This window comes from Malania oleifera, chromosome 3 (genome assembly GCF_029873635.1).
Source record: "Malania oleifera isolate guangnan ecotype guangnan chromosome 3, ASM2987363v1, whole genome shotgun sequence".
In the NCBI taxonomy this organism is placed as follows: domain Eukaryota; kingdom Viridiplantae; phylum Streptophyta; class Magnoliopsida; order Santalales; family Ximeniaceae; genus Malania; species Malania oleifera.
In genome coordinates, this window is record NC_080419.1 from 55,569,329 (window position 1) to 55,641,417 (window position 72,089).

The following is a 72,089-nucleotide window of genomic DNA, read 5'->3' on the forward strand; positions in this document are numbered from 1 at the left end:
GATTGATTCTTTCTTGACATCAAAATCAACTGTCCAGTTGAACAAAAGGAACTGACAACCAGCCACAACCCGCCCCTACCTCGCCCATGCGTACAATAATCTTTCTCATTCGCCAGGCGCAGCAACACTTGATATTCATCCATAAAACTAATCATTGGAACCTCACTAAAACCCCATGTCTTAATAATTTGAAGTCACAACACATCTATTGACGGTCTCTTCGATAATAATTTAACAACAAGTGAAAACTTCAGATCCTCAGCCACTTTGTCCATCTCAACATCCGAAAAAATGAAGCCTAATTCCCCATTGATTATCGCACGTTTCCTCAATGGTAATCAAAATTTGGATTGAGGTACAGGTCCTTGAAGTGCATGCACAAAAGTATGTCTCCCACAAAAAGTGTTGTTTTCCTTCTTAACCATCTTTCCATCCTATGTAGAATCCAACCCATCCACCTAAGATCCACACTTGATAACCCTCTCATTCCGGCTAGTGACAAGGGTCACCAGAGGGCCGCCCATGAAGGGCAAGGATGAAAACCCAAGTGTGCACTATAAAAAATGTGGTTTAAAAAAAATTAGGCATGTAGTTTGGATCGAAAATCAAGTTTGTGATTTAGAATTTTTTTAGGTTGAAAAATGTTTTGGGCTTGAAAACACTTTGAGGTTAAATCGTGAGATCCATAAATGCAATAACAAGGAGAGAAGGAAAAAGAAATAATCGGGGAAGGAAACCATACCTTTGCTCGTTGGATAGGGGAGCGGAGGAAACCAGACGACGACAAGCCATTTGTAGATTTGCCTTCGCTTAGAGGAATTTCTATTTTGACTTTAGGTTCTCCTTCGCCAGCTACTGCCAAACTTTAGGTTTTCCATAAATGATCTTGGAAAACTAAAACCTTGCTAGCATCTCCCTTGGTGTCTTCATTAAGGTGCTTTGCTTATTGGACTTGGAGGAAACTAGAAGTTGACGAGTCGTTCAGAGATTCGCCTTTGCTAAGATCTCCACAGATCGACTTTAAGAGGATTCAAAGCTTCGAGCCTTCAATGAGGGTTCTTTTATTCTTGAAATTACAAAATGATTTCAAGATTGAAGTTAATTGAATTACTATATTCTAAAGGTCCTAATTAATTTTTAAGCTTAAGAATTTTTTTTTTTAAAAGAAGTTTTAGATTCAATCTATAGGTTTTTAATGTTTGAATTGATGGATTTAGTTTACATCACATTTGTTATAAAACTCATGTTGTTTTAAAAATTGTCCAATTTAAAAAAACTTAGAAAAATATTTTTGAGATTTTGATTGATTATTTTAAGTAACAATCATAAGATAATGACTAAAATGATCATTGTTAACATGCACATTTATTTTAAGTGAACATTGATCCTATTCAAATATTGTTAATTTAAATGGAAATTTATTCAAACTTAGACACAAAAATATAAAACCTCTTCCTCAAGCTAGAAAAACACAATTTCCTTTTCACTAACCAACTTAATAGCCTTTCAACATAACTATTGTCCACGTATAGAAATTAATATATTATTCAAATCTTGTCTTGCCCTACAAAAATGCGTGAGTCCTATTTAAAAATCTACTTGATTTTTCTAGTATCTTCTATTTTTAAATTGAGTACAAGGAGGTTTATCATTTTTTTTTTTTCATATTTGTATTCCAAATATTGTGAAATGAACTCCCCATTGCTAAATAATGAAGAACGATTTATAATTCAGATATATTGTTAAACAACCTACTACTTATATTAAAGAATCATAAAAGGAGTTGTACTTTCGCCCTTTCAAGAAGCGTTCTTGAGATCACATCAGAAAAGTGAAATTGAACACATAAAAATGTGGTATAATGGTAAAACTTGGGTTTTGCAATGAGCAGATGTCGATATACTATAGTGAAAAAATACAAAGATGATGGAGCAATATAATACTCTGACATCTTAAAGCCTCACTTACACCCATAATATGGTACAATATTTTTATTTTTGTCGCACTCTAACCTTTAAAAATTATTAAGAGAAGTTTCCCAAACTTTTCAAAACTTTCCTTTTGAATTGGAAAGTTGTTCGAGTAATTTTATTTTCCATGATTCGGTGGTTACAAACAATTTTGTAAGGTCAAAAATTATAGTCCAAATAGTGAAAAAGGTTTTTCTAATAATAGTAATTTTAAAAAGGAGGCTACTGGTTGTTCACTTGATTTAAGTGAGTTTGTACTTGATTAGTCATACTACATATTCTTTAGAAATTGTTGGTCATTTAAAACACTGCATATCGAGAGGAAAAATAGTTAGTAGTCCAATATAACCTAAGTAAAAAAAAGGAGGAGACATACACACATATTATGAATTGTAGGAGGAACTTTAATTAGTTCAATTGCTTCTGCATGGGTGTGCAATTAGCAAACAAGAAAGAATCATATAAAATTTGATAAAACAGTTTAATGCTATTTCAATGGGAAAAATTTGGGAATGCATAATTGGTATTTTTTCTTCATAACCTAAAATAAATTATATATCTCGTGAATGCATATTTTGAAATCTTAATCCTCATTATCAATGATTAATCGTATATTTTTCTTAACAATTGCAAGAATCATGATTAATGTTAAAGTTGGATTCAATTGATCAACATATTTTAATAAACACACCATGCGCATACGAATAACATAATGAATGTTTCAAAATTATATTTTTATTTTTTTTAACACTTGTCAACACAACCTTAACAATTATATGTTTCAAAATTTTAAAAATATGCTCAAGATAATAACAAAATAGAAAAAATGTAAATAAGTTCATATAATTGGCAAATAAAAAAAAGAATTCTAAAATTAATTGTCATAAATCTAAATACAAAAAATAAAATCAATAGGTAAGAAAAAATATTGCCACCTTGATATAAATTGCTTCTAGAGTTTCAAAAGATGGAGATTGGGCTAGTTGGAATGATGATTTTATAATAAAATGGATTGGTATATTGATACGGTAGGAGTTGACTTTAAGGATCATTATTAAAGAATTTATTATAAATTTCGGAAGAAAAGATTAAAAAATTTTGTTATTAAAGGAAAGGTTAATAGATTTGTTATAGAGAGGAAGTTTGACAAAATTGCAAACCAAGAAAGCGATGCACATTGAGGGACTGTCGTTGAGATATATAAAAATTAAGCGAGGAAGGGAGATTTTGAGGGTAACCTAAGATGAGGAAATTCGAACAGTAATGCTATTTAACTAGATGTAGAATTTTTTTTTTTCTTGAAAAAAACAAACGAACTGTATTAGTAACCAATAGGTCGTCTAATAAATTTAGAATAATTAATCATAAATTTAGAAAAAAAATAAAATAATTATAAAATCTACAAAAATTCAGATAAGTCTTTGGACGTTGGGCTGATGTCTTTCAAAATATTAGTATATAAAAATTGAAATAGTAAATTGTGAAAGTGAGAATCTCAAAGTGTAAATAAATTGGCCAAAATTAAAAGTTAAAAATTTTAAATCAAGTTGTTAATTCAATCTACTTGTTTGACCATTTATTAGACTATTGATTTAGTGATTCAATCATTTTATTAAGTTGATGGATATTCATGGCATCTTCAATAACATCAATTATCATTGCATTTAATGAAATAAAATAATAAAAATTATTTTATCATGATGTAAACTTTTATTAGATGAAACTAAATAGAGATTGATTGAAAGGTACTATAAGAAGTGTCCATTTTAAAATGACTGAAAATGCATAATTTAATATAAAAAAATCATGACAAAATGTCATTTTTTTTTTTAATAAAAAAGCCATAAGTTTAAGTAGATTTTGCCATTTTTTCTTTGAAAAAAAACCATGAGTTTAAGTATATTAATTTATTATAAGCGCTTAAATATCACAAAGACTCCCAAATTTTTTAAAAAATAAGATCTCAATTTTTTTTCTTTCAATTTTTCATTTATAAAGTAAAAATTAAGTCCTAAAATTATTGTTTTATACATCCAAAAAAAATAAAATAAAAAAATTGTAAAATGCTTTTTAAACAATTGTGCGTTCAGTCTCATAAACGTTAATGGAGACGTGGGGAGTTGGTACGCAGTAGGTTGGCTACGCGCAGTCGCTGACTTCAACCGGCGGCTCTGCGGGTCAAACGCCTGAGTGGGCCCCGCCTTCCAATTCACCTTCAACCCAACGTCGCTCTCTCCGGTCTGGGAAGAAACCGTGTTCCGGGAACTTTACTTCCCCAAAATCACAACTCATGGAAGTGACGAATCATGTGTTCCTTTTCCAGCATTTATAATTATTACTTGCGTTTTAGTCAAACCTTCTTTCCTCATTTTGAAAATGGCATTGGCATTTATATTCAAATCGCTTTTGCGGTCCACTCTTCTGCCACTCCTCCTCCTCCTCGTACCTTATTGCTTCGGAATTCGGAGATAAGCCTTGCCTCCTGCATGTGTTGTTCTTGCTCCGATTGCTCACAGACTGCGTCCTTTCGATTCGCTTATGGAGGATTCTGAGAAGCCCATTGATATCAGGGCGCTGGAGTCTCTCGGGCTAGGGTTTGACTTCACCAGTGATTTCAGGTTGAAGTTCGCCAAGGGCTCTCCCGGGGAGCGCCTCGTGGTTTTGAACGAGGCCAGCAAAAGGGACATTCTGATTCCCGGAGGACTCACGGTTCGAGGAGTCCCGGAGGATATTCGCTGCGACAAAGGGGATAGAATCCGCTTCAAATCCGATGTTCTTGAATTCAACCAGGTGAAGCTTTCAATTATTCCAAAAACTGCAGTTTCAGTGCGTGTATGTTTGTAACATAATAGAGAGAAATGTATGCATAATTCTCTACTCAGTAACTGCTTTGTAAAATACAGTTCATGTACGCGTGTATGTTTGTAATTAAGGCTTCCTTTGGCAGGGCAAAGGAGTTCTCATTTTTAATTTTTGAAGAATTATTAAATTTTTTAAACTTATTTTTCAGATTTATAAGATGAGATTAAATTGGTAGAAAATAAAAAAAATTATTTAATTGTACCAAATAAGTTTTATTTTTATTTCAAATTTTAAAATACTTGTAAAAAGACACATTATTTTTCAAGTTTCCAAAAATTTTATAAGAAATTAGAAATCAAGAGACAATTAAAAATGTTCATATTAACTTTCACATACAAATTGGAAAATTTGAAAAAATAAGGTGTCATTTTTAATTATTTAAAAACTGAAAATAGAATATAAGACTATTTTCTACAATAGTGACAAAACTTGTTATTGTTTTTCATTTTTTATACAAATACTGCAAAACTCAAAGAAAGGGGGGGTTTTTTGCCAAGACAAAGAAGGGATGTGCCTCTAGTGCTTCTTCTCCTTGGAAGAAGTCTTCAAAGGTAGGGGAGTCATCAGGGAAGGCCAAGAGGTCAAGAGGAGGTCCCTAAGTAAGGAGATGATTTTGTGTAAGTGAAATGTGTACTAACGAACTTACTATGTGTTTGGTATCTATAAATAGAATGGAATTGAATTTGTCATTTGATTTTTACACATTCTTTATTTAATTTTTCAATTCTTGAATTCCATTTGGACTCCATTCAATTTTGCTTGCTGAATGGCATTATACTGAGGAGGAGGATTAGAATAACCTGGGTCTCTTTTGGTTGTGATCCTAGAAACACACATTTGAGAGATTTGGGATCAAGTTCATGTGTCCTTGAAGTTAGATAATGAAAGTAGGCGAGGAGGAGGATTAGAATAACCACGTCTGTTTTGGTTGTGATCCTAGAAACACACATTTGAGAGATTTGGGATCAAGTTCATGTGTCCTTGAAGTTAGATAATGAAAGTAGGCGAGGAGGAGGATTAGAATAACCATGTCTCTTTTGGTTGTGATCCCAGAAACACACAATTGAGAGGTTTGGGATCAAGTTCATGTGTCCTTGAAGTTAGATAATGAAAGTAGCTCCAAGGATGTCCAAATGTACATGTTGAAGTATTGAGTAAAATGGAGGACCTAATCATCACGATAGGTCGCTCCTTTTATTTATAATATATGTCAAGTACATGTCAATGACCATAATACCCTTACTAACTTACATTTACTAGCATAACACTAGCACACACTAATAATTCTAATGACCAAAATAATCAAACACTCCCCCTCAAGCTCGAGCATAGACATCATATGCTCCTAGCTTGTTACAATCTAATTTAACACAAGGACCCCCAAAGCTTCAGTGAATGAATCAGCAAGTTGCAAATCATACTTCAGATGAGTGGTTGGTAATGAGCTTCTACACAAGTTTTTTTTGAATAAAATGATAATCAACTTCAATGTGTTTTGTCTGCTCATGGAAGATTGGGTTGGAGACAACAATATGAAAGGAAGCTTGATTATCACACATCAACTCTATAAACCAAGAATGTGGAAAACCTGGTTTTTCCCAATGTGTTCCTCAACCAAACAAGCTCACATGTAGTGTAAGCCATGACCCTCTACTCTGACTCAGCACTTGACGTAGCGGATGTCTGATGCACCAGTGCATGGGGAGGGACTGGGGACCAGTCTGCAGTTGGCTAGCACGCAGGTCCTCCTTTGGTGATGAGTTTCACACACTTATAGATTGGAGGGTTCTATGCCTTGGTGTTAGACCCTTGAGTAGCTTGACATCACCAAGGCACACGACATGGGCAAACCATGTGCCAAGGTAGCAACTTGTCATGGCCTGTCATGTGTTGTCTTGATAATTGTTGGTTGGTTAAACTATGTTTTTGTAGGGGGAGCACATAGTAGTGAAGTTTCCTACTTGACATGGTTAGGGATGGACATGGATGGGGTCATGGTTGTTGACAAGGTTGCTTATGGTGGTTGGTTTTGGTTAATATGGTTGGATGGTTAACTTATTTACATCAAGTGCCTCACTGACATTTGTTGCTATTGGGATGTAGACAAGTCATGGTTAAGGGAAAACCATGCTAGACACAAATGTTGACTCGTGGAGAGTATATTGAGAAAATGTCAACTGCTCTTAGTGTTGACATGTTGACCAGAATGGGTAGTTAGTTGGCAATTTATCCTTGCTTGGCTTGCAAACAGGTTTGATAAGTGAGTAAATTCGTGGGTGGACATCTGGGCATGTTTTTAGCCATTTATGTAAGCATAAACTTGTTATAGCCTTGTTGGCAATTGCTGGTCACGTCTAGCACAACCTAAGCAGTTGGGGTTGTCAATTGTAGAACCTAGGTGGTTGGGGGTGTCAATTGTGTATCAATTTAACATGTGGGTTGCAGGGGGCATGGGGATGGACGAGTTGTGTGTTTCCTGCACATGTTAAGAGTGTATTTCCTTGTCTTTGAATTAAAGAAAGGTTCGGAGGTCTTGTTCATGTAATGCTTGCTGCCTTGTGAATGTTTATTTAAATTGCTATACACTTGCAATATTTAACCATGTGATGTTGGCTTAACCAAGTGTCACTTGGTGCCACACATTATCAAGGTTGATTGGATCGTGTGGAGAACTTTCTTGGTTTTCCACAGATGGATAATGCAGCTCCATTGGCAGTACAATGCATGGTTATTAAAATCGCGATTTGGATCATAGTGTATGATTCTACGATCTAGATTCACCCAAACCATCCAAGTTGCAACAAAAATTGGAATCAAGTAGAATCGTAAAAGAATCTGTAGAATCGTACAATTGGAATTGTAGAATCGTAAGTAGAATCGTATAGATCCTACTTTGTTACCTGGATTGGGATTTTTTTTTCTTTTTGGGCTTTAATAATGTGGCCCAATACAAGTTTTTATTCGCCCAAATGCCCCAAAAGGTTTATGTTTGGTCCAAAGTCTTCTGAAACTGGGGCAAAATGGCTCCCAGCCTCCCATCAGTGAACAGATTCAGTGGAATCTGCACCTTACTTCCTTGGAGTTCGAAACCTTAGTCCTTTACTCCTCATTGAAATTCAGCAACCCAGCACCGGAATTTCTCTCCTGTTCGACAACCAGAGAGCCCTCCATCTGGTGACTGGTGTTTGATCAGCAGCAGCTAGTAGTCTTGCTGTTTGATCAACAATTCTTTGTTGTTCAACAACCAGAGCTCCTGGGGTTCGACAAAAACTTAGTCCACGGTGCTCTTCCTTCTTTGGTGTTCGACAAGAACACATCAGTCCTCTTCAACACAGAGTTCTTGTTTGATTAGCAGCGGCCAAGAAAAGAGCCAAGCCAGCTTGCCCAGCAGAGCTGCAGAGGTATGCTTTGAAACAAATTTTTGTTTCTTGAAAAGACTCCATAGTGAGCACTGTTTTCCTCCTCCTCCTTCTTTTCTTGCTCTTCTTCTTTTTCTTCTTTTTATTGTTTGAACTTTTTATTGTATTTTTAACTTCTTATACTTACTAAGTTAGTAAACAATTTTTTAGTCTTAAAAATTGTCATAAAGTTCCACATATATGATTTTTTAATATTTATTTTACATTGAAAGTAGAATCTTACGATTCTTGATCCGATTCTACAGTTTAATCCCGCAGACCCCTCCAATTATCCCAATTAGAATCCCGATTCTAACAGCCTTGGTGCAATGTGAGTGCTTAACCAATGAGTTGGTTGAACTACAACAACATGTTGATTTTGTGGTTGCTAGGAAAGCCAAGATGTCAACGCTGTTGAGTGATATAACATCCCTTATAGAAACCTTGAATGGTAGACTTGGCTTGGTAGATGGTAAGATTACTCTTGTGAAGATGGCCATAGTAAAATGGAATGACTGCAGGAATACAATTTCAATTTCTTTCCAACATTTGGTATTCCTCAATGGATTCTATAATGGAATGAAAATAGTCATTTTTTTTATTAAAAATCCCTAATACATAATTATTTAATTTTTATTATTATTTTTTTTACAATAGTGATTTTTATTAGTTTTAATATTATTTTCTATTGTTGTAATTTTATTTTTATAGAAATAAATATTATTATTAGTTATTATTTATTGTAATTATTATTAGTTATTATTATTTGTTGTTATTTTTTTTTATTATTATTTTTATTATTTTCATAATAGTGATTCTTATTAGTGTAATTATTATTTCTTATTGTTGTTATTTCTATTTCTATTTTTATTTTTATTTTTATTATAATTATTATCCTTAAATAATAATTGTTCTCATTTTTGCCTTTATTTATTGCTGTTATTATTATTTTACAATCATAAATATTATTTTCTTTGTAGTTATTATTAGTTATTATTTTTATTATAATTATTATCCTTGAAATAACACAAATTATTATTATTTTGGCTTTTTTATTATTAATGTTTTTCTCGTTATTATTATTTTTAATTATTTTTTTCAATGTTTTAAAAGGCGAAGGCGTAAGGTGGGGCGCTCTTACTCTTAAGAGGCGAGGCGTAAGCCTTAAGGCGTTGGCGCATAAGCCTTTTGAGATTTTATTTTTAGATAAAGATATGTAAATAAAATATATATATTTTAATAATAAAGAAAAAATTAAGAAAATCACAAATATAATGTAAAAAAAAAAAAAACCAAATATAATTTGCAAACTACTTATTGGCCATTAAAAAAAAATTGCTAACTTAAATTCTTTGCATGAATCATGACAAGAGATAGCTATAATATTACAAAGTTCAAATTATTTTTCAAGATCTAAGATACAAGTCAATTTTTTTGAAAAGGTTGAGGTTTAGGAGTTTAGAAATCAACTCATATCATGACATCCTTTTATATAAACATGGAATCTATATTTTCTAGCCAAATCTTACTTGAGAATTGCACACCCAAAATGCGTAAGTCTCAAGTTAAAATGCACAAAAGGCGTAAAGGCGTGCCTTTTGTACAAATGCGTAAGCTTCAGCGTGTAATGCGTTAGCTTTTTTGAGATTTGGTATTTTAGATTGAGCGCTTTTTATGCCTGCCTTGCCTTAAGGCGAGCCTCAATTAAGCCTTTTAAAACATTGATTTTTTTAATAGTAAAAAAAATATTATTATTAGCTTTTATTATTGTTGTTGTAATTATTATTAGTTGTTATTGTTTTTATAATAATAACAATAATAATAATAATTATTATTATTATTATTTGCTGTTGTTTTTGTTTGATTGTTAGTTTTTTATTATTTCCATAATAGCGATTGTTATTGGTGTATTTATTATTTTTATTGTTGTTTTCACTATTTTGCTATTTTTATAATAGTTATTATCCTTAAAATCATAATTATTATTTTTTCCATTTTATTTATTATTATTGCTCTTGTTTTTATTATTATTTTACAATAATAAAATTATTTTATTGTAGTTATTATTTTTTAATATTTTTATAATAATTATCCTTAAAATAATAATTATTATTATTTTGGATTTTTTTGTTATATAAAATAGTAAATATTATTTATTATTATTGCAATTATCATTAGTTATTATTTTTATTATAATAGTAGTAATAATTAGTATTATCAGCATTTGTTGTTGTTTTTAGAATTTTTTTATTATAAAATGAATCCGATTCAATGGAATGAAGATTGATTCCAGCCTATCTAGACTGGAATTGTGACTCCCCCATTTGCAAGAATCGTTTTCAGCCAGAATACAATTCTGTCCTCCTGCAAACCAAACGCAGGAATGCAATTGCATTTCTGAGATTTGATTCCATTCCAGGCTTGATTCCGCAAACCAAACAGGGGGTTGGAGTTGTCAACTGCAGGCTCTAGGTTGTAGGAGGTATCAATTTAACATGTGGGTTGCAGGGGGCATGGGCATGGATGAGTTGTGTGTTTCCTGCACATGTTAGAGTGCATTTCCTCGTCTTTGAATAAAAGGAAGGTTGGGAGGTGTTGCTCCCATAATGCTTGTTGCCTTGTGAATATTTATTTGAATTGCTATACACTTGCAGGATTTAACCAAATATCGTGTGTAATGTTGGCTTAACCAAGTGTGCGACTTGGTGCCATGCAATGTCAAGTTTGATTGCTGTGAACTTAAACCCTGTGACACTTGATGTGGTGCTGGTTTTATAAAATATGAAAGGGTTATTGAGATTCTTAAAAGGACAGCACTATCCAGAAAGCTTTGGACGACTGTTTTTCTGGTGACTTTTGGACTTGTTTTTGATTTCTAGAGATACAGCTGATCCTCCTATGGTGGCAGATTTGCACAGGATGATTAGGTTTAGGGGTTGGTTTGGTTTGGTTTGGTCGTAGGGTTTTAGCCAGATCTTGCTTTGATACCATGTTGAAGTATTGAGTAAAAAAGAAGATCCAATCACCAGGACAAGTTGCTCCATTTATTTATAACATATGTCAAGTACATTCCAATGACCATTATACCCTTTCTACTCATGTTTACTAACATAACGCTGGCACAAACTAATGATGCTAAATGACCAAAATAATGGTTAACAGTACACATACCAAGTAAAATGGGATGTTTGAGAGGGAAATAACCTCAAAAAATGACATTAAATGCACTAAAAGTGGCACATCCTAATGCACTTGTGGTAGAGCCATCCAAAAATAGTAGAAGAAGCAACTCATAGGAAGTGTTGATTCTTGCAATCAGCTATAGCGTTTTGTTCAATTTGTTGTGGAGTAGAAACATAAGATGAAGAACAGAACATACCTTGGCTTGCTATAAAATCATTAAGGTGGTGTTTTGAGCTAGAAACTGAACCAAACTCATTGCTTAGCTTGGTTAACTAATGGCTGGGTTTAGTTATCTGATCTGAACTTAATCTCACGTTGAAAATATAAAAAAAAATTGAGGCAGTTGTTCCCCCTATGCAACACATCCAAGAAGTCACCTTTTCTGCTCCCTAAATAGCTTTCTCTAGCCTTCACTCGTTCCTTAGTAATCCCATTGAAGCTTTCATGCATAAATGAAAGCTGTATCCAGTGCTTCATCCCTTGGCATCTAGTCACCTCAGTGCTGGAAGTACTCTCAATGTGATGGGAAGGCGGCAACATGGATGAATGAACAAGAGGAATTGATTCTGATGAAGAAGCTGCATCACTAGGAAAAAATATCTGCTTGCAAGTTGTGTTTTTAACATTGAACATAGGAATATGTTCATATTTGATGTTGGTTCAAGCACACAAGGATTAGGGCCAAGATTAATGATGCCGAAGGACTAGAAGCTCAGGCATGCAGTTTCTTGAAGGAGTTCTTAGGGTAAAGTTTAGGATGTATTCGTACCATTACATAGTCACCCTGCTAAATTTCACATGCCTATGGTAGTATCAGCATCAAGTTTATATTGTGAAGCACTTAAAGCAATCTTCCACCAAATATCAGCATTCAGCCATGAAAGTGTTGGCAAAAGTCTTAGTTTTAATAGATGGATGAGTAGTTGGTGGCTAATGATGGGGATCATGATCATTGGGATTTTCACATTAGTTATTGGGTGCAGGTGCAATTTAGGATTTTATACGCCAGACTATTTTTTGAATTTTTGTAGTTATTTAGGGACTTGGTATTATTTTCAATACTTTCATTTCCTTAGGTTTTGGGGAAAAGCCTAGAAAAGACTTCATTGTGTAATTTTGAGAGCTTGCATTGAGAATTGAAAAACCCTAGTAGAATGTTTTGCTTTTTTCCCTTCACAAAACTCTTTTAATTTTTTTTTTTTGGGATAGTCAAAGAGATTTGTTGGAAAGAGGAGCAATCACAATCAATAAAATAAAAGAAATACAACTTGGAGAATAAGCATCCTCCAGCACCTTAATTTAACAAATAAAGGAAGAGAAAAAAAGTAGCTAAAGCTGTAATTTATCTCTAGTGTGATTAGGCAATTGAATCTCTGTGCAAATCATTGAGGGGAAAAAAAACAAAATACGATTTGCAGAACACTGAAGTTATGTAAAAAATTCACTCAGTACCAGGCCAAATTATCTTATCTGATGTAATAACACTTAAAAATTTTGGCATTTCTCTTCAACCTATTACACCTGTTAATGTCCGAAGCTTTACAACTCCACGAAGCTTTTCTCTCCTCCTGCATCTTGACACCCCTGAAATTATTAGCAGAAAAATCAGCCAAAGAAGAAAGACGGACTCAATTCTTCTCAAAAGAACCAATTAGATTATTCCATAATTTCCAATAGAAATGGCAATGTAAGAACAGATGTGAAGAGGTTTCCACACTCCTAAAACAATGGACACAGAGATTTGGTGACGCTGCTTTATTTGGCCTCCTCTTATGAAGCAGGTCACTGGTATTAATTTTATTAAGAATCACTGTCCAAGTAAATGCCTTCATTTTTTAAGGGTACTTTTGCTTTCCAACTAAAACATGAAAGAAGAAAGCACTGAAACTTGTGGTGGTGTGCAGTTTTTGCTGATTGATGGGTATTTTGGCTGGAGAGGAAGGCCCAAATGTTTTTCATATTGTGCTTCATTTATTGATTGATTTGGGACTGGATTGTCTTCTTGGCTGTGATGTGGGTTTTCCCTATCAGGTGTTTAGCAATGTGGTTTTGTCAGATATCCAGCACAATTGGTTGGCCTTGTTAGCTCAAGTTTTTTGTCATTTTTTCCTTATTTTATTTGTTTCTTTTTGTTTTTATTTCTTGTTTTAATATTCTTAATGATTTCTTATCCTCTGTATATTCTTTTTTTTTTCTGTGATAAACATTTGTATTTTGAGTCAATACAGCACTGTACAAGTTTTATGCTTTATTTTACATTCCACTGATGGACATTGTTGCATGTTTGGCTCCTGTTGGGTAGATAGACATACATTGTTCAGATTGACTCCCTAAAGCTTAAGCTTGTGGGATATTTGTTGATACTGTTTATTTTGGTCTGAATGCCCTTTCCATCAGGTTTGCTTTCATTATATAGAAGAGATTTACATAGTTGTTACCTGATTTTCAGCACTTAAATGCTGCCAGATTTTCAGCATTATTTACAGCCTAATTGCCTGATTTTCAGCACTTAATTGCTGCCAGATTTTCAGCATTATTTACAGCCTAATTGCCTGAATTATCTCCATTATTTACAGCCTAATTTACTGAATTATCTCCGTTAACAGATACACATTGTTTTTTCTTTGCAGATATCAGAGTTACTTAATCAGAAATCTTCTGTACAAGGAAAAGTTCCTTCAGGCTATTTTAATGCTCTTTTTGATTTGACTGGAGCCTGGTTGAATGATGCTGCAGATACCAAATATCTTGCTTTTGATGGTTACTTCATCTCTCTCTACTATTTGCACCTAACAGCATCTCACTTAGTGCTCCAAGACAAAGTAAAGAAGTCAGTTCCTTCTCATTGGAATCCAGCAGCATTATCCAGGTGTCTTTTCAATATCTTATTTGATGATTTGTTTTGTTTCTTGGGTAATAACAAAATAACATTGTAAAAAAATTGATAAACTAATAAATAAATTATAAGTGTGTGTGTGTGTGGTATGTAAAATAAAATAATAATATAGAAGAAATACATTTTCCATGATTATGAATTTATGATGACGTCTGTTAATAGAATTTAATAGGAATACACTGTCCTAATTTAGGGAAAACTACTTCAACTATTTCCAAACACCTCATAGTGTTTTTGGGGCTTTTGAGGATTTGACCATTTATGTATGATTTGATTTCTCGTACACCGTCCCTTCACACCGGGTTTCGAAGATTGGCTTTTGGCCTTACTTGCATAGCTTAGGTGGAGGGCAAAGGCCTCCTTCCGGGAGGGGGCATGATACCGCTCTAGAAGAGCTAGAATTCTAACCATGTGTCAAGACCTACGGGCCAAGGGACAGTCTCAGGTAGACAATTCTATGGGACGAGCTTCTAGAAATAGTAAACGGTTATGTAATTGTGTGTGCTCCAAACTGAAGTAGGTAGAAATAGGTGTTCATTGATGCACATACATCTATAATAGATTTTGAATGACAAAATTCTTGTCTCTGTATCGAAGGAAACGCCGTAGAATTTGAACTGATTTGGCTTTAAAACTTGACTCAAAGAACACCATCTGAACCCTGGAAGCATTATTTAATCTTTAAAGTAGAGGATATTGAATGCTGCCCAAGGATACCTTCCTTTTATACGTTTTATCTCCTTGGAAAGTCATTGTCCTTGTGCAATTTATTTCTTATATTTATTTTGTGGATGGGCGTGCTCTTTACAGGGGAGGACTAGTTGTTGGAACCTTGATGCTCACTTGCAAAGGGAAGCATCTAAGCAACTTTATGTTGCAGTACTGAATGGAAAAATAGAAATAATATAAAATGAAAGAAAATAAGGGAAATTAAATTGAGAAACAATGGTAAAATTGAAGAAAGGAAAACTCGGGGGACAAGGCAAATAATAATTAATGTTCTCTATTTCGATAGCAAGATTTCTTAAAATGTACGAACTAAAACCTGTTATGTATGCTTAAACTCTACATCTAAATCAGGAAGCGAAAGAAGAAAACTAATTCTTGATCCATAAAAAAAAATAATTTTAAAATAATCCTCAAATTTTCAAATAAATAAAAATTTATAGTTAAATAATAATCAATCTCAAGTCTTCTTCATTCTTCCCTGGTTGGTGAAAACTGAACCTCAAGTTTTCAAGTATTGAAGGATGGAGATCCACACAAGAGGATGAATGAGAAGGCTGGAACAGTCTGTGAACAATGTCGACAAGCCTAGTGTGTGTTGACCAAATTCTTTTGTTGATAAATTACTGAAGAGAAGTGCCACTTAGAAAGTAGCCGTTTGGAATCTAGATAACATCCATATTGCAAAGCATGACTGGCGAGAATGGTGATGGAAGCGTAGGAAGTAGAGCTGAAGGTGTGACTAGTTATCTGACATCACCTGCAACTGCAAGCAACAAGAGTCTTCCCTATCTTTAAGTAACACTACAAGCCTTCCAAACAAGAAATCAACCTAATGTCCAAATCTAGTAAATTTGCACCTGTTCCATTGAATGTGTTCAGGAATCACACACACACACACACACACAAAACAACGTTTCATTGGATTTGGTCAAGGAACATGTGATGGAATAAGGAGCAAAGTTGGATGGCATAAATTCAAAGAGGGAACAAGAGACAATCACAAAAGTACCATTGACAAATGGCTCAATTTTGAAGGGACCATGAATAAATTTCAAACGTGGGTTAGGATCTGACACAAGAGTGTGCTCAGCGAGTTCAAGTGAATGTCAGATGTTGGAAGGTGACATTAGTGATGCAAACAAATTGAGTTCTTGAAGTTGTTGAGCACCCAGTTTTGAGCCCATTTTTGAAAAGGTTCCAGAGTTCGAAATAGGCATGACCATATGAAATTAAAGTCAAAGAAATGCTCTTTTCAGTGGATTATATTACAAATTAACTATAGTTAGCTAGAATTTATGGTTGTTTGAATTTTAGTGCGCATTCTGCTAGTTTAAGCTTTTTATATGTCTGTTTGTATTCTCTAAGAAAACGTGTTTAGCTCTTCTTTTGAATTTTTTTTCCCCTAATCAATTATTTTTAGTTGGAAAACGTGATGTAGCATTTTCCTAAGCTTGAAGGATTGTTTCAAGACTATAAAAACATCTGAGGGCATGTACTAGGAGATTAGAGAGTGATTTTGAATGAAAATTGGAGACTTTGGCCTATTCAGTTCTGTATCTCCTTTGTTTAATGGTGAACTTTTATTTTTCAAACTCTGTATCTCTAAAGTGGTGAGCAATCTGTATCTTAAGAGTGGTGATTCTGGTGAATTTTCTTGCTTCTAGTTATCCCATTGAGTTGTGAGCAAAGCTATCAGTTGTGTGCGTGTGTCCTGCTAGTTCTTCATTTCTAGAAACTTGGTATCGGGATCGAAGTTAATAATATGAATTTTGGCTTCATTAAGGATATATTCATTCCGGCAGTCATTGCATGTCTGAAATCTTTATAAGTCATGACAATTTGGTGGAAGCGTGGAACTAATGTGAGTCTTTCTTAAGTTCTCACTGAGCATCAATATTTTCTTGGCGTAGTGGAGACCATTCTAAAATATTAATTTCATAATTCATCTATGTTTCACAAGTTCAGAATCTTTATTTTGTTGTGAGGCATTAATCTTGGATTCCATGAAAAGGTTGGACATATGTGCATCAAAATCATAAGCATCATCAATAGCTTGAAGTTCCACAGTAAAGACTCGATTAGGGGTTGAAATAATGGACTTTAAGTGTCCTGTAATATTAGTCTGTTCATAAACACTTTGCACAGGTTGGTGGTCACTTTGGATTTCCATAGGTGAGGGGTGAGTGACTTGTTTTGGACTTTGTTATGAAATTGATATGTCCACATTGAATTGCTCCCTAAGAGATGGAGGTCCTAATATCTCTCTTAGGGCGTTTTTCATGTCATTCCATGTCGTAACAGGTTGTTATGTTGTATTTTATGTCCTGTTTCACTCATTGCTAATAATGTTTTTTTGGAACTAAGGAACTTGGGTTTAGCAACATGTGTACACTACTGAGCTGGCAATCTATGCCAAATAACATAATTCTCCTTCTCAACTAACCATTATAAGAAATACTGTGGATTTGAGCATCCATGAAAGTTGAAAGGATACATAGGATCAGACACTTGTTGAAACTTGCACACACTTGAGTACCAATCCAAACAATTTTTTTTTTAATTAGATAGGCAGATAAAAAAGATGAATATGCTGGAAGAGGAATGAACATAATATAGCCAGATAGGTATATATGTATACACACACACACACACAATAATTTTTGGAATCTATGCAAATTTATACAAATTCCAAATAGATAATAAATTAATTAATTTACATGGAAGATCTTATCCAAGTTTATATAGCCTCGCCAAGTAATGTTAAGTACTTGCATAGGCTGTTTATGCCTTGCTTCAATGTCTTACAGCAATTTCTCAAAGAAATAAGCCAAAATCTTGCTGCTGGAATTTAAATTTGTAGTGGCAGAATTGATCTTCTTGTATGACATCCTGATGATGTTGTTGCATATTCTCAATTTCTTGCAAATAATTTGTATTTCTCTTATGTACTCTCCAAATCAAAACAGAATTTAGAATCTTATCCCTTTGGCAGCAATATTTCTCATGATAGATTTGTATCTCTACCCGATGGCGTAGGGGCCTTGTGCGCTGGGTGTTACATTTTTTTGACTTGAATTCTTCAATTTGCAGTTAAAATCAATTTCTGAAATTGGTACTTGCAGAATCAATTTCCTGTTTGCAATCCTGAAAATCTTGTAGCAAATCCTCAATTTCTTGGGTTCAATTTCAAGTTCTTGTCAGCACTATTTAAGATATCACAACAGAACTCAAAATCTCATCTCTTTGGTCAAAACCTCTCAGTAGCTACTAATTTCTCATGATATATTTTAATCTTTTAAATTGCTGTCAAAATCTTGTCTCTCTTGTCAAAATATATTGTTGGGCAATTGAGCATGGTCAAATGGGTTGGCTGGATATAGGTTTAACTGGGCATGGTTAGGTTTGTGCTTGGTCCATGGTTTGTCTTGGGCTATAGAGCTAGGAAAAATGAGAAGTGGTGCCTCTGTGTTTGGGCCAGGTAAAGGTTAAGAAAAGAGACGGGTTGGGTTACTTGCTGTTGGTATCCAAATAGGGTGAAATAAGGAAAGCGACTAGGGTTCATGCCAACATTTCAGGATGGCAGGGAGATAAAAGGGCTGTGATGGTGGAGATTTACAGCATATTGTACTGCATTCAGATGGCAGATTGTCTGCTATGATTTCTGCCAACATTTCAGGATGGCAGGGAGATAAAAGGGCTGTGTTGGTGGAGAATTACAGCAGATTGTACTGCATTCAGATGGCAGATTGTCTCCTATGGTTTTCTTATGAAACAATGAGGGTTTCGTAAGCAGTATCTGGATTAGGTTAAAAGGAAAAGGGGATTACAGTTCATTTATAGGTTTTGAGCCGACAGTGAGATAGATAAGGCTGCCATGGTGGAGGTTTGTGGGAAATTGCAGTGCATTATAATGACAGGTTATCTATTGTGGTCGATGATGGGATTTTACATTCTATGCAAGCAACACAGAACTTCACCTGTGGAGACCTGAATTGATTTTCTGGAAGTATTTGGTGGCGACTAGACCAACTAAAGCTGGAAAATTTCTTGAAGGGAGTTTGATTTCTAGAGGTACAGGCTATTTGGTTTTTGTCTGCTTTTGTGGGGGGGGGGGAGGGTTGGGTTGCAAGGTCATAGATGGAGAGGTTTTTTTTGTGGATGGATTACTAAGTATTTTAGGGCAGCAGGGGTCGAGCATCCCGGATTTGAATGACAATCAACCAAAATGTTGGAAGGATGCTTTGATGGAGTTAAAGAATTCGAGGAAGGATGATAATTTATGGTTTGTGCTTTGTGTGTCAGAAAAATGCTTTCTTCTGCGGTTTAGCTTCTCAAGCCAGCAGCGAAGATTAGCACTTGTTTTCTGCCTCTAAGGGAGGAATGGAGGAGATGGCAGGACTGAAGAATTTAGGGTTAGCTGACTTGCAGGGTAGAAGGGAGGAGCCCAGGTTTGGTTGGGCCTTTGTTTTCCAGTGATGGGCCGTATGGGGCCTGGTTGGTAAAAGATAGTCCAGATGTAGAGGTGATTTTGGATTTGGGTTGTCAACAATTTTCAAACATTAAAGGCTCAAATGTATTGGGCCAGATTTTAGGCTTCCAAAAAGAGTCAGATATAACTCCGTCTGTGATGCACTCAATGTCCTAAATCTTTTCACACATAGTTGGTCCCAAGCCTGGGTAAAAGAGGGGGGTTGCATTAGGTAGATGAGAGCCAGCGTAAAGCTTGATAGATCTCTATGAAATGAATCTTTACTGATTACTGATGGAAAATGATTCATGTAGCTGACCCCAACTAGTGGGACTTGAGACTTGGTTTGTTGCTGTTAAAAAGAATCAGATATGTTTATGGGCAGGCTTTAGTCAGTCCAGCACATCCAGGCAACAAAATATATGTTGCTTATTATATCCACTAATGATCAGGCCCAAAATAGGAGTAAGCCTCTTAAACAAAATCTGCAGACAAGCAAAATATCTAGCCACTCTAATAGAGTGGTTCCTCAAGCTTTGTAGACAAATGGAAAATGAAATCTTCCAAAGGAGGTCCATCTGCATTTGGAGGAGTTGGCTACATCTTCTTCACAATCAAGGGATAATGGACCTGTGGGTTATGGTAGGCAGGGGTCTGGAAAAACACAGGGATTGCTCATGAAAATCTAAATCTGGGAAGTCAGCTGATATCTTGGCTTCCTTTGGGGGTGAGAAATGTGGTCATGTTGAGACTGGCCAACGAGCATCCTTTGGTATCTATTGATGGGAGTAGAGATACGAAGGCTCAGGCAGTTTGTGGAGATGCTGTTCAGGTTAAGATTGGAGCTGCGTGTACTGATGAGGGAAATAGCTCTGACAAGGGCACCAAGATTTATTCTCGACGGGCAGTGGTGCAGGTGAATGTTAATGATAAAAAAAAGGGTTTCCAATGAAAAAGGTAAGGAGAAAAAAAAAGAATTTCGAGAGATATGTCAGAGGATGAGAGTGCTGTCATCACTTGTCATTGAGTTTGCATGTCATAATGATTTGTTATTGGATGAATTTCAGTAACAGTGTAGGTATGTGCCCGAATCATGATTCATCTGATTTATTTGGGGACCTATTGTATGTGCCACCATCTCCTATGGAAGGTTTGGGGGTAATTCCTATTTTTTGAGGAAAAGATGGATTGGGAAAAAACCAGCAATGTACAGATGGGATTATGCCTATTCCTGTGGAACAAATTAATGGGAAGTATGTAGCTATTGGATAAGATGGGGTAATGGCATTATGGTCTTGGGGGAATTGAAGTTTGCCCAGATGAAGGTACAAGGAAGGTGAAAAATGGCCAGCAGGAATTAGCAAACTTGCAGTGTTGTGTGAATATGATGGCAGGGGTTTAAAAGGGGGTTTCTTAGGTTCTGTTCTATTTTCCTTTTTCTTTGTTTTTTCCTTTGTTCTTCAAGCTGTTTTTCTTTTTGAGGATTTCTTGTCCTCTCTTAGGTTCCAATCTCTTCTCTTAATATGTTTCTTTTTCCATACAACAACAACAACAACAACAAGCCTTAAGTCCCACTAGGTGGGGTCAGCTACATGAATCCTTTTACGCCAATTCACTCGATTCAGATCATTTTCCTTTATTAGATTAAAGGCTATTAAATCCTTCCTCACTATCTCATTCCAAGTAATTTTAGGCCTACCTGTATCCTTTTCATGCCAGAAACCATAACTAACTCACTCCTCCTCACACGTGCTTTACTAGGCCTGTGTTTTAAATGCCCAAACCATCTAATTCGCCCTTCCCTTATCTTGTTTTCATCTGGTGCTATGCCTAAATTTTTGCGTATATGGTCATTTCTTTATCTTTTAATGTTAAACCACTCATCCACCTTAGCATACGCATCTTAGCAACTTTCATTCTTTGAATATGTTGTTTCTTAGTTGCCCATCATTCTGAACCATAAAGTATAGCTGGCCTTGTAGCCATTTTATAAAACTTTCTTTTTAATTTTAAGGGTATTTTACGATCACACAACACACCTAACGCACTCTTCTATTTTACTCAACCTGTCTTAGTTCTATATATTACATCTTCTCCAATTTCGCCTTCACCTTGCATAATAGATCCAAGATATCTATATCTATCAGTCATATTAATCTCTTGGTTATCTAGTTTAATCTTCTCTCCATTGCTACTCCTTACATTACTAAAATTACATTTAATATATTCAGTCTTATTCCTACTTATCCTAAATCCTTTAGACTCTAATGTGGCTCTCCAAAGTTCTAGCTTAGATTCCACTCCGCTCCTACTATCATCAGTCAACACGATTTCATCTGCAAACAACATGCACCAAGAGATCTCATCTTTGATATTCCTAGAAATTTAATCAATTACTAAAGTAAAAAGAAGGACTCAAAGTAGAACCTTGATGAACACCTATTGAGGTTGGGAACTCTCTAGACTCAAAGTATAATATATTTCTTTTTCCATCCAAAAAAATAAAAAAATAAAAGAAAGTGAAAGGCTTGGATTAAGGGTACTTGGGTTGTGGGGATATTTAGGAATGAGGGTTAAGGTTTGACTCTGGTTGGTGGGGCAGGAGTTGGGCAAGGAGGATTTGGGCTTAGGTGTTGTGGATATGCTCTGTAGATGCTTTGTTGATGGTGGAGATGGGTGTTGATTGGGGTGACATGCAGTGATGGTAGCTTTATACAATGGTTGTTATGATGAAAGGGTAGATGGATGAAGTATCAAATTGTGGCTCTGATATCAATTGATGTAGGACCAAATGGAAAAAGAGAGGAGCAGAAAATGAAAGAAGATAAAGAGAAAATAAGGTGTCATTTGGATTAAGGATTTTGTTTGAAGAAAGAAAAATAATCCATTTTTGTTGCATTTTTTCTCTATTTTAAAAACTAAAAATTTATATTTGTTCTGACATGATAAAAAAATTAAGAAAATAAAATGCTAATGATTTGTAAAATTAAAATTTTGCTATTTTATTTTTTTCTCACTTTTCTTGATAATCAAAATGAAAAAGTGGATTCCTTCATATTTTCCTTTCCTTTCCCAAACATTTTTCAAGTTCCCAATGGGAATTTGGGCTTTCAATTTCAATAATTCAAGCTCCCTTAAAGCATATGCACATACTACATATATAGGCCTAAATGCTAAATCTAAACAAGGAAAGTAATAGAATAATACTAAATCTACAAAGAAATGACAATTTAGAAATAAACCATACTATTTTTCAAATAAATCAAATTAATAATTAAATGAAAATAAAAAATCTTCATATCTTCTTTCTTAAAACATCACTTTTGACCCATGTTTATTCTCTTCTACCATGGCTTTCACCATTACAAATAGATCCTTTTAGACTTGTTTCGTTCCCTTGATTGTTGCATGCATGCTCCTCATTCATATTTTCTTGCTAGCATTGTAGCACTTTGCGAACACACCCGCTTCTTATGTTAATTGTTTTTGGCTTGGCCTACGTTCATCTTTCTAGCCCCTAGCCTTAATGAATTTTTTTTTTTCATTTTAGTTTTTTTCTTGAATAAAATTGAGGTTTAGATCTAGGTCAACTATAGCTTATCTTTTTGTCTATTTTGAATATTTGTTAAGAAATTTGTTTTTTCAAAAGAAATTAGTTTTTTTTTGTATTAGTTTTTATTTAGCCAGTTTCCTTCTCTATTTGATTAATTTCTTGTTTTTGTTCTAGTATGGTAATATTTTTTCATAGTTGGCTAATTATGTATTTTATTTTTCAAATAGTTCTTTAAATCATAAGGGTTTAATTGGTCCCCTTTTGGCTTTCAAGCTGATTGAAGCAAATATTCGAAAAAAAATTGGATGATTTTGTTAAAATTTTTTAAGCTTGATGTACATTGTTGGCCCACAACCTAAAGGATTAAGCTTTTAGGTAAAGTGGTACTCTAATATGGTATCAGAGCTAGTTATTAGGAGGTCCTAAGTTCTAGTCTTGTTGCCCACGTTTATAGTGTGGTATTTAAAAAATTATTTTGTTCCCTATGGTAGGAGTTATTTATTGTGTGTTTATGTCTCCATGTGATGTCAGGTTGCATGTGTGGGGAAGTGTTAAAGCTTGATATGCCTTGTTGGCCCTTGACCTAACAGCATAAGCTTTTAGGTAAAGTGGCGCTCTAACAAAATTGAAGGCCATGGATCTAGCTGCTAATGTAATAGAGAAGCACAGAATTGTGCAAAAAACTTGATTTATGAGGCTTAATTGTTTCCGTAAAATGAGAAAGCAATGGAAGAGTAATTTTTAATTTGTATGAATATGCCTATAAAGTCATGTGCTGCAGATTGCTTGCATCTTGGAGCACAAGTTTCAATAATTTCAGCCTTAATTGATCCTCGTATGGATTGTGGCTGTGTAAGGAACTCATAAAATATTGCAGCAGCAACCACATTCTAACCATTTCTGAAAAGATACATAGGATATGAGAGGATGCATGGAGGCCATGGATATGGAGCTAAAAATGAGGTTAGTGATACAATCTTTAGATTTCGCCATGTCTTAGGATTTGGTTATATTGAATACATAAAAAGAGAAGAACACTTAATAACCTTCAAGAGTGGGTATAATAAAAGCCAAATAGATTTATTCTTATCTAAGAATGGGGATCGTCTATCTTGTAAGGATTGTAAAGTTATTTCAGGTGAAAGTTTGGCTACACAACATAGAGTCTTAGTATTAGATATACATATTAAAAAATGGATGCGGAGTAGCATAAATCAATGCAAGTCAACTATATGGTGGAACTTGAAGGGAGATAATATAGCAAAATTTAAATATAAAATGAACAAAGAGTGTGATTGGACAGTAGGGGACAAGGTTTATGCAAATATTGTTTGTAATAGAATGACAAATTCTATCGTAAGGATAGCAAAATAGTTTTTAGGTGAGTCCAAAGGAAGATAATCTGGTAGTAAAAAAAGTTGGTGGTGGGATCAAGAAGTCCAAAAAGCTGTTAAGATAAAGAGAAATTGATATAAATTATGAAAAAAATGTAGGAACATGGAAAATCTTGAAAAATATAAAGAAGAAAAACGCAAAAAAGACTAATAGTAAAGCTAAACATAAAGCTGATGATACTTTATATGCTAAACTAGATACAAAAGGAGAAAAAATACATTTATAAACTTGCTAGAGTTAGATAAAGAAAATGCAAATATTTAGGTGATGTAAAATATATAAAGGATAAAAATGATAATAGAGAAGATGACATAAAAGAGAGGTGATGAAGATACTTTGATAAGTTGCTTAATGAAAACTAATGAAAGAGTGAACTTGAATAAGACTACAAATAGAAGATTTATTCGCAAAATTAGAGTCCTTGAAGTTGAGATGTTAAAAAAATGAAAAGTACGAAATCTATAGGACCAGATAAAACAACAATTGAAGTTTGGAAATGTTTAGGGGATAAATGAATTGTTTGGTTAACTAATCTGTTCAACACTATTATAAAAACCAAGAAAATGCCAGAAGAATGGAGGAAAAGTATATTAGTACCTGTGTGAAAAAACAAAGGCGATATTCAAAACTGTAATAATAATCGTGGAATTAAGATTATGAGTGATACGATGAAATTATGGGAAAGGGTAATTGAACATAGAATAAGATTAGAAATGAAGATTTCAGAAAATCAATTTGGTTTTATGCATGGGAGATCAACAAAAAAAAGCTATTTATTTTTTAAGAAATTCAATGGAAAAGTTTAGGGAAAAGAAAAGAGACTTGCGTATAGTTTTTATTGACCTAGAGAAAGCTTATGATAGAGTACCTAGGGAAGTTCTTTGGTGGGTCTTAGAAAAGAAGGGAGTTTGTAGTAGATTAGTAGATATATGGAGGTTATAAAGAATATGTAAGATAGAGTAGTGACTAGCGCTAGGACTATAGAAGGTGAATCTAGAGATTTTCCAATCACAATAGGTGTACATCAAGTTTCTACTTTGAGTCCTTATCTTTTTACTTTAGTAATTGATGAACTAACTAAGAATATTCAAAATAAGATCCCTTGGTGTATATTGTTTGTAAATGATATTGTGTTGATTGATGATAGTAAGAGCTGAGTGGAGTCTAAGTTAGAACTTTGGAGAGTCACATTAGACTATTAGAGTCTAAATGGTTCAGGATAAGTAGGAATAAGATAGAATATATGAAATGTAATTTTAGTAATGTAAGGAGTAGCAATAAGGAGAAGATTAAACTTGATAATCAAGAGATTGATAGATTTAGATATCTTGGATCTAGCATGCAAGCTGAAGGAGAAATTGAAGATGATGTAGTACATAGAATTAAAACAAGTTGGGTAAAATGGAGGAGTGCGTTAGGTGTGTTTTGTGTTTTTAGAATACCCTTAAAATTAAAAGGAAAGTTTTATAAGACGACTATAAGGCTAACTACGCTTTATGGTTTAGAATGTTGGGCAACTAAGAAACATGTACAAAAAATAAAAATTGCTGAGATGCGAATGTTAAGGTGGATGAGTAGTTTAACATTAAAAGATAAAGTAAGAACTGAACATCTATGCAATAATTTAGGCATAGCACCGGTTGAAAACTAGATAAGGGATGGGTGACTTAGATGGTTTGGTTATTTGAAACACCGGCGTAGTATAGCAACTGTAAGGAGGAGTGAGTTAGTTATTGTGTCTGGCATGAAAAGGAGTAGGGACAGACCTAAAATAACTTGGAATGAGGTAGCGAGGAAGAATTTATTAGCCCTTAATCTAATAGAGGAAAACACTCTTGATCGGGTGAATTGGCGGAAAAGGATTCATGTAGCCAACCCCACCTAGTGGGACTTAAGGCTTCTTGTTGTTGTTGAGCCACATTCTAACCATGCTTGCAATAATTGTTATTTGTACATTAATTATTATTTGTATGAGTATGACTGTAAAGTCATGTGCCTCAACATTGCTTGCATCCTGAAGCACAGTTTTCATTTCAGCCCTTAATTGATCCTCAGATGGATTATGGTTTTGTAAGGAACTTATAAAATATTAGAGCAGCAACCACGCTCTAACCTGTGTTGCTGCTGTTGCTGCAGCAGCATGTGGCACCGTTTAACATAGATTCTGGGAAATGGTTCATTAAGCTTTTCTAGACCTCCTTCACACTTCCATGTTTGTGCCTGCTCTTGCAATTAAAATGAAGGGGAAATATCATTAAACTTTATATTCAGACAGATGTCTTCCTTACAGTAGCTTCTTAAACAAAATAAAAAAGTAAAATTAAAATAGTTACAATGGACGGCAGCAAGTTTTTTTTTTCCCTCAATTAAAAAGTTTATTCTCGCAATGAAGTCTGTTTATTCTTCTGCTCAACATGATAACTGTGGAAACCATTCAGAGGCCATTCTTCAATGTACATTTCAGTTTGTCAAAGTGGCTGACTGCTTGAATAATTTTGGACAGAGTTTTAATTCTTATCATATTTTGCATTTCCTGGTTAAATAGACTTGGATAGACTGCTTATTTTAGTTTGTTGATCCTGGTGTCAGTATGAGGTGGCAGAATGCTTGGGTTCCTAGGACATGTATAAATGCTAATCAAATTTATTAGGCAGGTTTATTCAGACTTATGGGACGCACATCATAGTAGGGATGGCAATTGGAGGTCAAGATTTAGTTTGCATTAAGCAGAAACCTTCCTCAACAATTCCTACTTCTGAACTCAGACAACATTTGGAGGATCTTGGAGATTATCTGTTTTCAGATGGAAGGAGTCCTTCCTTACTACAGAGAAAATCTAGAGATGGCAAACAGAAAGTATTTATGCTTATTTTTTAATTTTTTCTTTTATTGCAATTTTAATGCCTGCATTAATTGAGGCACGTGGTTCATTCATATAGGTTCCAGAGGTCTTTAATCGTATCTTGCAGTCAAATACCATTCAATTGACCAGTGTTACTGAAACATCAAGCAAGGATGTAAGTCAAAAACACATCATGTCCTGTATATATTTCTTTAAAATGGAAAAACGATACAGACTGTGGACTTAATAAACTGAGTGGGAACAGGGCATTACCATCATTTGGTCGAAAAGAGGAGGGGACATCTTTTTGCATAGTCACTCTAAGTGGCTGCAGACAGTTCCTGCTAGACCAGAAGCAATCCTCTTCAAGTTTGTACCTATCACTTCTCTACTCACTGGGATTCCAGGCAGCGGCTATCTTAGTCATGCTATTAACTTGTATCTAAGATGTAAGTGCACCACTGCCAAAAAGATTTTGTTCTAGAGCTATACTGCAGTTATTTTTCTTGTAAATTTTATTTGTACAAGAATCAAACCTTATGGTTTGTGCCTGTCATTTATGGTCGTCTGATAAGGATTGACACAGATTGGAATTAGATGTCCTGACTGGACATATTGATTTTTGTTTTTGGAAAATTTGAGATGGTCCTCTTAAGTAACCTATACTTTTTCGAAAAAGTAGGTTGCTAGGATTTCTTTAATCAAATTGTTATTTTATGTTGCTTTTATTGTTTAAGTTATGGAATAGTTATGTTTGATTCATGGAATGGAATAAGGAAACTTAAAAAGCAAGTGTATGTGGTCAGCCGGGGGGGGGGGGTTGCTATTTAAGGCAAATTATCATGCCAAAGTAGGTGTTATCCCAACTAATGTGGAATAAATGAGGAACGACTGTTGCCAAATTTACCATGAGAGTATCTATCCATAAGCTATTCCTCTTAGTTTGAATACCAACTTTTGCTTGTCATTTTCCTTGAAATGGCACCCTCTTTTTCCTTTGTATGCTTCATATCCCTGTGCAATAACTGTTCCATTCCATGAACCAAATGTGACCTTAGTTTTGCACCAAGTGTTGCTCTTATTTCATTAATGGTTCTTTGGTCAGACAAACCTATTCCAGAAGATTTACAGCAGTTTTTGGAGTTTCAAGTTCCTACACAATGGGCACCTATGTATAATGAGCTGCCCCTTGGGCATCAAAGAAGAAAAGCTTCATGCCCTTCACTACAATTCAGTTTCTTGGGTCCGAAGATTCACGTCAGCTCTACACATGTACTCTCTCTATCTCTCTCTCTCTCTCTCTCTCTCTCTCTCTCTCTCAAATATACATAAAAAATTACACATGCATCTATACCATATATAAAAGTACAAATAATGTTAATCATTTTGTGGACAAAAAAATTATCCTGTTTCTGAAAAAGAAGAAACATTCCTTAAAAAATTAAATTTAAAAAATTATATTAAATTGCATTTAGAAAGCTTATCTTAGTATTTTTATGGTTTGAACCTAAGAAAAGAAAGACAATTTGGTTAAGAACAAAATGAAAGCCACAATATCTTGTACCAAAAAGAGGTGACAATCTAATAAACTCTAAATAAAGTGTGTATATCAGTACATCCTAAAAAATTGTAGAATAGGTAAAGCTCGTAGGCTCTAAAATTATTTTTAAGTGTCTAATATCATTCAAATGAATAACCTTCAAGAACATGTGTCTTTTTGTGTGTGCGTGCGTGCGCATTTATGTATAGGTTAAATAAATACTATGGTTGGAATGTTAAAAAATTCCAGTTTCTAAAGGTTCAATCCATGCATTTTTAGAGTTCTAGAGGGAGATATGGTTTGTGAAATAGAAGTCTGTTTTTGCTATCATTTAAGTCCTTTTAGCATCTGATGGTGTTTCTTATATGTCCAGAACCAATTTACGCTTATTTTGGCCTAGAAAATGTCATTTTGGTAGTTACGAATGCTTGCGGGTTGTTCAATATATTGTAGCTTCTGCCCATTTATGTAGAAGTAATTGAATAAATTTCTTATTTCCAGCTTTTTGGGTATTCAATTTCCATTGCATGGTGAACTCTCTTTGTTAGAAATATATGGTGGCGCTTTTTTTTTTTGTATCTTTGGTGAGCTGATTCATCCCTTAAGTGCATGTGATCAATCTGGTACCATATTGTGTATATTCCTTCGAGTTTAAAGAAGATGCCAGATGTACACATGTTGCACTATCGTGCACATTTCATCTTGCAGCTATGTGTTGGATCTCGGTTTTGCCCAAGGACTTAAAATTCAATTTTGATGGAAATATTGACGGTCTCAATTTATGGAAATTTTGATGAAAAATTCAATTTCAATGTAAAGAAATGACTGAAATCTAAAGTAAATGATGGAAATTTGCAGTGGAACTTTCGGGAACATTAAAATAGATGATTATGCATAAAAAATAAATTTAGCAAACACATACATGACAAGTTTTTAGTGTGTAGGGTGTATATATTGCAGATTGCGTAGCGAGCTAGAATAATGAACATTTAAATTGTAGGGTAAATGTTGTACTTGGGAATTGGGAGGAACAAAATAGTAAAACAAGGGTGAGAGGGCATTTTAATTAATAATAGTAATAAGGGGGTATGCATAGTTTAGGGCTTCAAAACAAGGGTTGGAGTGATGAGGTATGCTTAGTTTTGAGCCTCAAAATTCAATTTTCTTTTCCAATTTTTGTCCATCAAAATTTGAGCTACAATGCTTTATCGAAAATTTCGAAATTACCATAAAAATTTACAAGAAATTTTCAAAATTTCTTTGTAACTTGCCGAAACATTGAAATATCTGTCAAAATTTATTGAAATATCGAAATCTTGGTCGAAATTTTGCAAAAAACCAAATTTGACAGTGAGTTTTTACTCGATACCCTTCCAAACTTGAATTGGTCGAAATTTTGATGTTTCGACCAAATATAAGTCCTTGGTCTTGCCTAGTGTGGGTTGTATTGTACTTGTACTCCTATTGTTTAATTTTTTTTAAAAAAAAAATAATAAAAATAAAAACAAACAAAAAACAAAAGCCTCTAGTTGATTCCTATATTAATGTGGATATTCCTTTGCCAACGCCAATTAGCACTTTAATTTGGATGGCCTCTCTCTCCTACGAGTGAACTTGAGTTTAGTATGTATGTGCTCTAAGCATTGGATGATTTCTCTCAAATCAGCACAATCATGGATCACTAGTTGTCACAGGCTGAACACTTCCCTTAGTGTGGGGTTTGTGTGGCTGTAGTTATCATGCATGAGCTGTGACTAGTTTACGTAAGTGAACCTTAGATCCATCACATGAACACATTCACAAGCATCAAATATGAAGTAAATAATAAGTGCTAAATAAGCATGAAGTAGAAAATTGAATAATATGGTGGAAAGCAAAGCAACTCAATTCATTTCATTATACATTCATAGGTAACATGTGCTTACTAAGAGAAGTGAGTAGGTTAATCACGAATCCAATTCTAGTGAGTCTTACAAGTTACAAGTTGTATGAACACTCACTATCCCCTTTGGTTTCTATTCACTCTTGACACAATGAAACATTTATATATCATATATGCAATATTTACTAGAATGCCACTCAACTCAAAGCATAAAATCCTACACTACGCTTTACGTGATGGATGCGAGAAAATGAGCAAAATACAAGTGGCAATACGAAAGAATGAGGCCCTAGACAAGCTTGACTCATGACATTCTCTACTCTCCTAGACATTGATGCTTAAGTACTTTTGAACTTTGTCTACAAACAGACACATTTTTTTACTGGCACCTAATAGATTTCTTCATCTCAAGGCCCTCCTGCTGCACTAAGAACTCTCATAATTAACACCTTGATTATGTGAGCTCTCTACAAAGATCCCTTCAATGGTGCTCCCTTTTTGACTAATAGCAGTTGGATCTTTGGCGTTGGCATAGAATGGCTTATGTGCCTCAAGCCAAAGGGTCAAATTTCTAAAAAGGCTTTCTTAACTTTAGTAGATGGGGACTAGTGCTTTATATTTGCAATGTAGTCTCCTCTCTTGAATCGAAGAGACTTAACATGTTCTAGATGGAGCTTGACAAACACCAAGTCTCCTATGTTAAAGTGCAACAGCCTTTTCCTTGATCTGCCCATTTCTTTATTCTCTTGGTGGCTTTCTCAAGTAGACTTGGGCAATCTTCAATTTTTTGGTGAAAATATAGGCTTTTGAACTCTTTCCTTTGTGAGACTCATGTGTGTTGGATACAATTGTTGTTGGCCTGTTAGAAGCTTTGTTTATGGTTGAGCCCTTTTGAGCATTGAAATAGAATTGGACCATGCCAAGTACCAATCAACCGTAAATCCAATACTACCAATTACAAGTGACCATAGGCGAGAATGATGCTCTTGACAAGGTTGGCTCATGACACTAATCCACGCTCATTCTATTTTCTAACCATAACCATAATAATATAAAATAATAGTTCAGTTTTTTTTTAAGTAGGTTTAGGATTGTATTGACTTGATTTGAGAATATTGGTTTGATCTCCTTAAATTTTCACCGAGTCCAAAAAAATTTAAATCTAGCTCTTCTAATGATAGTTTGCATTGGATTTGATGCCATTGGCCATGACTTGGACCTAGAGTAGCTCAAGAATGTGTTCTATATCTTTCCAATAAGCTAAAAGGTTGAGCCACAAGTTAATTCTTACTGTTCTGAGTAAATGTATATGAGTTTCTCCTATTTTTTTTTTTTTCAAAGGTCGATATGAAGATCTTTTACTGTCTTTCTCAGACTTGTCAACTAGTGTAGCTGCTTTCTTAGATTTGTCAACTAGTCTGGCTTGCTTCCGTTTAGATTTGCTCTCCAAATCGATTTTTCTTCGAATCTTCCCCAATCATTTGTGTCCCAGCTTAAGATGGGGACTTGCTGCCCATATTCTAGTGCAGATATTTGGACACCACAATGGCCACAACCAAGTCTTCCATGCTTTATAGGTATGATGAGGCCTAGATATGCCTAGGATTTCCTTTAAAAAATATGATCTGGGTCATGCTCAAATATATGTCAAGGACTTTAGACCAATTAGCTTGGTAACTAGTGTGTTCTGGAGGACACTATCTCTCTCATCCAAGAGTGCTTTTATAGGTGATAGATAAATCCTCGATGCTGTCTTGATAATGAGGTGGTTGAAGATGCTGTTTTAAGGAATAAGAGGGGTCTTGTGTTGAAATCAAATTTTGAGATAGCTGATGATAGTTTGAGCTGGAGCTTCTTGGATAAGGTTATGGCTAGAAAAGGCTTTGGCTTGAGGTGGAGGAAATGGATTAAGGGTGTCTATCTTCTGTGGTTTTTTTTGTCTTAGTAAATGGTGAGGCTAGGTCTTGGTATCGTGCGTCAAGGGGTCTAGGATAGGGCGGTCCCTTTTCTACCTTTCTCTTTACTATTGTGGTTGATGTTTTAAGTAGGATGGTCGAGAGATGTGTAGATAGAGGATTGATGGAGGGGATTAAGGTAGGTTATGAGGATTGTATCATTTCGCAACTTCAGTTTGTAGATGATACTATTCTCTTCCTATCAGATAATGTGGGCTGCTGCTTTATTTGTTATCTTTAAGTGTATGAGAAAGTGTTTCTACCTGAGTTTCTGATGGGTTTTGGTATTAATGTGGATCCTTTTGTTAGGCTAGCTGGTTGTACCATGTCCTATTACTTATTTAGGTGCTTCCCTTGGTGGTAATCCCAATGCCGACTCTTTTTAGGACCCCTATTTTTGAGAGAGTAGCTAGGAGATTGAACGGATGGAAAGTAGCATTTTTCACTGTAGGGGTTCGTATTACTCATATCCATGCTTGTTTATCCTTCATCCTTTTGTATTACCTTTCAGTCCTAATGAGATTGGCATTTTGGCTTGAGAAGTTAATGAGGGATTTCTTATGGTTGAGTGGGGGAGAGGGCAGTAGAGATTATCTCATAAGTTGGGAGATTGGGTGTAGGCCTGAAAAGGAGGGAGGCATGGATCTTGGTAATTTGGTGTCCAAAAACATTTCTTTGGCATAAGGTAATTCGTAGTAAATTTGGAAAACTAAAAAATGCCTGGGATATAAAGTGGTAATTAACATTACTTGTTTGAGTCTGTGTAAGTTTATATCTTAGACTTACGATTATTTGATTTCTGAAGTCCAGTATTCAGTGGGTAATGGGGAATGAATTTGCTTTTGGGAAGACCATTGGGTAGGGGAGATGCCTTTGTCTATTATATTCCCTGATATTTTTCATTTATCTAAAAAAAAGCAAGGCATTAGGCATTCTTGAAACTTCCATTTTGGAGTAAATCTTAGTGAGAGAGAGATTAATGAGTAGGCTCTGTTGACCAGGTTGCTCATTTCTTTTCATGTTCATTTGGGGAGTGATAAAAGGGTTTGGAGCTTAGATCCTTTTGGAGAGTTCTCTTGTAAATCTTTTTTCTCCTACTTGACTCGTAATTGTTCTGTGGATAGTTTTGCTTGTATCCATTGATTTGGAAAGCTAAAGCTACCTAAAACATAAAGCCTTCTATTTGAACTGTGGCACTTGAAAGAACCAGGCCCTGTCACCTGACACTTGTGTCCTTTGTTTGATTGGAGAGACTTGTGTGCATCTATTTCTTCACTTCGTTGGCTATTTGGAATTAGATTATTTAGTATATTTGGTGAAAACTGGGTTTACCCCTTCACATTGAGGTCATCTTGTACCATCACATAGGGCTTTTGGTCAAGGAAAGGATAGGAAAGCTTTATGGCGATGCACTGTTATGGACACTATTTAGTGTGTTTGGTTGGAGAGGAACACTAGAATATTCAAAGGTGTGTCTACTACTAACAATTTTCTTTGGAGTAGAGTGGTTTATCTTGTATCGCTGTGGGTTTCAGCAAATGAATTTTTTCATCATGTTTGTCTAGAAGGCCTGCAAAGGGATTGGTTGGCTCTACTACGTTGAGTTTGGTTCTTGGGTTTAGACTGTGATCTTTGTAACCAGTTTCTTTTGTTGTAAAGGAGGATTTTTTATTCTCCCTGTTTTTATCTTTTTCTTTCTTCTCTCCTTCTTTTTCTGCTGTTCATTGTTCTTCTCTCTTCTAATATTTTTCTTTGGTTATCCAAAAAAAAGAGCTCAAACCTACGTCTAGTGATCTGGTCTAATGTTAAACAAGGTCCTGCTGAATTCTTGTGCTACAGTTCATGCAATAGTTGGTGCTTTGAAGAACCATGCCTGTTTGGTCATTTAGTTGCTTCAAATAGCCGATCCAGATTTTTCTTCCTCCTTGGTGTTGTATTTTTCAAATACCAAAGAAATTATGCAAGGAATAACAACTGATGAAATAATATAGTTTAATTTAAATCAAAGGTTAAGGTGGATGAGTGGTATAATATTAAAATATAAACTAAGGAATGAGCATATACACAATAATTTAGGTATAGTACTGGTCGAAGACAAGATAAGGGACCGACTTAGATAGTTTGGGCATTTGAAACACCGGCCTACACCTGTGAGGAGTGAGTTAGTTATTGTTTCTAGCATGAAAAGAAGTAGGGGTAGACATAACTTGGAATGAGGCAGTGAGGAAGGATTTAATGGCCCTTAATCTAGTAGAGGAAAATGCTCTCGATCGGGTGAATTAGAGAAAAATAATTCTTGTAACCGATCCCACCTAGTGAGACTTAAGGCTTGTTGTTATTGTTGTAATTTAGATCAAAACTTCTTTTGGATCGTGAAAATATAAAAAGGAAACTAATGCTTTTCCTTTCCTGTGAATGACTAAACCATCCTCTAATAACATGACAATATTTACAACATCAAATTTATGAAATCAATTATTTGGTGCTCTCTAAATCTGGCCTCACAGTGTTTGCAACTTAATTCTTTATAGTGTTAGCACGTCAATTATGCGAGCATATACATCCTCCATAAACTCTTACCTGATATCAAATCAAGACAAGCTAGGACCACAAATCAGAGTATTGACACAATTTAGAATAGTAACTAGGAGAACAGCAAGAGGCTGCATGAATTTGTGAATACAAGGAGTAGACCTATTCCTTCAGCTCATTTTTAACTAACTAAAATTAAGGATAGTTAGAGATACTTTGGTTAATGTAGTACATGTGGATTGGTACAATAATTTGGATTTGAGGGAGAGAGAAAGAGAGGGAGAGTTCTATGGTATTTTATTGTAGAACTTTAAGATGGCTAACTAGTGCAAGGGGTGATCAATAATATCAAAACCAAATGATATGGGCGGCCTATGGAGTTTTAGATCAGGTAGGCCTTTACATTATGTCCAAGCTTGGGTGTTGTCCTAGAGTATGTTTTGCTTCTTCTTTCCCCAATCAATGCAACTGACAAAACTTGGGAAAAAATGCATGCACATCCTTAAACTATATCATCTACTACCAATGTCCGCTTGAACTTCTAAGAGTGACACACACTCCCCTCAAACAATATCTAAATCTAACAAATTATTGTAATGTACATGGCATGATTAGTAATTTTTTAAGACAAAATTACCTTTATAAGTCAAAGTAATATTTTCATTAACAAATTTTAATATATATGGCAAAGATGTCCGCAAGGGAAAAAAAAGATGAAATTATTTTGGTCTTGGACTACGACCAAAAAAAAAAAAAAAAACTAAACAGAAAATATATTAAAAACATAGAAAAAATTAATTAAATTATTGGAATTAAAAAAGAGATAAAAATTTGAGGAATCAAATAATTAATTTTATAAAATAAAAATATACTAAACCTGGCCTTATCCTAGTGGTTCACATCTTGGTGCCCTTTGGGAATGTCTAGGGTTCAAATCACCTAAGTGAGGATTCCTCCCAAATTAAAATGGGAGGGGGAGATTTTGGGGGTAGGGGTTGGAGGGAGATTGTCGGGTAGCATAGACTGCAAATATATATATAAATAAAAATATACTATACCCAAATATAGGTAGCATATTTTATACATAAATAAAATAACATATACTATATATGCAACCTATATACTATATATTGCAATTTTTACCTATCCACAATAAATATATTATGAAAATAGATTGCACTACCCAGATTACTTAATAAAAGTAATAACTTAAACTTAATCAAATAAATACTTTTTTATTGTTTATAAAGTTTTATACACAGTATCGTGCATGTAGTCGAAGAAGATCTTTGAGATTTGGCCATCCTATGATTGTTTATTGCTTGCAGTCGAGAAGTGGCCACCAAGCTAGATGGAATGGGGTATTAAAGTATTTCTATCATTTTAGTTAATAAATGTTAATTCCATTATCCCCTTTGATAGTTTTTAAGGGGTATAAGTGTCACTTTTAAAAGTTTAAGGAGACATCTGTAAATGGTATAATTTAGAGGGTGTAAGTATATATATATTTAATGATTTTTAAATTCAAATCTTTAGCCTTATGCCTTGTTAGAAAGAGCTATGTTTCAATTTTATTTATTTATTTTTTATCCAAAATTTAAAATGCGAGTTAACAATTTCACTAATGACAAATTAGAAGTTAAAATTTGAATTGACAAATTTACGAATATTAGAACTTAAAAAAGAAATTTCTTTTGTCACTTTCTAGTATGGTTTTTATTCTTTTGATGATGTTGATGCCTTGTTGCTGGTGCTAATTTTGGTAATCTTTTGATTGCTCAGGTGTTGTACCATTTTATTATGTAATGTTCGGTTCATGTCAAGTTATTGAAGTGTCAATTGTTACAATGGTTTTCAGGTTTCCAGCGATCAAAAACCAGTGATAGGGTTGCGTCTGTACTTGGAGGGGAAGAATTGCAACCGGTTGGCGATTCATGTGCAGCATCTCTCAAGCCTTCCCAATGTTATGGCATTGTCACTGGCCAATACCTCCATACATAGGCCATGTCAGTGGCGAGGTTCTGATGACTATGGGTCAAGCGATCAATTTCTGGAGCCAATCAAGTGGAAGAGTTTCTCTAATGTGTGCACTTCTGTTGTTAAGCATGATCCCAACTGGTTGCATGAAGGAAGAGGCGTGTATGTTGTAACCGGTGCACAGTTCATCAGCAAAGGAAAGTGGCCAAAGACAGTTCTTCATCTCCGTCTCCTTTTTACCCACCTCCCACATTACACCATACGGAAGACAGAGTGGGCCACTGCACCAGAAGCTTCTCGCAAGTCCAGTTTCCTGATGAATCTGAGCACAACATTGACATTCACTCAGCGATCCATTGTGGATCCACCAAAGCAGACTCCGGCTGCACTGAACTCTGGTGTATACCCAGGTGGCCCTCCGGTGCCAATCCGATCTGCAAAGCTGCTTAAATATGTGGACACTGCTGAGGTGGTACGAGGCCCACATGATGCCCCAGGGCATTGGTTGGTAACTGCTGCTAGGCTGGTGACTGATGGTGGTAAGATTGGTTTGCTCGTGAAGTTTGCACTATTAGATCATCCACAGGAGTAAAGACTACATTTTGTAAATATAGAAAAGGGTGGAGAGTTGAGGGGGGAAGGGTGAGGAGCCATTTGGTTGTTTTGCTTCATTTATTTGATTTAGTTAGTTAATTGTTGTTTTCCATTGATTTTTTTGCAAGGGTGGATTCTACAGAATAACTATCATGGGTTTGTACAGATGAAATTTACTAGATGATGTCTGCCATCTCCTTCATTGCCCATTATTTCTGTTGTTTCTAGTTGGTCAGATGACTCTGATTCTTCCACAGCATAAGATATTCAAAAAAATATTTGTTCCACTTTGGATCACAAACTATCATGAATCTAATGATTTGGACTCAGGATCACAAACTACTGCAGGCCAACCACCTGAGATCCAACTTGGAAAATAGTTGTTTGGTTTGGTTTGTAGAATGCTTATTCTTAATATTAAAGGTAGAGAGAGTCATAATTAGGGTTGCAATCCAATCAAGCTGCTCATGAGTAGATTTGGGGCTTGGTTTTCGAATTTGTTTATCATATGAATGAGTGATTCTCAAGTCTAATTCTTAAGTTTGTTTAATTAACAAGCCTGGTGTTAATATATTTGATTCATTTCGGCTGGCTCAATTAGGATTTGATTTAAGTTTTAGTATTTTTTTTTTTTTGAAGTTGCTACTTTAGTTATTACTTTCCTACACATTGGAAAAATGATACATTAATACGATAATAATAATAATAATAATAATCAATTGAATGGGAACTTGCCTTATATAGGAAGAGGGAAGACTCAAAAAATGTCCGTACTGAGTTGAAGACTTAAAAGTGGGGAAGAGGGGTAGAGAGTTGCTTTCTCGGGACTAAATTAATGCTCGTCCTACGCCGAAATGCAATCGAGAGTCAGCCCCAGCTCCAGTTTTGCTTATAAAACCCAACCTTGGACGTATGCTCATTCACAGATTATAGGGCTTGCACTTCGTCCCTTGTGGGCTTAATTCCTTGAGCTCATTGATGGGCTTGAATATAATTATTAATTTTATATTTAATTTAAAATTGGTTTGAGTTTAGGTTTAATTAGGTTTGGTTTTCGATTTACTTTGAAATCGAAGGGGTCTTAGCTATGGATCTCTCTCTGCTTGCAGAAATGAATGAATTAGAAGGGGAATCAATCCATTTCCAATCGGTCAAAATGGTACCAAAATTGTTAACATGGAAAAATCACAAAGAACAACCTTCCATTTCGGCACTAAGGGTGGGTTGATAACCCATAGCGAAACACATTCTACCTAACAAGGCGGATATGTCAGATCTTGCTTGGACAACTTGAGCTTGAGCCGAGCTCGGGCGTAATATTTGGAGCTCTAACCGAGCTGAACTTGAGCCTAGTTATAATAGTCGAGCTTAAACATGTTGAAGCTTGATTTGGCTTTACTTGTTTGCAGTCCTAGTTATAATAGTAGAATTTAATAATTCGTATAAAAAATATATTATTGTCATGAAGTAAATGATAATCTAAAACTTTTATGAATTTATAATAAGAAATATTTCGGAAATAACCTTTCTCCAATTCTATCGTGTGAATAGTTATTTATTTTTATATTTCATGGTAGATGGAATGGTAAGAAATAGATGAGATTATCATTTTTATTCCCAAAAATAGTTTCTCTCTCTCTCTCTCTCTCTCTCTCTGATTGTTCTGTAATTCTTCTTGTATTAGAGCCGTTTGTCGTATTAGAGCCTTGTATTTAAAATAATTAACCATCAAAATAGACCATATAAAACTAGTAAATTTTTCTATCAAATGAAACTACAAAAATTATTGTGTAAATGAAGAATTTGTTTGTGAACATGAAATACGTACTCTTATTGCAAACACAATTATAATATTGATCCAACCGTTGCTTTAATTTTTTTAACATAAGATTTTGTATTATAAATGGTAGAACAACAACATAATATAATATTGGAGTTAATTAAAAATACTATCTATTTTTTTAAGGTAATTGAGGTCATTGCATTTATTAGAACACCATGCCTCATGAGATCAATGATCCAACAGAAACAGCAGTAGAATTTGCATAGTTACGCCCCATGGAGGGCACTGCCACAAGATCTTTGGAGCACCCTACTTAATGTTGTGAGTCTACGAGAGTTAGGAATGATGATGTTGATGACTTGTTAACTTGTCGGAGTGAACTGTGTCAGGCTAATAACAATCTCTGCTATGCTACTTATGGTTAGATTATTGATGTGCTGTGGAGTCAACTAGGATGCCTTGAACATTTTCATTCATCACTCTTTGTATTCCTAACCTATCCTCAGACAAAGTCCATATATATAATCCAAAAAATTCCACTTCTCATGTGCTATCCAAGGGTATTGAATTACAAGGCAAAAGAATAATTAGAGAAAGTTGAAAAGAGAGGATACATAGAGAGCTAGCAATGAAGTTACTTAAGGGATGCTTTGAATATCATCATCACAATTGAGACCCTTGGTAATTTCTACAAATCTTAGAGCTTATAGTTTTATGCTCTTGTGCTTCTTTATACTAGTTATTCACATGATTGATGAGTGGGAATGAACAATTTTAGTCATGTTACCCTCAACTTCTTCTAAGAGAAGGGTAGGGGTTCCCTTTGGTGCTATACTCAACTACTCTACATCTGGCTTATTAGTCATGTGCTATCAAAACTGAACGTATTTAGGAAGTATTATTGGATAGACAAAAATCATTGGTGGAGTTCGCTAAGTTCCTTAGAAATATCATCAATGGAAGAGTGGGAAGACGTCATAGATAGACTCAAGGAACCTATATTATTTTAGTGTGTAGCATGGATGCTAGCTTGGACCTTGATATCAAGATGAGCTTATTTCCTTAGGCTTATCTCTTTAGAACCATAGGATGTGTTGGCTATGCACTAGCCCTAGCTCTTCGCCATATGGGATGCTACCATATATCCCCAAGACTACAAGACTCACAATTCCCTTTATATATAGTGATCAAACACAATGAAAAAGTAATCAGCATAGTCCAATCCCAGGATCACAAAGCCAAAGAGTAGTCCAATTAGAAAAACTCTTGGGATATTAGTATGGCATCAAATAAAAGGAAAATCATATAAGGTTCCTAGGGTTTAAGGGTTAGATCTACCCCTCCCTTGCCCTGACTATCTTGAGGATTATTAGAAGAAATTTTGGGCTCGCCAACACGTCTATCACTGTGATGTCAATGTATAGTAAAGGGAAGTTAGCTTTAAGACTCGTCTGTTTATATGTCTATGTAGCTATACAAATCCTGACCTTTCTATGTTTTTTTGGGCAATATAATGATGTTTGCACCCATTTTGGTCAGTGGAATACTTCTAAAAAGACCAACATGAAATTATTTCTTTAGTTCATCTTAAATTTTTATTTGCCATTTTGGTCACATTCTCTTAAGCTTTTTCTAAACTAGCTTGTATTTGAGTCTCAGAGGAATTTGATGTGTGACCATGTCTGTATCTAGATGAGGCATCCTTTGTAAGACCTCTAAGACACCTTTGAACTATTTTTACAAGGTTATTAACCCTTCTCTTAGATGTAGTCTCATCAAAGTACCAATTTTGAATTCTAAAGAAGCATATGTTGTACCAAAATTTATCACTTTTGTGGCTTTTGCATATGGCATGTTCTCATTCTCCCCATGTTCTAGCATCCTTAATAGATTCAATAGTAGCTCATGTTCTTCCTCTTCCCATTGAAGCAAATTGGCGTGTTATCATCGCTATCAATATAATCTCTTATGTGCATTGGGCAAGGAGCTATTTTTCCAAAAAATGCTAGAAATAGTAAAAGAAACAGAGTTAATTTTCCTAAAAATGTTAGAAAGTGTGAGGAATGGAGTAATCCCAAGAGGGGGGGGGGTTGAATTGGATCTTAAAAAATTTTGGCTAATTATTTTACCGATTCACAAATAATATCCCCAATCAAAAATAAAGCGTGTATGTAAAACAATCTATACCAAGCTTGTATGTAAAACATTCACAACAATATATATAACATACATGTGCAGAAAATTAAAGAGATAAGGGATAGAGGGAATGACACCAAGATTTTTACGAGGTTCGGCTATACCCGCCTACGTCCTCGCCTTGAGCAAACCACCCAAGGATTTCCATTATACCACTCCTTCAAAACCGGGCGGAGCCACATGTTACACTAGTCCTTATAGGTGGAGCCACCTCTCTAAACGATATCCCCTCATTTGGTCCACTCCTTCTAGGCATAGCCACCTCTCCAAAGGATATCCCCTTACTTGGCCCCGATTCACAACCCGAACCGCAAAGAGTATGAATGAAAATAAAGTTTTCGTACAAATAATGCCCCTTTAAGAGCTTATTAGTGATGAGTCCCTAAAATGCACTATTTTAGGCCCTCATTTACCTTTGTTTTGTCTTATTTTATCTTGTATATACCCTTTGTTAACATAATTCAGAGTTATGTAAGGTTTATTTGTGTTTCAAGAAATACAGGTTAAAACTAAGGAGTTAGGCATTACGAGAAGCCAAGGGAGTAATTGGAGTGCACAAAGCATAAAGAAGCTGCTCAACCAAGCCCCTAGAGCCTCAGCACACATCAAAGGAGAAAAGACTTTGTTCGACCATGCGGTGCGACCAGAAACACAAGGAGCGACCAGGTCATAAGCTGCATACTCCAAGGTTTAAATTGAAGAAGAAATGCTGCAATATTCGACCAAGTGATCGACCAAGTGACCCTCAGGGGCGATCAAGTCGAGATACTAAAGATTACTGAGTCAGAGATATAGAGAGTCTCAACCAACTACTCGACCAAGGAGACCTTGAGGGGTGATCAATTCAAGTTCTTGAGCTAAACTGAAGATTGAGATACTGCAAGTCTCGACTAGCAGCTCGACCAGCAAGACTCTGTGGTGTGACTAGGTCGAAGATGCTGGAGTTTGAATTCCTAATTTTCTGTGAGCCTTGACCAAGGCACGACTAAGGGAAAGCATGGGTGCGACTAGGTCGACAAGGACGATCTTCTGCACGAGATTTTTTGCAAACTTTCCTATTTTGAAATTCAAACCTTGTAAACCCTAATGGGTATAAATATTTGTTTTGCATATGTTCTCAGGGTTCCTCTTTGGCCTCTTTTGGGTTAGTGACAGACCTAAAACGTCATTGAGAGCCACAGTAGATTAGATTTACATGCTTTTAATTTTTATTCTTGTCATGGTTCTCGGTTGTATGCTTGATTGTTAGTGACAAACTATCAAGTTTGCAATTGAAGCCATCTTTTACTTGCTTTCCTTTACATGCTTTCATTTAAATACCTTGCACTTTACTTGCTTTGATTTTAATACCATGCTTTTACTTTCATGCACCTTTAATGCTAGGATTATGATGAAGTCTTAAGGGATAGGATAGCACTACTATTGATTCAGTCAATTATACGTAGTAGGCTATGGATACCAAAGAGGTTCTTATGATCGTTGGATAGGGTATACTTTGGTTCCTGATCGTGCTCTGGATGATTGGTGCACCCTTACTACCCTATGCCCTCGAATGACTCCTTTCTAGCCTACTATGGATAGCTGACCGAATGTAGTTTACGCACACGACAGTCTAAGTCGGATTCATAAATTGAGCGCTACTTTGTAGGAGCAGAGTTAATATAATATTTATATGCTTTCAATAGGTTGTTAGAAAAACTTCTCCAAAATCTTTCCTTTTTATTTTTACACAAAGTGATAATAAACTAGATTGGAAGTGGTGAATAACTACACATTAGTCCCTATGGATCGATACTCGACTTTTTCACTTTCTATAGAACTTGAGATTAGTTAGGTTTTATAAATTTTATTTTTGGTAGTTGAGGACCCAAGCCTTGGAGAGCCTAACAAATTTTGGTGTCGTTTCCGGGGACTTGGTTACGGTTATAAGTTAATTTCTAGTTTAGAGTATTATTGTTTTGTTTTTCTTTGTTTTTTTTTTTTTTTTTTTTTTTTTGATTTTGTTTGTTACCTTGAAGTATTGATTGTGTGCTATAATTGTGTATGCTGGGTTTGCATTCTTTGGATCCTGAGTTAGTGCCTATAGACCCTGAGATTGAGAAATCCCATAGTCCATTAGGAAACCTAACTCAAATACCAAGTTTGCTAAGTCATCCGAATCCAAAGTTATAGCCAAACGTAATTCGGTTCCTACTGCTCAAAATCTACCAGGCTCCCCACCAACCGGTGGTGGCGGAGCAATGACTTAGGCCTTTTTAGGGACTACTTTTTTGGCCTTCAAGGCTTAAAATCTTGTTTTGATGATAACAAATCAGAGGAACTTAACATATTTGGTTAAGTGATGATATTTTAGGACTCAAGTATGTGAATACAAGGTTAAGTGCACACAAGTATTATTAAAAGCTTATACTCCAAAGAAAGAAGATCTCATAAATCTTATACTATTAAAGCATGGATTCAAAGATGATTTGATGAAGCTTAAAGTGAATTGAATTTGAAAGTCAAGATAGACTCAAGAGATGGAAAAACATGAAGACTTAAGTGCTTAGAATGTCAAAGTCTTAAGAAGTTTTTATGTAAGTACTTCAAGTGATTTCAATATGGATGCATGAAACTCTTAGGTGAAATACTTGGACCTTTTTAAAATGCTTGGAAAATATTTTTATAAGGTCAAAAGTTATTTCAAAAAGGTTAAAATTATTTTTGGAATGAAAAGCACAAAAATAGGATTTTCCAAATTCTGTTATTTTTTTTTATATTCGCATTGATGTGCATTTTTCTCTATCAAAAAATCCTTATCTTAGAAAGTGTTCATCATAAAAGTTGTGGGAGTTTCTCTTAGCTTTCTGTTTATACTAAGAACATCTAATTTGGAGTTGTCTAGAAAAATTTATGACAAAAATAATGAACGGTAGTCAAAGCTATCAAGTGGTTAACCCTTGTCTGTTCAGGCGACTGACAAAGTGACAAAACCTAGTCAGGCATCTGAGTTCTCAGGGTCAGGCGACTGACCCTATACTGTGTTGCAAAAATACACTAAATTAAAGGCTCAGGCAACTGACGCAACCCCTCAGGCAACTAACCTTCGATTTTTCAAATTTAAAACAGCGAGGTAATGTTTCCAAAATAGATTTCTTGGGCTCCAAACTCTTTCAATACTTGGGAAACACTCCAAGCAACTTGGGCAACACAAAAATATACTTTTTAACTCTATAAATACATGTTGATTTTAAGAATTAAAATCATCCAACAAGAAAATCAATCTCAATTCTCATATTTTCAAAGCTCTCACATTGAATACTCTTGCTCATACTCTTGCTGAGATTTTGTTGATTTAAAGGCCATGATTCTTGTGTTCTTATTTGAGTTTTACAATCTAAGAAAGAACCCTGGTGGTATCTTCTTGAGCTTCATCTTTATATATTGTGATTTTGATTGAAGTATATAGATTTCAATTATACTAATATACTCTTGTGAGAGTGTCGTTGTACACCAAATTGTTTCTTGTTTCTCTTGTAGTTTTTGATGGTTTAAGGTTAGTTGAATCGTTGTACCGAGTGTGGGGTATCGCTTGGAGAGGGGGCTCAACCCTAATTGATGGAGGAATTGTAACAGTTTGCTTCTCCCGTAAAGAAGCGTTATAGTGGAATCCTTAGGTGGTGTTGCCTAAGGTGAGGACGTAGGCTGGTATAAACCGAACCTCGTAAAAACTTGGTCTCACTCTTAACCCTTGCTCTTTAATTTTTCAGTATATATAAATTGCATGGTTGTGTGTCTGAGTGCATGAAGCTGAAACACTTGAGATTAAAAAAAACTTTTAATTTAAGGAAGTACGTTGATTGATCTTTTGCAGAAACCTTAAAGGGAGTACGTTGATGAATCATTTGCCGAAACCTTGGTTAAAAGGAAGCGCATAATATTCATAAATACATGGCTTTTATCAAACTCAACTTTGAGTTATTTAATCATTGAATCTTGGAAGTGCTGCAGCTCATATATTGGTTAAGTATCTTGTGTTTTATTGATTGGTTGATTGGTTAACTGATTGTAATTGTTGAAAGTATTTGGTTTGTATTGATATTGAGTGTGGAAGGTTGTGAATTTGTAAAAAGATTTAAAAGAAACTTTTAAAAACCTAATTCACCCCCCTCTTGGGATTACACCTTAATTTTCATACTTTGTACCCAATACCTACACCTCGCCGTCTTGCATCCGATATTTGGATGTCGAGGCGGCTCAATTTGAGATTAAGACTTCCATCATCTAGATGCTTCAAAATTTCTATGGGAATTCAAATGAAAATCCTTATAAGCATCTAGATGAGTTCCTTGAGATCTGTTCCACCATCCGAATACATAATTTTTGTGATGATGCCCTCTGCTTAAGGCTTTTCCCGTTCTCTCTAAAGGATAAGGCCAAATATTGGCTTACGTCCTTAGAGCCGAACTCAGTGACCAATTGGGCCACCATGCAACATGAGTTCTTAAACAAATAATTTCCAATTGGGAAGACTAACCAGCTTAGGAGAGTCATCACTAGTTTCTCACAGTTGGATGGGGAATTATTTTTCAAGACTTGGGAGCGTTTTAGGGACCTTTTATGTAAATGCCCACACCATCCGGTCCCTAAGTGGCGATTGATTTAGACCTTCTATTAGGGATTGAATGAACGAGGCCGGTTCATGGTAGATGCATCTTGTGGTGGTACTTTCCTCACCAAGCATGAGAATGAGGCATGATTTCACTTTGAGAACCTAACCGAGAATTCTCAACAGCATACTATTGCTGCCCGTAGACCATCTAAACCCTCCACTTCCAAACCTAAGAGAGTCTACGAGTTAGCCACGTGCCATGACCTAGTGCCCACACTGAACACCATAGTTCAAAACTTAGACCAGTTTTTGTCCATATGACAGCAACCACAGCTCGTGGCGTGTGCTGAGATGTGTGCTATTTGTTATGATCCTTCTCACACTTGCTACAATTGCCCCCATGCGCCTTCCCAGCCCAAGTTTGTGCAGTAATAAGTTAAAGCAACCCGTAATTGGTACAATAGACCATCCAATGAACCATATTCGAACACGTACAATTCTGGGTGGAAACAACATCCTAACTTCTCTTGGAAGCCACAAGTTCCTAGTTTTCAATCACAAAGACCTCAGACATCACCCACTGTTCCACCTCCTCTCCCATATCAAAATGCCCAAAATCCTCCTATATTTTCCCCCAGAACTTTATAATTTCAGCAACCATCTCCTCCTCAACCCCAATATGACCACTCTTTTCAGGAGACGGTGTTGAAAGCCCTTAAGGGCATTGAGGCTGATAAGCAAGTCGATAGGCAATTTCTACACTCTCACTGCGAGTCTATTGCCAAGCTAGAAGCCTCCATGGGCCAACTAGCTACTTCTTTGAGTCGAAGAGAAGAGGGTAAATTACCAAAGTAGCCTCTAGTGCACCCTAAGTGATAAAAAAGGCTAGAATGTGAGTCGGACGCTAGTTCTTCATCGTTTCATGAGTAGGCCCAAGCCATGACCACTCTTTGGAGTGGTAGGATAGTAAAAAACAAAGTATAGGAGAAGTTGAACAAGGGTACGGGTAAGGAGAAGATGGGGGAAGAGCTCGATGATGAATCTTACCCCCCCTCCTCCTCTAATTCAGTGAGCAATACCAAGATTTCCACGCCCTCTGCTGGAGGAGTGGTGCCACATTATTCCCCTCATAGAGCACTTTATGTTCCTCTAATGCCATACCCCACAGCACTTCAGGAATGTTCTAAGCCTAAGAAGGAAGAAAGTGAGGAGTCAACGATGGATACCCTTAAGCAAGCAAAGATTAATCTTCCTCTCTTAGATGTTGTCAAGCGAGTGCCTACTTATGCTAAGTTTCTCAAGGATTTGTGCACCCAAAAGCGTAAATCTAAGGTGCATCTAAACAAAAGAGTCAAATCAACCGAGAATGTGAGCTCGATTCTTCTAGGTTCTATTCTATCCAAATTTAAGGATCTTGGCACTGCCACCATCTCATGTGTAATCGGTGATTGCACCATCGATAGGGCCCTTTTGAATTTGGGAGCGATTGTGAACATACTTCCCCTACTCGGTCTATAAGAATTTTGGCTTAAGGGAACTGCAGCCTACCTCGGTCACCTTGCATTTTGCCGACTAATCTGTTAAAGGCCTTAGGGTGTTATAGAGGACGTCCTGGTAAAGGTCGATAGGTTCTTTTACCCTATTGATTTCCTTATCTTAGACTTGGAACCTACTGATTCGTCGTAGCAATCGAGCTCGATCCTTTTGGGTCAGCCATTTTTAGCCACAGCTAATACTTACATCCAGTGTAGAATTGGTGTTATGGATATATCCTTTGGCAACATGCAGCTTTGGCAGAATGTGTTCCACAACCCTTGACACCCACCTGATGATATTCCCTTTGAGGATATAGACATGATTGATGAGAGTGTCGGCAAGGATGCCCATTGGACTCTTTTGAGCGATTCCCTTGAGACTAGGCTTCCATTTGATCACCCTTCTATTTCAGGTTTAGTGGATCCAGATGAGCATGTATTTTCTCTCAGTAAATTGGCCTCTAACATGGAAAAAGGGTCCTGGAAAGCTAGGTTCAAAAATTTTCCTACTCTCTCTAGCATTCCAACACGTCCTCCCACTGAGGTCCCACCATCACTTGAGTTGAAACCTATGCCAGCTTCTCTCAAGTATGTCTTCTTAGGCCCCCAAGAAACCCTGTTTGTTATCATATCATCCAGCTTAACAGGTTTGTAGGAGTCTAGGCTCATTCACGTTCTGAGAATACATATAAAAGCCATAGGGTGTTCAGTGGTGGACCTTAGGGGGAGAGATCCATCCATTTGCATGCATCAGATTCACCTTGAGTTGAATGCTAAGCCTATTCGTGAGATGCATCGGAGACTTAACCCCAATATGAAGGAAGTGGTTTTGAAGGAAGTGGTCAAACTCTTAGATGCTGGGATCATATTTCCTATATCTGATAACGGGTTTGTGAGCCTCACACAAGTGGTCCCTAAGAAATTTGGGATCACAATTATTGAGAATGATAAAGGTGAATGTATCCCTACTCAAATCACCAGTGGGTGGAGGGTGCGTATTGACTATCAGAATGATCAGTCCCTAAAACATATGATTTTAGACCCAAATTTATCTTTGTTTATCCTCATTTTATTATGTATTTACCTAGAGTTATCATTGTTCAGAGCTATGCAAGGTTTTTTTGTCTTTTCAGTAAAAACAGGTTAAAACCATGGAGTTAGGCATTATAAGAAGCCAAGGAGGAGTTGTAGGATTCAAAGCTTGAATTTAGACGTTCAGGCAAGCTCTAGAAGCTTTAGATTATAAAAAGAAAAGAAGATGACGCTCAACCATGTGGCGCGACCAGCAAACCACAGGGGCGACTTAGTCTTCCACTAAAAACTCCAAGGTTCAGACTGAGATCATAATGCTACAAGATTCGACCAAGTGCGCAACGAAGTAACACCCTAGAGTGAGCACGTTGAGATACTAAGATAGAACTGAAATTCAGAAATACTAAGAGTCTCGACGAAGTGTTCGACCAAGAGACCTTTAGGGGCGACCATGTCGAGATACTGAGATTTCATTAAGATCAAGATACTATAAGTCTCGACCATTAGCTAGACCATCAATACCTTGAGGCGCAACGAAGTTGAAGACATTGAAGATTCGAATCCCTGACTTCTCACAAGTATCGATTAGGGCACGTATAAGAATGCTAAAGGAGCGACTTGGTCAACAACGACGATCTTCTACGTGAGATTTGCTGCAAACCTTCCTAATTTGTAAAACAAACCTTCTAAACCCTAGAGCCTATAAGTATTTGCTACGAACACAAGATCTAGGTTCCTTTTTGGCCTCTCTTAGGTGTGACAAACCTAGGAAGTTATTGAGAGCCAAGTTAGAGTAGAAGTAGAGTAGTTTCGATTTGTGTATGGAGTGTTCAATGGCCCATGACAACCGGAGGCGTTCATACAACAGCCGTGTATATTAGGATCTCCTCTTGTACTTCTGGCATTAGTGATAAACTTTTTGAACGATAAAAGGATGATCTTCTTACTCACGCTTTCATTTACTTCTTCTAATTTACTGCTTTCCATTTACTTGCTATGTGTTTGATGAAAGATTGCAGAAAAGGATAAGCACTGCTAAAAATCAGTTAGAGGGAAATAGTCGGCTATGGAACCACGGAGGTGTTCGTTATCATTAAGATAGGGTATACTCCGATTCCCGAACGTACTTTGGACGGTTGGTGCACCCTTGCTACCCTGTGCCCTCGATCACCCCTTTCCCGCTTTGGCTCGCTCAGGTTAGTACTTCTATAGAAGTCTGGGTGAGTATAGTTAGAAGCATGACGTCGTGCGTCTGATTCAAATCACAGTATCACTTTGTAGGAGTAGGGTAACTTAGAAATTACTTGATTTGCAGTAGTTTAGATTTATTTTCTTTCCATTACATGCTTTCCAGTAGTTGTTAGACAATCACCATTGCAAAATACCATCTTTCACTTCTTTTTCATAACAAGGCTTTAGTAAACTAATTTGGAAGTAGTTTAATAACTGCGCTTCAAGTCTCCGTGGATCAATACCCAACTTACCCACTTTCTACTGAACTTGGGATGGTTAGGTTTTATAAATATTATTTTTGGTAGTTAAGGACCTAAGCCTTGGCGAGCCTACCAAAATTTTGCGCCGTTGGCAGGGACTTGGCTATGGTTATAAGCCAACTTCCGCTTTGGATTATAATTGCCTTGTTCTTTTGATTTGCCCTCCTTTTGTTTTCACTTTCTTTGTTAATTTCTATTTTCTTTATTTTGTTTTTTATTTTTGAAGTCCGAATCTGTGTGCTTACAAGTGTGTATGTTTGGTTTGTGTTCTTTGGAACTTGAGATAGTTCCCATGGATCTTGAGATTGAGAAATCCCATAGGTCCCTTAGGAAACCTATCTCTAATCAAGAAAAAGCTGAGTCTTCTGAACTAAAAGCCATAACCGAAGGTAACCCCTTGGTTCCCATTGAACAAATCCCCAAACCCCAAGTTCCCCACCTACCTATAGTGGGAGAGCAACATCTTCAGCCTCTTAGGGACTACTTTATACTTAATGCATACACATCACCGTCTTGCATCCAGTTCTCGGATGTCCACGTGGCACAATTTAAGATTAAGACTTCAATCATCTCGATGCTACCTAACTTTCATGGGAACTCTACTGAAAATCCTTATCAGCATCTAGATGAGTTCTTGGAAATTTGTTCCACCATCTGCATCCCTAATTTCAGTGATGATGCTCTCTGTCTTAGGCTTTTCCCATTCTCTCGCTGACATCCTTAGAATCGAACTCGGTGACCAACTGGGCCACCATGCAACATGAATTTCTTAAGAAGTACTTTCCAATTGGGAATACTAACAAGCTTTGGAGAGCCATCACAAGTTTCTCACAGATGGATAGGGAACTCTTTTTTGAGACTTGGGAGCGCTTTAGGGACTTGCTCCAAAAATGCCCACATCACTAGGTTCCCAGGTGGCAATTAGTGCAAACTTTTTACGAAGGGTTAGCTAAGAGAGATAGGTCTATGGTAGATGCATCATGCAAAGGTATTTTCCTCACTAAGCACAAGAATGAGGCCTGGATTCTCTTTGAAAATCTAACTGAAAACTCTCAGCAGCACATGGCTGCCACCCGTAGACTACCTAATCCTTCAACTTCAAAACCTAAGGGAGTCTACGAGTTGATTGCAAACCAAGACCTAGCCCCTAATCTGCATGCTATAACAAAAAAAATTAGATCAATGCTTGTCCCTAGGACCACAGATAATAACGTGTGTAGAGGTTTGCGTAATTTAATCTAACTTGTCACACACATGTTATAATTGTCCGCATGCGCACTCCTAGCTTGAGCTTATGCAAGAGGAAGTAAAGGCCACTCACAATTGGTACGACAAGTCGTCGAATGATCCTTGTTTGAATGCCTACAATCCTGGGTGGAAACAACATCCAAACTTCTCCTGGAGGCTGCAAACTCCGAGTTTTCAAAGCCAAAGACCTCAACAAAACCCTAATGATGTGCCTCCATGCCCATATCAAAATTTTCCAAAGTAATCTTGATTCAGCCCTCAGACTTTCCACCACTCAGCAGCCGTCTCCCTTGCAACCCAAGTATGACGCATTTCAAGAGACGATGCTGAGTTCCCTTAAGAATATTGAAGCTAATCGTCAAGCGGATCAGTAACTCCTTCATTCTCACTCCTAATCCATTGCAAAGCTAGAAGCTGCTTTGGGACAACTAGCTGCCACCTTGAGTCGGAGAGATGAAGGCAAGTTGCCAAGTCAGCTTATAGTAAATCATAAGGGACAAAATGGGGTAGAATGTGAATCGGATGCTCGCCCCTCATCATATTCTGAGCAAGTCTAGGCGGTAACCACATTTCAAAATGGTAGGCTGATAACAAAACAAGGCAAAGAGTAACTGAGCACGGGGGAGATCCAAGATGAAAAATTGGAAGCACCCGACATGGATTCATGAACTCTTTCTTCCTCTAGTTGGGTACAAAGACTATCGAGTCTCACACCTACCACCAGAAGGACCACACCTCACTTCACCCCCTATAGGGCTTTTCACGGCTATCCAGTGACACATTCGGAAGCACCACTTGCACCCTCTATATTTAGGAAAGAGACTTCCACTGAGTCCATATAGGACATGTTTAAATAAGTAAGAATGGATAAACCTCTCCTTGATGGCATTAAGCATTCACCTGCGTTCATAAAATTCCTTAGGGACTTGTCAACGCAGGGGATAGAATCAAGGGTGCACATGGATGGTTTGGTTAAGAAGGCCGAGCATATGAGTTCAATAATACTAAAGCACCTTGTTCCTAAACTAAAAGGCCCCAACTCACCTACTATTTCATGTGTAATAGGTGATTACACCATTGATGGGGCCCTTCTAGATTTAAGAGCAAGTGTGAACATCCTTTCATACTCAACCTATCAAAAACTTAATCCAAGAGTGTTGCAAACCACCTCAGTTTCTTTATGCCTTACTGATCGATCTCTTAAGCAACCCCATGGTGTGGTAGAAGATGTGGTAGTCAAGGTGGGAGATTTCCATTACCCTATTGATTTCACCATTTTAGACATGGAGACTTCCATAAACCCGATCCCCGTCCTTTTAGGACGACCATTCCTAGCTACGACTAATACCTGCATTCAATGCAGGATGGGGATTGTGGAAATCCCATGGGGTCATAAGCAACGTAGGCTGAACATATTTAATGCTTCCCAATACCCACTTGATGTTGTCTAAGCTGTGGACGAAGACGTGATTGATAAAATTGTTAGGGAAGCAACTCCTTTAATGTTATGGAAATACCCTTGGAATAGTACACTTCAGCTTGATAGCCCTATCATTGGTGAATTTGAGGACCCTTATGGGCAATTTATAACAAAACATGATTCGGTCCCCAATTTTGAAAATAAGTTGGGGGTATGCAACTTTAGGTGTGAGGAAGAAAAGAGAGAAGCCAATGCTACTTGGGAACTAGGATGAGTCCAAATTGAGCTTCAATGCGTCTGGCTGAAGACGGTAAACTTAGCTCTTTTGGGAGGCAACCCGATAGTTTTTCTTTTCTTTTTTAGTCCTTAAGGTAGTTAGAGGAGACTAACTAGAAGTCAGAGTCCTTAGAGTAGGTCATAGGATAAGTTAGGGGCACGTGATTAGAGCAGGTAAACTTGTTGATACTAATGACATATACATGGTGTTTTTGGCTAGTATTGGACTTTTGTGCCATAGATCTCTACATGCATGCTATTCTGGTTATTGTATTTTGAAGGTACACTGTTTGTTCTTAACTGGCACCATGAACTGTCCTATCCTTTGCCTAGGATCTATTTTCTATCCACACTTTAGTGAGGACACTGAATTTTTAAGTTGGGAGGTAGGGGGTGGCACACTGCATGGCACATTCATGCACAAAAATGACAAAATTTTAAAATTTTTGAAAACAAATTCCAGTAAACCATGCTAACATATTCTATACCTTCTACATACACCTATATAACCTAATGTTACATGCATAGGATGTTCATTTATATGATATCATTATGCTCACGAACAATGTAGTAAATTAGTTGTGTAAAGATCACATAACATGTCCAACAACTTGATATAACTCTAGGTAGTTGACTAGTGGTTTGTTTGGGTTAATAATGTAATGTAAACTCTAGTATTTACATGGTACTTCACAGGGCTAAAAACACACTTACATGTGATTTGCAACACTTAGGGTTCTTTGAGAGCATTGATAGAACAACCATGGCGACTATGACACCGTGTGAGGCACTGTTGAGCCATTCATTCATTGCTCGAGTTTTTGACGTCAAACTCTGAGTTTATAAAACTTAACTTTCCTTCTTTTTTTTTTTTTTTACTGTATTTCCTTTGACAACGAGTCTTTGCTCTTGTCTTTTCTAGCCTAGAGGTGACATCAAGTGGGGAGATATAAACCTAGGTCTTGTAGTTTACTCAAGACATAAAGGTCAAGCCACCCTTAGAGACCAACTTTTTCCATGGACTTCTATCCGAGCTACATTCCTATTGGAAACATGAAGACAAGATAAGAATGTGATGATTGTATTAGCTGACCATGTAAAGAAAAAAAATGAAAAAAGAAAGAAAAACCTGAGCAGAGGAAAATAAAAACAAAAATATACACCTGCTCTGAGAAAAGATAAAAAGGTCAAGCTAAGGACACACACTACAAGTCTGCACGTATGAAGGATCTTCTTACCAATGCATTTGCTAAATTCACGCAATACTAGGAATAAGTTCATCTAGGGTGGTCTTAATTAAATGTGGCGAGTGAATGAGAAGATGTTAGGGTGAAGGACCCGACACCTCAACAAGGGCTGGATCCATTTCCCATAAGACTAGTCCACTCCACACTTCTAACGTTAGTTCTTCAAATATGTGGGATGTTTGATCTTGACACTCTTCCTTACATATGAGAGTGAACCCCTTTCCTCAAGTGAATTGTGAGGGAATAAACCAGTTAGGCTGAGTTAAGACGACCATTTTGTTGGTGCCTCCGAGTATTCTGAGTGAGACAAATCATACACCTTACACATGCCCTATGAAGTGACCTATTCATACTTGGATTTACATGCTAATATTAACTTCGAATTATAATCGTGGGTTAATCCTCTGTGAGTAGTATCTTGAAATGGCTATATTATGTTGAGTTTTGCATGTTTAAAATGCTGCAGAGTGTGTGTACAATGGAGTTGTGTATAAAGGAATTTGTATGTAATAAAGTTTTATCTTTGTATGTAGAATGGTATGATTGTGTTGGATGTGTTTCCATCTTTTAAATTGGTGTTTGTGCATATCACCCTGTAAACCCTTACGAGACTAGAACTCGTCCACTAGAATCAACCTAGGGGTTTAAAGTCTTGTTGCATACGGTAAATGCAATCGTATTTCCCGCGAAAGAGGATATAGGTAGGATTTGGTAGTTTTCTTAGATTTTGCTTTGCTTAAGGACTAGTAAAGTGTAAGTTGGGGGGGGGGTTGTGATCAGTTCCTAAAATATATGATTTTAGACCCTCATTTATCTTTGTTTATCCTCATTTTATTATGTATTTACCCAGAGTTATCATTGTTCAGAGTTATGCAAGGTTTGTTTGTATTTTCAAGGAAAAATGGTTAAAACCGTGGAGTTAGGCATTAAAAGAAGTCAAGGAGGATTTGGAGGATTCAAAGCTCGAATTCAGACGCTCAGCCAAGCTCTAAAAGCTTCAGATCATAAAAAGAAAAGAAGATGACGCTCGACCATGTGGCGCGACCAGCAAACCACAGGGGCGACTTAGTCTTCTATTGCAAACTCCAAGGTTCAAACTGAGATCAGAATGCTACAAGGTGTGACCAAGTGCGCAACCAAGTAACACCCTGGAGTGACCACATCGAGATACTGAGACAAAAATGAAATTTAGAAGTACCGATAGTATCAACGAAGTGTTTGAACAAGAGACCTTAAAGGTGACCATATTGAGATATTGAGATTTCTTGAAGATCGAGATACTGTAAGTTTCGACCATCAGCTCGACCATCAAAACCCTGAGGTGCGACGAAGTCGAAGACATTGAAGATTCGAATCCCTGACTTCCCACAAGTCTTGAATAGGGCACTTACAAGAATGCCAGAGGAGTGACTTGGTCAACAGCGGTGATCTTTTGCACGAGATTTGGTGCAAACCTTCCTAATTTGTAAAAAAAAAACCTTCTAAACCCTAGAGCCTATAAGTATTCTCTATGAACACAAGCTTTGGGTTCCTCTTTGGCCTCTCTTAGGTGAGTGATAGACCTAGGAAGGCATTGAGAGCCAAGTTAGAGTAGGAGTAGAGTAGTTTCGATTCGTGTATGGAGTGTCCAACGATCTGTGACAACCGGTGGCATTCATACAAAAGCCATGTATATTAGGATCTCCTTTTGTACTTCTGGAATTAGTGACAGACATTTTGAATGATGAAAGGATAATCTTTTTACTCAAGCTTTCATTTACTGCTTTGAATTTATTGCTTTACATTTATTTTTGTGTGTTTGATGAAAGATTGCAGATAAGGATAAGCACTGCTATGTATTAGTCAGAGGGAAATAGTTGGCTACGAACCGTGGAGGTGTTCGTTATCGTTGAGACAGGGTATACTTTGGTTCCCAATCATACTCCGGATGGTTGGTGCACCCTTGCTACCCTGTGCCCTCGATCTCCCCTCTCCTACTTTGGCTCATTCGGGTTAGTACTTCTATGGAAGTCTGGATGAGTGTAATTAGAAACATGGCGTCCAGCGTCTAATTCAAATCACAATATTGCTTTGTAGGAGTAGGGTAACTTAGAAATTTACTTGCTTTCCAGTAGTTTAGATTTATTTGCTTTTAGTTACATGCTTTTGAGTAGTTGTTAGACAATCAACATTACAAAATACCATCTTTTACTTCTTTTTCATAACAAGGCTTTAGTAAACTAAATTGGAAGTAGTTTAATAACTACGCTTCAAGTCTCCGTGGATCGATACCCGACTTACCCACTTTCTGTTGAACTTGGGATGGTTAGGTTTTATAAATATTATTTTTGACAGTTAAGGACCCAAGCCTTGGTGAGCCTACTAGGAAACTTAATAACCCCACCCGAAAAGGCCATTTCCCATTACCATTCATTGATAAAATATTAGAGAGGCTAGCGGGGCAAGATTTCTATTGCTTCTTTGATGGATATTCTAGGTACAATCTGGTTGCAGTCCAATTTGATGATCAGGAGAAGACTACCTTCACCTGTCCATTTGGGACCTTTTCCTATAGGAGGATGCCTTTTGGGCTATGCAATGCGCCAACGACATTTCAAAGGTGCATGCTCGCCATATTTTTTGACATGGTTGAAATTTTTTTTGAGGTCTTTATGGATGACTTCTCCACGTTTGGATCCTCCTTTGATGCTTGTTTTAAAAACCTATCTAAAGTCCTTGAAAGATGTGTGGACATGAATTTGGTGCTAAGCTAGGACAAGAGCCATTTTATGGTTTGAGAGGGCATAGTGTTGGGCCATATTGTCTCCACTAGGGGGATCGAAGTAGATAGGGCTAAGGTAGAGCTGATTTTGAAACTTCCTCCCCCTACTTCTGTCAAACAAGTGAGGTCATTCCTAGGGCATGGCGGTTTCTACCAGTGATTCATCAAAGACTTTAGCAAAATTTATCGGCCCCTGACCAACTTGTTAATAAAGGATGCACCCTTTGAGTTTGATAAAGGTTATTTCACTGCATTTGAAACTCCTAGGATGTTGCTCTCTTCTTGTAATGACCCCGAGATTAAAATAAATAGGAAATATAATAAATGAAATGGATCAATGGATAATAAGGGAAAAAGGAAGGGATTTTTAAAAGAAAAGCAGGCCTCGTCGACGAATGTCCTATCTTCGTCAACGAGTGCCCTTCTAAGATCATCGACAAACACCAGTTCCTCATCGACAAAGGAATCCCAAGAGAGTATTTTGGAACTCTGAATTTCGGCGATGAAGGTATCTTCTCATCGACGAAGTCTCTACAATGCCTCATCGACGAATCCATGTGTCTTGTTGATGAAGTCCTGTCTATAAATAGGTTGTTCTTCATTTTTCAGCATGAACTCGCGAACTCTCTCTCCTCTTTCTCTCTAAAACGGCCTCCCAGCCTTCTCTCGTCGATTTCGGGCTAAATTTGACTTGATTTGATGATTCGAAACCACCACGGGGTTCATGGGATTATTCTCTGCAAGGCTGTAGGAGCTGATCGTTGGATTGAGGGGTTTGGAAAACATCCCAAAAATAGGGTAAGTGAGTTATTTTGGGATTTCCTTAATGAAAAATGTTATTTGGAGCCTAGAAAGTAGTAAATATGTGTTTTTCCTAAGATATGAGTTAGTTGGAATTTATTTTAATTAAATAGGATTTTTGGATTTAGGGTCCAAGTGAACACTATGGGTATCAGTTCGGGGATCCTATTAGCGTAGCTCGAAAGTCAGGTAAGGGGAAAATTTATGTATTAAATCAGGTTTTTCATGAATTAAAATGGATTATGTGTTTTATATATATATATATATATATATATATATATATATATGTTTTTATGTGGATTTAAAATGCCAACCATGTAAAACCATGTATTCTGAGCCTAGGATTGCTTATATAGCTATGTACATGTGAAAGTAAACGGATGAAAGTGAAAAGTAATTTTCTGAGGATTTTATGTAAGAAATAAAATGTAATTTCAACATATAAATGTTAAATGTGGGTTGGCCTATTTTATATATATTAAATGTATGAGATGCAGACTAGGCAAGTAAAGTATTGAGAATAAAATATGATATCAACAATATTGCCTGTGTGTGTGCAATGCAACCATGTAAATGTAAGACAGCTAAAAGATAGCCATGTTAGCAGATTCTAGTGAATTTTTATGTGGACTAATTGTTAGCAGATTCTAGCACATTTCTATGTGGACTAATTGATGATGGCTAAAGACCAGTTGTAGTACAAAGGAATGAAATGAAAACATTATGCAATGAAATGACAATGGAATGACAATGCACTGAAATGAAATGTGAAATGTGAACGATACAAATGGGAAATAGTCACTTAAAGCGAATGTAATGCAATGTTAAGCTATGAACATGAATGGATGTGTATGATTAAATAAAGACAGAAAGAATGATGTATTATGATATTAGAAGCATTTATGTACGTAGAATATGCTATGATTTGGGAGGGGCGTACTCTTCGCCTGATGGCTTCCTGAGAAAGGCAAGTGCACTAGTAGTTTCAGATGTGGCAGTAGTTGCATAACGTACTAGGGCAGAGCAAATCTACTTGTATGGGCGGGTAGATTTCCCTATCCTTAGGGCCTTTGCTGTTAAATTATTATTGAACTGTGCGAGTACAAGATTAATCTAATACTTGAGGGTTTACTGAGTAAGGTGAGTGCCCTGGTATGCTTTAGTTGTGACCTTCGGGTTACCTAAGTATCAGGGCAGAGGGGTGCTACTTGTAAGAGCGGGTAATAACCCCTATCCTTGGGTAATCTTGTGGGTTAAATATTTGCATGTGATTGTTTAGGTTTAGAAAATGATTTCAATGTTATGATAATGATTTGCAAATGTAAATAAAATGATATCTTTATACCTCATGTTAGCCACACGCTGTTTTAATATATATGTTTCTTCGTTTACTGAGATGTGTCTCACCTGAATATGATTATTTCTTTTTCAAGACATCCTCGAGGTCGGGCTTAGGGAGCTCGAGGGTATTTAGTCTTTTTGAGGAATATAAAGAAACAGGGTATATGTTGATGGCATTTTGGATGTAAATATATATGTTTTATGTTTTATGTTGTTTTATGTCTAAGGATGTTGAGGGATGAATGATTGTGAAAATACTGAAATGATTTTGGAGATATATGTATTTATGGAAATGCAGGTGTTAGATGAATTATATGGAATTTAGATAGAGATAGTAAACTCTGGTATTACAGTATTGTGGTATTACTGTATTATGGATTATGAAGATTATGTTTATGTTTTCCATTGCATATATTATGAATTATGGATTATTAGGATTATATCATGTATAACGCACTGGACTCGGGTTTAAGGGTTCGGGGTGTTACACTTCTGCCTTTATAATGTAGCCACCTGATTGGTCCCTACCTTTCGAGATCATGTGTGACTCATTCGATTACACTGTAGGGGTTGTGTTGGGACAATGGGTGGACAAGTTGCCTCATGTGATCTACTATATTAGTAAGACTCTTCAAGGAGCACAATTGAATTATACCACCATCGAGAAAAAGCTTCTAGCAGTAGTTTTTGCCCTTGAAAAATTCCGCTCTTATCTCCTTGGGTCAAAGGTCATTGTGTACTTTGACCATGTTGCGTTGCGGTACCTTCTCACCAAGAAAGAGAACAAACCTAGGTTGATTAGGTGGATACTGCTATTGTAGGAGTTTGATTATGAAATTCGTGATTGAAAGGGGACAGAGAACCGTGTAGCAGATCATTTATCCAATATATTAGTTAAGGGGTCTACCAACCCCTATCTAGTTCGAGATTCCTTTCCTAATGAGCAGCTCTTTGCCATGTCTTCCCAGCTCCCATGGTTTGCTACGATTGCGAACTACTTAGCCACGGGAGTTACCCCTTATGATTGGACAAAACGGGAGAAAAATAGGTTCTTCTCCCAAGTTCGCCAGTACATATGCGAAGACCCGGATATGTTTAAAATAGGCTCGGACTCGATATACCCTAGAATGTGGTGGTCACTTCAGTGAAAAGAAAACTGTAGCCAAAATCCTTCAAAGTGGCTTCTTTTGGCCAACACTTTTTCAAGATGCTCACAAGTTTTGTAAATCATGCTCATGGTGTTTGTGATGCCCCGATTTTTCATACAATTTTTTTTTAAAAAATTATCAATAATAATTAAATCATACACATCAAACATTACATCGGCCATGTCAACAACTCTGATACCAATCACGTGACTTGACTCGCATTGGGTACCGGGTAAACATGCATTTTATTTATATTAGCATAACAGTGGAAGACATAATATACATACCATTCAAAATACAGTATCCAGACTTTCAACATACATATAGACACATTTCTACCATACCCAAAAACAATACAACCCTAGGGGAATTACACCTCCTTAGTCCAAACTCACCTTGTATGTCAAGGTATCCGCTCCACGCTATCTCGGAGCTCTAACCCCTGGTCTGTCTCTATTTTCTAAAAACTTTAGATAATTCGAGTGAGACACATCTTAGTAAGGCGAAATAAATTATTTACAGTGTGCGGCAATATGAGTTTAGTTGTAATACATTTTACTTTTCCAAATCATCAATTTATCTGAGAAAAATACACTGATATATATATATATATATATATATATATATATGCTTGTAATCATATAGTTATAAAACACAAGCTTTTATTAGCTTTTAATTCCATTTCCAATCTCATTCGCATGCAACCCATGTTCATCAGAGAAGTTCGCGAGAATAGGGAAGTCTACCCGCTCGTACAAGTAGCTTCCCTCTTCCCTAATGCGTTATGTAGCCAGATATGACTACATTTGATACCTATCAGGGCACTCACCTTACTCAGTAAGCCCTTAGGCAGAGAGTTTTACTTTGCTTAATTATTTAGATTATTAAACACACACTCTTTTATTTTCCATTTTCATCATTCTTTCCTTTTCCATTCCCATTTCACAATCTAGCCCATGAGTGTCCTTGATAATCAGTACCAACATCACGTCTGTAACTCATGGCTGCCTTGAGGATTTTTCTACATGTCATACTTCTCCCCATGAATAGGGTTGTGTGGCCCGAAGGCTGGATCTAATTGCGGTTGGCTTACTCGGTTAGATCAAAATGGAAATCCATCCATGCCTCTGTAGTATGACCGGCCGGCCTATAGCCCTGATCCGGACTCAGGGGGCACAACAACTCTACTAAACGGCTTAGTCGACTGGCCACACCACACTCTCCACGAGACCGTGTGGTTGCATTAACACCTCACTAGCAACAGTACCATGCTCAATATCATAACCCATCATTAGGGTTTTCATATCCACCCATCAGGATTATCATTACTGCATATCCGCAATCATTATGTGGTATTGACATTTCATAAATCATATTTCAATGATCGCATTGCAGTTTTCGCATTTTGCAATGTTCACATTTCCTCAGTATTCACAATCAGCATTCTCATTTCAATCACCACGTTTCAATTTCCATATTACATTATTCACGTTGCAAAATTCTCATTTTCTCATTTTCAACTTAGCATTTATTTTGCCATATTCACATTTCAGTATACTCATTTCAATATTTACATTTCAATATTCATATTTCAATTCCCACATTTCAATGTTCATATTGTAGAATTTACATTGCAATATTCCCATTTTCATATTCATTTTTTAATATACATATTTCGAAACTCACATTTCAAAATCCATTTCATAATAATACATACATATATATATATATATATATATATATATATATATATATATATATATATCATTTCACATTCATTTCATTCTCATGCTAGCATATAACTCATTTCACGTTTTTCAATACTTCTCAACATACTCAAATCAGTATTCATACTTCCCATTTTCAAAAAAATCATTTCTACACACGTATTTATATATCATTTTTATGATTTCCAGCAAACATATCGATAGTTCTCATTTCATCATTTTCTCAGAAAATACTTATCATTATATTTCACATTTTTCAATATACATCATATGCCACACAATTTTTATCTAATATTCATAATATACTAATTTCACAGGGGAAATATCATAGCTTCATTTTTCATATATTCATTCAATTAATAATATAAAAATATTGCTATAATTTATTCCCTTTACTTGGTTTCCTGAATTACGCCTGTAGGGATCCCGAAATTATACCCGTGGCACTCACCCAAACTCTGCATTCCAAAAACCCTACTTACTTAGTTCAACCCAAGAATGTCCAATATTTTAACATTTTCAAATCTACATTAATTAAATAACAATTAATCCCTAAATAACCCCCTTATCCTAATTTTGGGGTTATGCCTACGATGACCCGACCAGAAATCCACTCCGCTAGACTTGTAGAGAATCATCCTTAGATTCTCGTGGTGGTGTCCGATCGTCAATTGGGCTTACGATTTAAGAAAAAATGAGGAAAAAGTGAGAATTTACCTTATCCTAGGAGTTATGCCTATATCTCTCCTACGACAAATCCGCTTTGATAGAAATGTCGGTGACGGAGAATGGAGTCCAGCAGTATTTTCTGATTTTCGATTGCCTAAATATCAACCAAAAAATTGAGGAGAGTAGGAGAGAGAACGAAGGAAACAAGAGAGACTCAGGGGGGGGGGGGAGGCGCAGCTTCTCTGCAAATTTGAAATTCAAATGCTTGCTGAAGGATTTCCTTCAGGAAGCTTTGTAACTTATAATATATTATATTATAATAATACTATATTATATACTTTTACTTATATATATATATATAATGTATATTATATTATTATTTAATTAATAATAATTATTAATTAATTAATTAATTAATTATTTATTTATTTATTTTGAAATCACTCCACTACTCTTGTATAACCATTTTTGGGGTTATTACATTCTCCTTTCCTTATAAAAATTTCGTCATCGAAATTGCTATTCATTTGCTTTCCATCCTTAGAGAAAACACTTTCAATTTTATTAATTACCCTCACTTATAGCGGAGGAACACCGTGGTTACAAAGAGGGTTTCGGGAGATTACAACTATTCAAAATTCTCCCAAAGCCATTCACATCGCAAAATCAAAAACTCTATCTATCCTCCGTTACACTATACAAATCAAAATACAACATTATTATTCACTCTTATTCTGACTGGCTCAACTCTAAGCTCCACTGAATAAATGTGGGTACCTCTGGTGCATCTATTTTTATGATTCTCATGAAACTTCTTCTACTACATGATTGCGCCATAGCACCTTTACGAGTGGAATCTTCTTCGTGCGTAGCTCCTATTCCTTCTAGTCTCAAATCTGCACTAGCACCTCTTTATAAGCTATGGTATCATCCAGCTCCAGTGCTTCATAAATGATCACATGGGAGGGGTCTAAGATGTATTTCCTTAGTATAAACACATGGAATATGTTATGGATCCTAGATAGGACCGATGGCAATGCCAACCTATAGGCAACTGGACCCACTCATTCAAGAATCTCGAATGGTCCAATGTACCTAGGGCTCAGCTTACCCTTCCCCCTGAACCTCATAACTCCCTTCAACAGTGCCACTTTTCAAAATATGTGATCTTCTGTGTCAAACTCCATCTCTCGCCAACGAGTATCTGCATAACTCTTCTGCCAGCTCTGTGCTATTCTGATCTTGTATTTGATTAGTCTGACTTTATCCTGAGTCTACTATATCAGTTCTGGCTACAAAATCCATCTCTCCCCAATCTCCTCCCAGTATAACGGGGATCAGCACCTCCTTCCATATAATGCCTCATACGGTGCCATCCCAATTCTGGCCTTGTAGCTGTTGTTATATGCAAACTCAACTAGTGGCAAATACTGCATCCAACGACCTCCAAAGTCTAGCACACATGTTCATAACATATCCTCTAGAATTTGTATCATCCTCTCCGTCTGCCCATCTGTCCGAGGATGAAAATTTGTACTGAACGACAACCGAGAACCTGTGGCCCCTTGCAAACTCCTCCAGAAACGAGATGTGAATTGTGGGCCTCTGTATGAAACTATGGATACTGGGACGCCATGGAGTCTAACTATCTCCAAGATATATAAGTCAACTAATTTTTCCATGGACTAGTTAACTTTGATCGGCAAAAAGTGGGTAGTCTTCATCAGTCGATGCACAACTACCCAAATAGCATCCTGTCCATGCAACGCTGATGGTAATCTTGTGACAAAATCTATCGCTATATACTCCCACTTCCACTTAGGAATGAGGAGTGGCTGCAATGATCCCACCGATCTCTAATGCTCAACTTTCACCTTCTAGCAGGTCAATCATTGATCCACATGCTAGGCTATCTCTCTCTTCATGTTGCTTCACCAGAAAGATTCTCGAAGATCCCTGTACATTCTAGTGCTGCCCAGATGTACAGTATATAGGGACAAATGTGCTTCCCCTAGAATAACTCTCTTGATCTCAGGGTTGGTAGGAACGCACAATCTGGTATGGAATCTCAAGGCTCCATCATCTGAGATGTTGAACTCTGTTTCCTGACCATCTTGTACCTTCTGCATAAGCTTTACTAGTTCTATATCATTCCTCTGAGCTGCTTTAATTTTCTTCTATAGAGTTGGTTGCAAAACTAGGTTAGTAATAAATGTCTGGTGATTGCCCTCTACCAGCTCCACATTGAGCCTCCTAGATCCATCTGGATCGGGTGCTACATCTCCACTACAAATATAGATGAATTCACTGATTTTCAGCTCAAAGCATCAGCGACCACATTAGCCTTTCCTGGGTGGTAGCTAATAGTGTAGTTGTAATCCTTTATCAGCTCCAGCCATCTCCTTTGCCTCATATTTAACTCTTTCTGTGTGAAAAAGTATTTTAAACTCTTATGGTCAGTGAAAATCTCACACCTACCCCCATAAAGATAGTGTCTCCAAATCTTCAATGCATAGACCACCGCTGATAACTCCAAATCAAGGGTAGGGTAGTTCTTCTCGTCAGTTATCATGAGGCATAGGCTATCATTCTCCCCCGCTGCATCAATACACATCTGAACCCTTCGTGGGACACATCACTGTAAATTACGAAACCCCCTTCTCCTAAAGGAATCGTCAACATAGGTGCAGTGATGAGTTGCTGTTTCAACTCCTGAAAGCTCCATTCACACTCATTAGACCACTCAAATTTCTTGCTTTTCATGTTCAATCTAGTCAGTGGGCCTGATAGTTTAGAGAAGCCTTCAACAAACCTATGGTAATACCCAGCCAATCCCAGAAAACTCGTAATCTCCTGCACATTCTTTGGTCGTACCCAGTCTACTACCACCTCACTCTTACTTGGATCAACAGAAATACCACTCTTGGATATAACGTGTCCAAGGAAGGTAACCTACTCCAGCCAGAACTCACACTTCTTGAGCTTTGCATATAGTTTCCTTTCTCTTAGCACTTGAAGCACTATCCTCAAATGTTCCTCATGCTCCTCTGGGCTTTTCGAATACACCAGTATATCATCAATGAATACTACCACAAATGGTCTAAATACTTGTGGAAGACCATGTTCATCAAATCCATAAACACGGCAGGAGCATTTATCAAACCAAACGGAATAACTAGAAATTCATAGTGGCCATACGGTATTCTAAATGCTATCTTTGGAACATCATCCACCCTGACTTTCACCTGATGGTACCCAGAGTGTAAGTTTATCTTTGAGAATATCTGTGTCCCCTGTAATTGATCAAACAAATCATTGATACGAGGGAGCGGGTATTTATTCTTGATAGTTACTTTATTTATCTCCTTGTAGACGATGTACATCCTCACAGACCCATCCTTCTTCCTCAAAAATAAAATTGGAGCTCCCCAGGGCGATACACTAGGCCGAATAAACCCCTTATCTAACAGTTCCTGCAACTGTTCTTTTAATTCTTTCAGCTCTTCCGTGTCATTCTATACGATGCTTTCAAAATTGGAACTATCCTCGTAATCAGATCAATAACAAAGTCTACCTCACAATTAGGAGGTAGTCCTGGCAAATCCTTGGGGAACCCATCAGGAAAATCCCTCACTACCGGGATATCCTCTATCCTTAACTCTCCTTCCGATACTGCCTTCACATAGGCCAAAAATCCTTGATAGCCTACTAGTAGCAATATCCTCGTCTGAATGGCAAATAATAATTGAGGTGGGGTGTGCACACATGATCCCACGAATCTGTACTCCTGTCCCTCTGGAGGTCTGAACACTACTTCTCTCTAATGGCAGTCAATGCTGGCATAGTGGGCAATTAGCCAATCCATCCCCATGATTACCTCAAACCCATGCATCTCTAAAACCACCAGATTAGCTGACAAAGACCTCTCCTGGATACCTACTGGATAGTCCTTGAGTACCTTTCTACATATCCCTACAGCCCTAGTCGGCATAGCGACAAACAAACTAACATCTAACTACTGAGGTTCAAACCCACATAGCTTAACATATTCTTGGGCTATAAAAGAATGAGTCGCCCCAAAATCAAACAAGGCAATAACTTTAAATGATAGTATTGAAATAGTATCTGTCATCACATCTCCTACCGCCTTAGCATCTCTTGGTTTCAGTGCATAAACTCGCGTCGGAGTAGTATTCCTCTGCTATCTGCCTTGAGGTGCCTGATAGCCTCCTCTTTATGGTCGAGAAGCAGAAGCTATCGCTGGCTGTGCCTAAGAGTTTCTCGCTATATGTCCAAGCTAATGACACTGATAACAAACAACCTCCCTCACCCGAAACTCTTTTGGGTGTCTCCTGAAACATATGTGGCATCTATCTGCCCTACACTGCTTGATCTCCTCCTCCTTGTCTCTGTCCCCCTCTACTATCATGTCTCCTCCACTACCCTCGACTGGACCTTGCCAGAAACTCTAAAGGCATGGGGCTCTTTCCCTTACTCTGTGCTATAGTGCCTCTTTGCAAGCCACTTTTAATCACCGCAGCTCTGTCTACTATCTTTGAGAAGGTTTGAGCTTGGAAACCCACCATCTGCTCATACAGGTTCTACCTCAGGCCCTCCTCAAACTTCCTCACCTTCCTCTCCTCATCTGGCACCAAATATAGGGCAAATTGGGACAGTTCAATGAATCTCGCTGCATATTACTGCACCGTCAAAGGCCCCTATGTTAGATGCAGAAACTCTGATGCCTTCTCACTCATAATAGTAGTGGGAAAATACCGCTCAAATAAAATCTCCCTAAAGCAACTCCACATCATCTCTATAGGGTTAGGCCTTTGGTCCTCCAATAATCTCGCCGACCTCCATTAGCGCTTTGCTTCCCCAGACAATTTAAGCATCGCAAACAACACCCTTTGCTCGTCTTTACACGAGAGGACTACCAGTATGTCTTCTATGTCGTGCACCCAGTTCTCTGCTACTAGTGGGTCCGCTCCTTTTGCAAATGATGGGGGTCGCATACGCGTGAACTGCTCGATCTTGCAGCTCCGCTCCCCTGAGCTCCTAGCAATCTCAGTCATCACCTGCTGGGTGATGCTACGTAACACTGTGTCAGGGTCTCCACCACCCATACTGGAAGGTCCTGCTCCATCACCTCCCACACTCATGTTACTATTCTATGGATCCATCCTGCAAAGGGAACAACCGGTCACAGAATTCATTTACTATTACACAATCAATACACTGCTATAACTCATAAATTACTCTTCTACAACCCTTTATCTCCACATCCCTGATCCCCATTTAAGATTCAGTCCTACCACTCAGAAACAAGACCCAGCGATAATATCCATGGTTTTCCTGAAATCGTCACCCCAGGAAAAACACAGAAAAAACCCCGGTACCCCTATCTCCAGGCCACAAGATAGAACCCTAAATTCTCATCTCATCCTTTAACAATAACTAACTCATTTCCAATCTACCGGTCTCTTATTTTCCTCAAAATTCATTCCTATACTTTGGTATTGTATTCCGCTGTTTATTAAAGTCTGTAGAATCTAGCAACCTAGGCTCTGATACTAAAATGTGACGCCCCAATTTTTCATACCATTTTTTTAAAATCATCAATAATAATTAAATCATACACATCAAACATCACATCGGCCATGTCAACAACTCTGATACCACTCACATGACCCAACCCACATTAGGTACCGGGGAAACATGCATTTTATTTATATTAGCCTAACAATGGAAGACATAATATACATACCATTCAGAATACAATATCCATAGTTTCAACATACATATACACACATTTCTATCATACCCAAAAACAATACAACCCTAGGGGAATTACACCTCCCTAGTCCAAACTCACCTTGTATATAAGGGTATCCGCTCCACACTATATCGAAGCTCTAACCCTTGGTCTGTATCTGTTCCTTGAAAAGTTTAGATAATTCAGGTGAGACACATCTTAGTAAGACAAAATAAATTATTTATAGTGTGTGGTAATATGAGTTCAGTTATAACACATTTTACTTTTCCAAATCATCAATTCATCTGAGAAAAATACACTAATATATAAATGATCATAATTATATAGTTATAAAACACAAGCTTTTATAAGCTTTTAATTCCATTTCCAATCTCATTCGCATGCAACCCATGTTTATCAGCGAGGTTCCCGAGAATACGGAAGTCTACCCACTGATACAAGTAGCTTCCCTCTGCCCTAATACGTTATGCAGTTAGATATGGCTACATCTGATACCTATAAGGGCACTCACCTTACTTAGTAAGCCCTCAGGCGGAGAGTTTTACTTTACTTAATTATTTAGATTATTAAACTCACACTCTTTTATTTTCCATTTTCATCATTCTTTCCTTTTCCATTCCAATTTCAAAATCGAGCCCATGTGTGTCGTTGATACCTAGTACCAACATCACGTTTGTAACTCATGGCTGCCTTGAGAATTTTTCTCCACTTCATGCTTCCCCCCATGAATAGGGTTGTGTGGCCCGAAGGCTGGATCTAACCGCGGTTGGCCTACCCAGTTAGATCAAAATGGAAACCCATCCATACGTTTATAGTACGGCTGGCCAACCTATAGTCTTGATCTCTACTAAACGGATTAGTCGACTGGCCACACCACACTCTCCACGAGACCGTGTGGTTGCACTAACACCTCACTAGAAATGGTGTCATGCTCAATATCACAACACATCATTAGGGTTTCCATATCCATCCATCAGGGTTATCATTACCACATATCCGCAATCATTATGCGGTATTGACATTTCATCAATCATATTTCAATGATCCCATTGCAGCTTTCGCACTTTGCAATGTTCACATTTCCCTAGTATTCATAATCAACATTCTCATTTCAATCATCATATTTCAATTTCCATATAACATTATTCACATTGCAAAATTCTCATTTTTTCATTCTCAACTCAACATTTATTTTTCCATATTCACATTTCAGTATACTCATTTCAATATTCATATTTCAATTCCCACATTTCAATGTTCATATTGTAGAATTTACATTGCAATATTCCCATTTTCATATTCATTTTCTAATATACATATTTCGGAATTCATATTTCAAAATTCATTTCATAATAATACATATATATCTCATTTCACATTCATTTCATTCTCATGCTAGTATATAACTCATTTCACATTTTTCAATACTTCTTAACATACTCAAATTAGTATTCATACTTCCCATTTTCATAAAAATCATTTCTACATACATATTTATATATATCATTTTCATCATTTCCAGCAAATATATCGATAGTTCTCATTTCATCATTTTCTCCAAAAATACTCATCATCATATTTCACATTTTTTAGTATACATCATATGCCACACAATTTTTATCTAATATTCATAATATACTAATTTCATAGGGGAAAATATCATAGCTTCCTTTTTTTTTTTTTTTTTACATATTCATTCAAACAATAGTATAAAAAATATTGCTATAATTTATTCCCCTTACCTGGTTTCCTGAACTACGCTTGCAGGGATCCCGAAATTATACCCGTGGCGCTCACCTGAACCCTGAATTCCAAAAACCCTACTTACTCAGTTCAACCCCAAAATGTCCAATGTTTTAACATTTCTAAATATACATTAATTAAATAACAATTAATTCCTAAATAACCCCCTTATCCTAATTTTGGGGTTATGCCTATGACGACCCCATGAGAAATTCGCTCTACTAGACTTGTAGAAAATCATCCTTAGATTCTCGTGATGGTATTCAATCGTCAATTGGTCTTAAGATTTAAGAAAAATTGAGGTAAGAGTGAGAATTTACCTTACTCCAGGAGATATGCCTAAGTCGCTCCTATGACAAATCCACTTTGATAGAAATGTCGGTGGCAGAGAATGGAGTCCAACGGTGTTTTTTGATTTTCGATCGGCCGATTATCAGCCGAGAAATTGAGGAGAGTGAAAGAGAGAACGAAGGAGACGAGAGAGACTCAGGGGGGCACAATAGCTTTGTAACTTAAAATATATTATATTATAATAATACTATATTGTATACTTTTACTTATATATATATATAATGTATATTATATTATTATTATTTAATTAATAATTATTATTAATTAATTATTTATTTATTTATTTATTGAAATCACTCCACTAATCTTGTATAACCATTTTTGAGGTTATTATAGTATTAGCAGTCCGGGAACATCTCCCAGCGTGACATGATGTGTTTGAGCCCGATTTTAGTGGTTGAGCTTTTTGATGTTTGGGGGATTGATTTTATGGGTCCTTTCATCCTTTCTCATGGGAATATGTACATATTGGTGGCTGTGGATTATGTTTCGAAGTGGGTCGAGGAAACCGCTACTAAGACCAATAACCATCGAGTGGTCAATCACTTTCTTAAGGATCTTTTTAGTCGTTTCAATTGTTCCTGTGCTATCATCAGTGATGCAGAAACTCATTTCCTCAATCATCATTTTTCTACACTCCTTCAAAAGTACTCCATTATCCACAAAGTCGCCACACCATACCACTCCCAAACTAGTGGGCAAGTCGAGGTTTCAAACAGTGAGATCAAAACCATCATTAAGAAAACTGTGAGATTGGATAGAAAGGATTGGTCAACTCAATTGGATGATCTGTGGCATATAGGACAACCTACAAGACCCCTATCGATATGTCCCCATATTGATTAGTCAATGGCAAGGCTTGTCATCTTCGAGTTAAGTTAGAGCACCGAGCATATTGGGCTATCAAGAAGTCCAATTTCGATATGGCTGTTGCAGGTGCTCATCACCGCCTCTAACTCAATGAGTTAGACGAGATCCGCAATGCCTCATATGAGAATGCCAAGATCTATAAAGATAGGATGAAAACCATTCATGACAAGCACATAGTTGTGAAATCTTTCGAACCTCACCAAAAAGTATTGCTTTTCAATTTGAGGTTGAAATTATTTTCGGGCAAGCGGTGATCCCACTGGCATGACCCATATGTTGTGAACCATGTGTTTCCTTATGGTGTG

General features: G+C 36.5%; 1 protein-coding gene and 2 non-coding genes across 3 annotated transcripts; 1 reads left to right on the forward strand and 2 right to left on the reverse strand.

Moving 5' to 3' along the window:
- The first annotated feature begins 3,937 nt into the window (after nucleotides 1-3,937).
- LOC131151953 (MACPF domain-containing protein At1g14780-like) lies at nucleotides 3,938-37,988 on the forward strand. Its single transcript, XM_058103476.1, has 7 exons — nucleotides 3,938-4,760; nucleotides 14,044-14,282; nucleotides 27,109-27,310; nucleotides 27,394-27,471; nucleotides 27,562-27,745; nucleotides 28,402-28,568; nucleotides 37,064-37,988. Exons 1-7 carry the CDS (start codon nucleotides 4,509-4,511, stop codon nucleotides 37,772-37,774), a joined length of 1,833 nt encoding a protein of 610 aa, XP_057959459.1. The 5' UTR covers nucleotides 3,938-4,508; the 3' UTR covers nucleotides 37,775-37,988.
- Nucleotides 37,989-46,272: 8,284 nt separating this feature from the next.
- On the reverse strand, nucleotides 46,273-46,378 carry LOC131152486 (small nucleolar RNA R71). The gene has a single exon (XR_009135985.1). It is a non-coding gene; the product is annotated as a small nucleolar RNA R71 (small nucleolar RNA).
- Nucleotides 46,379-51,208: 4,830 nt separating this feature from the next.
- LOC131152533 (small nucleolar RNA R71) lies at nucleotides 51,209-51,314 on the reverse strand. Its single transcript, XR_009136025.1, has one exon. It is a non-coding gene; the product is annotated as a small nucleolar RNA R71 (small nucleolar RNA).
- Between the last annotated feature and the right edge of the window lie 20,775 nt (nucleotides 51,315-72,089).

What these genes read in the sequence shown, in the direction of transcription:
- LOC131151953 (XM_058103476.1), top strand. Translation starts at nt 4,509, where the DNA reads ATGGAGGATTCTGAGAAGCCCATTGATATCAGGGCGCTGGAGTCTCTC. An exon ending in AATCCAGCAGCATTATCCAG is followed by an intron (nt 14,283 to 27,108) that starts GTGTCTTTTCAA and finishes TTTATTAGGCAG; the next exon opens with GTTTATTCAGACTTATGGGA. An exon ending in CTGAAACATCAAGCAAGGAT is followed by an intron (nt 27,472 to 27,561) that starts GTAAGTCAAAAA and finishes GAGTGGGAACAG; the next exon opens with GGCATTACCATCATTTGGTC.